Below are 72,089 nucleotides of genomic sequence, written 5' to 3'. Positions count from 1 at the left end.
AGGTGTTTGTACAAATTTTCCTCTTGGCTGAACTACTCCCCCGATAGCTAGCCCAACTTGGGGCAAAGACACTCGAACTGGTGCCTGTGGGGATCCTTTGGGAATTTTCTAGAGCAACACGCCGACTGGGGTGACATCTCCCACTAGCGTAGCCATTGTCAATTCCTACGGGGGTACAATAGCAATACTAATTCCTGTGGGTGTGCCAAGTCAGCCGATGAGGGTAGCTTAGGGGCTGCAAACTTTACCCATGCCATAGTTTTCTCCTGTTGCACCACGGGTCGCTCTACCTCTTCCCCTCCTTTCAAATGCACTTCCACCCCTTCTATCTCTTGAACTTTATCTGAGTCTACATTGTGGGGTGCCATCTAGATCCCCTCCTCACTGCTCTGACTCTCCAAGTCTTCTATTTCTTCCTCTTCCCCTTCGATATCATCACTGGAACTTTCCTCTTCTACTTCCTTTCTCCTCTTCTTCCTAGCCGGTTGGGCGGCATCACTACTGCCGAGTGTGTCCAAATGCACCCAGTAGTACATAGCAGACTTGTTCGATTCTACTCTTCCCTACGGCTGAAACCTTCCCCACTTCTTAGAGGGTATCTACATATGAACAACTTCCAGAAACAAGCTGATGGCGTGGTGGCACATGTAGAACGTTTTGTGTTCCAGGAAAAGAAAGTCATTAATCCTATCCGAGAATAGTTGCGCTCAATTATACACATGACCCAGTTTGAGTCCATTCATGTGGCTTATCATCCAAATGGCTATATCTAAAGCCATGCTTGCCCCTATCAACCTGCTTTTCTGATGAACTTATAAGGCATTGAGAGGGGGGGTGAATCAGTGCAAGCAAAAATAATATAAATCTGATCACCAACGTTAACAACTTAAAACTTGTCAAGCATATAAGAAATAATACCACGTAAGCTAATGCCCAATAAAACAAATTCCACATAACACAAGAGATTATACGTGGAAATCCCAAAAGGGAAAAATCACGGTGGGAGTTGGTACCCACAAGATTCACTATCTACATAATATAAATCTTGATTGGTTAAGGTCTTACAACTATGCTTTGTTGGGAGCAAACCCGATTAAGATTCATCTGGCTAAGGGATTTGAATGATAAGCCTTGTTAGGAGCAATGACCTGTTAGGATCAACCTCACAAGAGGATTTCAGACTTTGATTCAGAGCTACCCTGTTAGGGGATTTACAGATTAAGGCCTGTTAGGACCTACCTAGTTAGGGGATTTTGTTGCTACAAACTGTTAAGAAAACAATAGTGAAAATATATTCAAGTAACACTTTCTGTGTCTGATAAGATCTGCTTCTGATCCTTAAAACTTCAAAAATACTTCATTACTGAACTTCCCTAAACACCGTACATTCTCATTCACAGTATTCTCTCCTGAAATCTCTTTTTACACACATACCAACTTTATACCTCATCACACTTTTTTTTATAAATATTTGCATTTAGTCGGCTACAACCTTGGAACAATTTCTTAGGTTCAATGAATATACACAAACTTACATCGCATTCTTTACATATATCGACCATTGACATAAAAAATTAAAACTTGTGCCATTTTACCGATTGAAGTGACTATATCACTATCGATTAAGTGTTCTACTAGTTTGTATGCTTTGTACATTAAATCTTGCTCATCCAGTTGAATCTGCCAATGCGGTCAAGAACATAGCTCCAAATACCTGTCACCAAAATCGCTATAAAACCGCATCATCCAACTCTTCATGAATCACCTGTACCGGTTGTCAAAATGCAACTCTGTCTCAATTTACTGGTTGAGATCCTAATTACCAGTTCTTTGTAAAACTGTCTTCTGTACCGGTTATACCTTACTGGTTGGCTTCTAAGACTTACATGAATTCAAAAACATTGTTGCCATCAATGAAACACAAAACTTAGTCATCAAACATGAATCTCAATCTCTTCATCACATTCACTAACCAATCATTTACCGGTTCAGTCAAATGCCAACAATCTCCCCCTTTGGCTTTGATGGAAACACTTGGAATTTTTTTTGTGAACTAAGTGTGCAAAACAAAAATTGACTACATGACATATACTCCCCCTTAGCAATTGTATGTTATAACAAACAAATGCAATACTCATACTTTTTACATACAAAATTTTGACTCAACTCTTACTCCCCCTTTGACAACAATGCCAAATGAAAAATAAAAAATACATGTGATATCAAAATTTGCATCAGAGAATTTACATAGATATAAGTCATAAAGTTTTTACATAGGATTTCTGGAAAAAACATCACTAAAATGAGACTTCAAATTTTTAAAGTCATTGTGCCATGTCTCTTAAATTATGCCTGTGAGCTCCACATGAGTCTTGATTTGTCCAGCTATCTCCTCCATTGCATCAACAATGCTCATTTCAGGTGTATTAAGAATGGCTTCAAATTCCTTGTATGCTCTATGTAAGACTTTGACCTTCGGTATAAGTGTTTGATGTTCCTGCAAGGATCTGACTCTCTTCACCTGTTCCTGCTCATATACTTTCAGCTTGTGCTGAAGTTCTACAACTAATCTTCCAAAATAAATATTAGAGTCATTAAGGGGTTTAAATGGCTCACTTAGAGCCTCAAGTTCATGCTCAAATTCTTCCCTTTTCTTCTTCAAGTCAACACAAAATAAGGAAAATGTTGGAACAAAAGAGAGGATTTTATCTCCGGTTTCTAATACATTCTTTAAATAATCCTTATTAACAGTAAGAGCCACTTTACCTTTATCAATTTCAGACATTAAGTGCTCTTTTCTTTTCTTCTGGTAGTTTTTCTCCACATTGACATAAGTTGCATCCTCTAATGACTTCATCTGCTCTCTGACATCAAAAACAAGTTGTCCAAGCTAGTCAATAGGTGTTGCAAAATTTCCTATATCCGTCTCCGGTAGGAGACTAGACAAAATATCTACTGCATTCCTTATGGTCTCTGCCTCCTTCTGTTGTTCTTTCATCCTCTTCTTTTTAGCTCTGAATCGCATGGCACTTGCAATCTCCATCAACTCGGTAGAACTCAATTTATCCATGTCCAAGGGTCCTTGGATGCTTAAAGCATCATCATCTTCTTCAACAACTTTCTTCTTAGAATCAAGTGACAAAGGTGTCACTATAGGTTCAGTCTTTTCTGTCTTATTCTCCTCTGTCCCCTCTTTGTTCTTAGTTTTCTCTTCTTCCTTTTGCTTTTCAGTTTCTACAGTCTTCTCTTCTTTCTTATCTTCATTAATATCCGTTACAGGTGGAGTTTGAATCTACAGTCTGATTATCTATCGATGGCTCCTCATCCTTCTTTTCTTTCTTTCCTTCCTGTTCTTGATTCTGCTCATGTTGTTCAAACATTTGAACATATACATCATATACATCTATATTATCAATAGTATTATCAACATTATCACCATTATAATCATCAAGAATAAACATTGGTTATGTTTGTGTGTTCATTGGTTGGTCATCTAACACAATGTCATCAGGCTTAAAATAAGTAGGTTTAATACCTTCTGGAAAATCTTCACCCTTAAGCTTTACAGGTTCATCATCCTTATCATATTCCTCTTCAGTAGGAATTAGACCCAAAAATTTCTTTTACAAAATTTCAGTCTCTTGCTGGATTGATTAGGTCTCATCGATTAACATCCTTGTCAGTCATTTCTTAGATTTAAATGAAGATTTTGCTTTCAACAAAATATCATCTAATTCTTCCTTTGTGGCTTCCGGTTGAATATTTTTGAGTGTATAATCAACAAATTCTCTGTCCTGCTTCATTGCAGCATGCCACCTTGCATCAATTTTGTTGTATAATGAATTTGAAATTTGCCCTTGTAGTTCAATAAGGGCTTTACTATATTTATTCATCATAAAAACAACTTCATCTTATATTAGCCTTTGTTCATTCTCACCAAGATTATCATACAATTTATTCAATCCCTTAAGAACACTATATTCCTTAATACTTCTTAACAATTTATTAAGAGAGGTAGGTTTATTTACCAGTTTCTCCACATATTTGACAGTGGAGGTTTCAACAACCTTAGATTTCTTACGGTTGATCCTTAGGACTTTCTTCTCTTTCTAAGATTCAGTGTCTTCATCATTTGCATCTACCAATGCTGGTTTCTGTGCTTGTTGCTTCTTTCTTTTACCAGTTTTAACTAGTTTAGTTGGAGGATCAACGACCTTTCCTCTTTTCTGGAATTGAATCTTTGATGATTTTTCTGCTAGTTTCCCTTTCTTAACAATTGTTGGTTTCTCTTTTTCTGCAACTTTCCCTTTCCCATCTCTTGTTTGCATACCGGTGGAGGTGCCGGTTGGAATACTAGATGTTCCATCCTGTTGAGCAACATGCTTTGCTCTAGCTTTAGCAATGGCTTCCTTTGTAAACCCTGCTTTCTCGACAAAGGCTTCAACTTCCTTTCTAACCTTCTTTGTAATTACCGATTGGTTAAGTTCTAAGTGCACTTGAAGGGATTTATCCTTGTAAGTACCAAAACATTTTGATGTTGTATCTACCAGTTGGGCAAGCAAATGATCAACATATGCAACCAAAAGATATTTATCTACTTCATATCCCATGGGCATCACCCATGTAGTCCGGGGATCAACTACCTCCATCAAGAAAGTATATGTGTCCACCATAAATCAAATTGTGTTTACATACCAGTTAACTACCTCTATCAGTATCCTTTCTCTTGCATGCATTTTCTTCTGAAAATCCTTGAAGTACCCCCATGCAATCTTATCAAAATCATTACCAAGCATCCTAATGCTATTCTTCATTTGCATCAAAGCAGGTGTACCTCCAATCCATTGAATATCACCAATACTAGGAAAATAATTTTGAAAATAAAAGAATAGACCAAGAATGAGCTGACCAAATTTGAACCTCAATATTTTGTCCTTCTTAATGGCCTCTAGGTTCAACATCAATTGACTTCTCAATGCCTTAGATAGATCATAATCAACATCTTCTTTGATCCTCTAGTAAGCAGTATGAATAGCAGCTACCGGTACACTGTTCATCCTTCTTGAGTAGTAAATCCTATAGCCAATCACCATTGAAGCATATTTCACTGCCGGATCATTGATATTGTTTACTGTCATTGCTTTGCCATCCCATTTGGATCCAGTTAGCTTTTCTACATCATTCTTTGGAACAAATATGAGTAATGGTACCTCACCGGTGGCACAAAGTCTGGTGACTGTGTGAATGACTTCCTTAGAGATCTTATGTGGTTGGTCAAGCCACATAAACTGATCATGTATCCTGCTATGCACATATCTAACATGTTCATCAACAAATTCATCAATGAAATTAAGTGCATGATGAAACCCTTTGTCGGTAACCTTCTTGTATTGATTCTTCAAAATATCATTCTCATCACATAGTGCTCTATATTGATCAAAAATAGTAACCATACCCAAATCTTCCACTTTGCAATGGTAAAATGATCTAACATATTCAACATGTAATACACCATAAGTACTCTGGATAGGGCTCCGACGGGATCAGTTTCTTTGGATTTAAATGGATGTCTTTTGAATTCGGGTCATGGCCTATTGGTAACATCAACTAGATGTGGTGTATCCATTTTAAACAAATCAATCTTCATAAACAGATAAGATTCCTGATAAATACCTTTTCCTGCTTCTGCACTAGGGTTTTAGAAATCGATGAAGTTCTTTAAACCGATTGTTGATCACAAATCACACTAGATCACTTCAAATCTCTGTCAAATAGGTTAGATGTTGCAAACACAAGTTCTATTTTTCTCTATTCGTTCTCCAAGTGCTCATACAAATGCAATGTGACAAATAAAATTCAAAAAGTTCCTTTTATTTGCCCATTATCTACCACATTAAATGCCATTACCGGTAAAACCCTAAAATGTCTTATAACAAAATACCGATTCACATAACGCATCAAACCTACTAGTTTGATCACAGAATCACTTCTTAACATCATATTACATCAAATTATGCATATTTCACATACCTCATGGTCCTTCAGGGGGTTTTGAAATATATCTAACATTAATTTCCCCCTAAGCTTTTAAACAACTTAGTTTATCGGTGAAGGGTTCTCCACACTAGGTGAAGAAATAGGATCTTTTGATGATTTGACTTCAGTTACCTCATTTATCTTTCTTTTTCCAGATTCTATTCATTTCAGCTCTGGTCTCCTCCACATCAACTTTCATCTTCCCTTTCCTGTCATAAGATTGATTCACCAGTTTGTTCACTCTAGTTTTGCATAACTTTTCCATATGTCTCGGTTTATGACAATGATAACAAGCCATACCAAAATCTCTCCAAGGTCCAACATTGCCTCTACCATTCCTTTATTTGTAGTTCATAGCCATATGACCAAAGTTATTACAGATTGTGCAAACCACATTCATTCTTTTCTCAATCTCATAGGGACTAGACCAGTTAGCATAGGGTCTCTATCGATTAGGACTTCTCTAGTCATTGAAATTCCTTCTCCAATCACCAACAGATCTCTGATTCATCTGAGGAGTGGGATTATTTGCTCCATACCTATACTCAACAACTCTATGTCCATGCATGTTGCAAGTGAAACAATAACCATTGAAGGTTATAGGTTTATCTCCTTGATTAGTATTGGGTCTATAACCAACCATTAGCAACATCAGATCTATTTATACAAACATTAGCAGTATGTCCTAGCTTATGACAATTGAAACAAACAGGCTTATAGGATTTCTTACCAGTGAGTTTTTGAATCTTAGGTGCAGATTTACCTTCATGCATGTTTTTCTTTGTACCGAAAGGCTCACCTTTCTCAAATGTATTGTAACCCAATCCAGTTGTATCACCGTTCATCCTTTGAGATTGGATCTGTTCATCAAGCATGGTAAAACTTTTGTTAAACTTTGCAAGCTTCTCATTAGCATCAACAAGTTCTTTTGTAATATCTTCATTCCTTTTCATGAGAGTCTCTCTAAGAGACATTGCCATATCTAGTCCTACCTTTATCTCTTCTTTTTCTTTTTTTCCGCATGTCAGTGTGCATATAGAGTGCCATTTTCTTGATTTATCTTAAAGATCTCATGAACTTTTTCTTTGATGTTGTCTTCATCTGCCCTCCTTGCTTCAAGTTCTTGACTCATCTGGATAGTTAGGGCTTTAAGCTCTCTCCTCAAGTTAGTTTTCTCACCATTCAGTTTCTCCACTTCCCCAACCAATGCATCTATGTTTTCTTCATCAAAAGAGATACTTTTAGAGACTTCCAACAGTTGTTCAGTAAGCTCTTTCCTTTTAGCAAGTGAAGTTTTATACTTGCCTATCCTTGGTTTCAACAAGTTTATGAGACATCTTTCTATAACTCATATCCCCCACGTCTGCCTTAGGGATCCTTCCCAAATGGTTAAGTCTCAAAAAGGGTTTTCTCTGATACCAATTGATGAACTTATAAGGCACTGAGAGGGGGTGGGGGGCTGAATCAGTGCACACAAAAAAAATATAAATCTGATCACCAACTTTAACAACTTAAAACTTGTCAAGCATATAAGAAATATCACCACATAAGCTAATGCCCAATAAAACAAATTCCACATAACACGAGATTTGTTGCTCCAAATATTTAATCTTTTAATAGTTGCCTTTAGCTCATCATTCTTTTCTCCCCCTTCTAGGGTGTTCTAAGGACCAATTAAAATTTCAGCCCCTACATCATTTTCATCAGTTTCACCATTATTCTCCATTGGTAGTATTATCTCTTGTTGCTTGGGATTAGTATTTTAGTGGCCCTTTTCTTTGCAATATAAGGGTCATCATCATCATCAGTTTCACGCTTAGAATCACATCGTTCTTGCCCCTTTTGTACATTATCCCCAATGGTTTCTTTTTTGATATCCCTTTATCCTTTGCAATAGTCTAGTGTTCTCAAAACAATTATTCCCTCTCAGAATCAATATCAAGATTTACAATGTCTTCTTAGGAGCCTTTTGTATGGATATAGACCATTTTCATGAGAGATGACTAGAACACCTTTCTAGCTTTTATGGCACCTAAAGCTTTTGTTTCTCTTGCTTCTTTTGTTTAGATTGTTTCTTGACCCTTGGGGTCTCAGACTTCTTTCTTCGACCCTATTCTTGATACTCTCCTAGATTCCTCAACATACTTTTTCCTTTTTGAAATGCATGTTTCAATTTTTCCTCTAGTCCTCTATTTCTTAGGTCTTCTTGTTTAAGAGGAGGTAGATTCTTTCCTTTTTCTCATTTCAAGTGGAGTCTGAGGTGTAGGGATATGTGTTGAGGATTAATACTGCATACCCAAGGCTGGTGTAGTAAATCAATGAACTCAAACCTGTTGGAATGCCCAAGTGAGTAACCTAGTGTCTTAAGTAGAGGCTCATTTAATTGACTAGGGGTATATCTTCTTGGATAATGTTGGCACTATATGTGGAGAAGATAATTCTCAAGTCTTCTATTGGTTGCATAAAGGGAAACTAATTTAGGCATGAACAATGTTGGAATGAAAAATCTATTTATAAAATAGTTGTTGATAGTAACTTGATAAGTGACTCTACAATGGCTACGGGTAACAATATGACTACTTGTTTGCAACTTGGACTCTAACCAATAACTATATTAACAAAACATTTAACTAACAACAATGATTCTAAGAAGTAACAATAATCTAATAAATAACTTGCATAAATGAAACTAATTAATAGAAAGAGAGAAAGGGAGAGTTACACTACCTCAAATGGCCCTTGCTTGAGAGAATGTAATCTCCAAAAATAACAATAGGATAAAGCAAGGTATAAAAAAAATTGATTTATTCATGTCATCAGTTCATAATATCAACAACAATAAAATTCATAGCCACATAGAATCTAGACACAAATCTAGTTTGCATGATACATGAATGTGTAACTACTAATATGAACCAATTACTACATAAGTAGAAGAATAATTTGCTCAAACATCACTCTCTTTTAAAAAGTCCAAGAGAGTGGAGAATTTACTTCTTCAGAACTAACCTAAGACATGTGTCCTTCCTCCTTGATGTTGAGGATGACCTATTAAAAAAAAAAAATTCCAACAACAACTCACTCTAGCATGAGTCCTACTATGGAGTAGGCTCTTTATTCAATGGAAACATCAAATAAAGGACGTGTAGAGATTCAATTAAGAAAATTTATGAAGCATAACTCTATTGTTCTTCAAACTCCTAAAATTATTCTCCACATTTATTTGATAGACAAAGTCAAGTAGGCTTCAACACGCCAACTTCTAGGTTAACAATCATTTGACTGCTTCCACACAATCAATAAGGCAAGTCTTCTTTTGGTTGTAGATTGGTCATGATCTTTCAAGATACATGTTATTCCTTCAAAACAAGTGTTCATTCCACATAAATTATCACTTATAACATATTGATAGTCTACTCATCATAGAAATCTCACATGACATATTCATATATCAACATGTCATATATATCATAACTGGATAAAAGTACAATTCAAAGCATAGTTAAAACATATAAGAAGTCTGATAAAAGTAGTAGTAAACAAGTAAAATTATGACAATCCCATGCCTCACCAACCACTATGAATTTTTTATCATGTCATTTTACTCTACTAATATTCCTTTAAAATCTTAAAAATTGATGTGTAATGCAAAGAATTAGAATAGAATTGAAAATTTAAAAATAATAAAAAATTATTATCTTAAAACCATGAAAACCTCAAGTATAGCTTTGAAGTGGATTTTCTTATGTTATGATAGAGTGTGGATGCTTAGATGTTCATGCAAGATTTTTGTAGTGCAATTATTTCTTGTAAACTTCTCTATGTTGTAACAGATTAAGGAAGAATATGCGAATTTATAGATTTTCATATTATAAGATGAATGGTTGAGATCAATTCACATGATTTAGCAAGGTAAGTGACTTTTCTCAATTTTGATTTAAAATAGATTTGCATGATCTTTAGTTTATCTCATTTATTCCATGTACAAAGTTGCAACATGTATTAAGGAATTAAAAATTTGCACAAGTATTGAGATACTTATTTACATTGCTTCATTTATGAAAGAATAAGTACTAAGATACTTATTTGCATTGCTTAATTTGTAAGCAATAGATTCACTATATTAAATGGTTTTGACTTGTAGAATTGTGGTATAGCACATATCATTCTTCCACTAGGATAACACCCTATATAGATGTGTGTGACCAACCTCCACAATTGCTTGCTAACTACTTGTTAGGTAGTTCCATAATGTAAAGTGTTGACTGCAATCTCAACACCCATGAGTCTTTTGTCCAAACTCTTTAAGGACAATTCACATTTGATTAGAACCTAAAATAAATAGCAAGACATTCAACACCATTCTAAGCATGGATTCATTATCAAGGAGTAGGTTACCCTACATATTTAGTCATACAAACAAACATCCCTCAAATTTATCAATAGATCAAATTTAGTTCCTAATTTATATTGATTCTTTTAGATACCAATAGCCAACAAGATGGTTCTTCCTTCATCCTTCAAGATATATCATGCTTTCCACATTTTTCATGTCTAAAGAAGGTCCTGGGCCAACATGTTCACACTTTTTCCCCACTTTCTAAATTTGATGAAAAAGTATTTATCATCCTCAAACTAGAGGCTATTTTGGACCAATAATCACTCTCATTACATAATTACATCACCACTCTTTTAAATAACTTCTTGTTCAATGCTGAGGATTGCAGCCAAATGAAGTTTCTTGAGAACTTCCTCACTAGCTTCCACAACACTTTTCTTAGTTCAAGCCTTGAGCACCATTAGTATCCATTTTTACATGTCATTGCATGGGTCAACAATGTTGTATCGATGATGATTAGACACCCTTCCTAAATAACAATGGCATAAAAAGTGGTAGTTGATTGTGATTCTTATAATGTATTCTCATCATTTTTAGTCTTCCATGTTTCTCTTAACATGATTTCTATCTAGTTTTATGATCTTCACCATTTGTGTCAATGTCAATCAAAGGATGTCAATTTTCCTTAATCGACATGGCAGGGTTAAGCATAGAGCTAATTTAAAAAAAAAATGGTCATTGTTAATCTTTTGTATGATTTTCTATTATTTTTCTAGTGTTGTCTTGAGATCACCTTTTCTTTATATGCATACTTTGGCAATCAAGTTGAGGGTCTTTCTTCTTAGAATTCATCCATTCTTCATTGATAACTCGTCTTTCAGTTAGAGGAGTAGCCAATACCAATCATCTATAGCAATCAACTCTTTTCATCTTGTTCTTTACATGTAGATTGCCAGAATTCATTTGCACAACACCTTTCCCATTGTTGTCATTTTAATTTTTCTATAATCCACCAATCCATTGCCCCTTGTTGATAGTTCTGATACTTAGTGTAAGTACATATCCAATAGCTAATAAGATGAGGAGGGGAAGGGCGGAGGGGGCGGGGCGGTGAATCATAAAAACTTAATCTTCCATAAAAACAACAGATTCAACCTCGGTAACATATACTTCAGTAATATAACAAAAACTGCTAAACATGCAAACTCAAAAGCATATAAACATCATAACACTCATAACACCAGATTTAACATGGAAACCCAAATAGGGAAAAACCACTGTGGGATTTCAGACCCACTAAGAAATATACTCTTCTAGAGTATGCTTGGTTAAAAGCAAATCCTATTAAAGATTACAAACACATTGCTAGATGTGACCTAGTTAAGGGCTTTCCCTCAGATCTGTTAGGATCTTCACCTTGTTAGAAGTGACCTTGTTAAAGGATTTTAAACACTCAATCAGAATGTAACCTTGTTAGAGGGTTTTACAAATAAGACTGTTAAGTCCACTCGGTTAAGAGATTTTCTGTCACTTTACAAAATAATAGTAATAAAAATCTATCTGCAACTTCACATCTAAAATGCTAAAGCAGATTCTTATTTGCTCAATACAATAGGACTTATCTTGTCCATCTGATGGGCTCTATACTCTGTTATTCAAACAGGTCTTCAAGCTTCTATGCTTGGTAATCACTATGTAGCATCCCTTTGCATACACTTGCCCACATACATTGTTTATCAACAGTTCCTTATTTATAAACAATTTGCTAATCGCTTAATTTCCTTGATCACATTTCCCATGATCAATCATAACCATCAAATCTTCAAACTTTGACCAGGTTCAATGTATCCTTCGATCTGAAAACGTTTTACCCCACCTTGGAACTTGCATACATTTCTTGGAACTTGTGCTAGGGTTATTGCGGTTCAATCTGAGTTGTAGATCTTCCTACCGATTTTCCTTTGCCATAGATTCTTAACAAACTTCATGCACAACATACCAATCATTTAATCATAGCCCGCTCATCAACTTCCTTCATTAAATAATGCTTTTCTTCATTCAATGCATTCTGTTACTACTCGGTTGCAACTCGGTAAATACTAAACTTCACTCGATAGACATTCTGCCTTCATTAACTGATAGCAATAACCTTAGGGTTTACCGACTAGGTTCTTTGCTCGGTAACATAGTATAGTATTAACCTTACAATCAATAACATATGTAGGATATCAAAATAATCTAAACAACATGATCTCATCATTGTCTAACTCGGTAATAGTTGCCTATTGAATAACTTATTCCTCCCCTTATTCATCACATTCTTTCTATGTCTTTTACCGACATCTTTATACTCATCAAATCATACTTTTTAAGATATGGCAACATCATACTGAATTAAAAAATCAATTTCTTGACATCAATGACAAAATAATAATATTAAGACAGTAAACATCCTTGATCAGTTATATCCATAATCATCAACAACCTTCTCAATGTCCTTATTGAAATGCCAACAATCTCTCCTTGTCTGTTATAATGCCAATAATCTCCCCCTTTGGCATTGACAATTGATTTGACCTAATTGATTCGGATTGCTGTGAGATTCTAAAATGCTGAAATGCTCTCCTCCTGTCATCAGTCTTCTCCCCCATACATTAGTATCCATTCCTTTTCTCCAGTCTTCTCCAATCTTCTCCCCCTTTGACAACAATGCCAAAAAGTAAAGAACTAAAACATAATTTCTTCCTGTATGAAGTGATTTCCTGCTGTTATGTGTCAACTTAGTCTCGATTAGAGCATTTTGTCTTCAATTCTTGTTCCTTGTATTGTTTCCTATACCGTTTCTTGTACACCTTTAGAAAACATCCTAAAGTGTGTAAATCGGCATCAACTCCTAAAAGATATTATGTAGAGTCATCGAATTGATGCATTCACCGAACTCGGTCAGTGAATAGAAGATAGGGGTAGGACCCCTAACTTACTTCTGAGATACTCAAAAGTGTCCCTTGGTAGTGGCTTGGTGAAGATATCTGCTATTTGTTCCTTTGTGCTAACATACTCCAACACCACTTTCTTCTCTTGAGCTTCTTCTCTAAGATAATGATATTTGATAGAGATGTGCTTTGTCTTAGAGTGCATAACAGGATTCTTTGAAATGTTAATAGCACCAATATTGTCACAAAATATAGTTACTGGCTCGGTGACTTTCTCATTTATACCTTCCAACAATTGTTTGATCCATGTTATGTTGGTACAATTTAATGCTACAGCAACGTATTCAGCTTCTGCTGTTGATTGTGAAACACATCCTTGTTTCTTGCTAAGCCAACTCACCAGTCTTTCTCCTAAAAAGAAAGCTCCTCCACTTGTGCTTTTCCTGTCATCAATGTTGCCTGCCAAATCAACATTAGTATAAACTTTTAAATCAAAGTCATTTCCTTTCTGATATACTAATCCATAATCCTCAATGCCTTTCAAGTATCTGAAAATTCTCTTGATTGCTGTCATGTGTGTCTCGTTAGGATCTGCAGAGAATCTTGCAACTATACCTACTGCATGTGCTATGTCTGGCCTGCTGTGAACAACATATTGTAGCTTTCCAAGCATAGATCAGTAAAGTGTCTCATCAACATATGTAGATTCATCATTCTTTGATAGTTTACAGTTGGTAGTCATAGGAGTTCTTACTGGTTTTGAATCCTCCATTCCAAATTTCTTCAAGATTTCCTTTATGTACTTGGATTGAGTAATGAAAATCTCATTTTTCATTTGCAGTATCTGTAAACCTATAAAATACTTTATCTCACCGATTAATGATATCTCAAATTCTTTGCTCATTTCATTTCCAAAGTTCTTGCATAAAGAGTCATTTCCACAAAAGATAATATCATCAACAAATATGGCTAAGATCAGTATTCCATTTTCATCATTCTTCATGTACATATTGTTGTTTTTGCTTGTTCTTATAAAACCAATCTTGATTAAATAAGAGTGCAATCTTTCATACCATGCTCTAGGTGCTTGTTTCAAACCATATAAAGCTTTGTTCAATTTACATACCCGATCTTTATTATTGTCTTCAACAAATCCTTTAGGTTGTTCAATAAAAACTTCTTCTTCTAATATACCATTCAGAAATACAGATTTGACATCCATTTGATATACCTTGAAATTCTTGTAAGCAGCATATGCCAACAATGTTTTTACTCCTTCAAGTCTTGCCATAGGTGCAAAAGTCTTACCATAATCAATTCCTTCTTCTTGGGCATAACCTTTGCAAACTAATCTTGTTTTATTTCGAATGACCTCACCTTTTTCATTTAGCTTGTTTCTGAAAATCCACTTTGTACCGATTACATTTTTGTCCTTCGATCTTGGGACCAGTGTCCATGTGTCATTCTTCTTGATTTGATCAATCTCTTCTGTCATAGCATTTATCCAATCTTCACTGTTAAATGCCTCTTTCACTATTCTCGGTTCAAATTCAGATATTAGACATGTGTTCTGTCTCAGTTTGTTCCTTGTCATCACTGGATCATCTTTATCTCCTATAATCTAACTTGATGCATGATGTCTTCTGACATACTTGGCTAATACAGGCTCGGTAGGCTCTGTATGATCTTCTTCATCACTCGGTAACTAGATATTCTCTTCATTTTCTTCTGCAGTTTTCTCGGTAGGACTTGTCGGTTGAACATAGACAAATTCATCATAATCTTCTGGTTCTTTGGAATTTCCTTCATTATTTATTTCTGCAAATTCATCAATTTTCACATTTGCACTTTCTACTATTTTGTTAGATGATTTGATCAGACATTTAAATGCTTTACTTCTAGAAGAATAACCAAGAAATGTTCCTTCTTCACTTTTTTGATCAAACTTGCCATTTCTATCATCTTTGTGTACATAGCATCTACTTCCAAAGATTTTAAAACAACTTACATTAGGTTTCTTGTCATACCGGATTTCATATGGTGTCTTCAAAGTTTCTTTCTTCAGTTGTACTCGGTTCAGGGTGTAAACTGTTGTGCTTATTGCTTCTCTCCAAAATATTTGTGGCACTTTCTTTTCAATCATCAGGGTTCTGGCACAATCCACAATAGATTTGTTTCTTCTCTCGGCTATCCCATTTTGTTGTGGAGTTCTCGGTGTAGAGACTTGTCTTTTAATACCATGATCATTGCAGAATAAGTTGAACTCATCAGATGTGAACTCTCCTTCTCTATTTGATCTAAGACATTTCAGTTGTCTTCTTATTTCATTTTCTACTCTTGCCTTGTACCATTTAAACATTTGAAAAGCTTCTGATTTTTTTTTTTTAAAACATTATTGACATCATCCTTGAATAGTTATCCACAAATAATATGAAATATTTATCACCATAATAACTTTGAACTTTCATAGGACCACAAAGATCAGTGTGCACAAGATCTAAAATTCCCTTTGAAGTGTAGGACTTACTTGTAAAGCTTGATCTTGTTATTTTACCCATCTGGCATCCTCAGCACATAGCATTCTTAGGCTTTTCCAAACTCAGTAGACCTCTTACTCAGTGCTTCTTGCTTATTTTGATCAGATTATCAAAATTTACATGACAAAACCTTTTATGCCATAACTAGGTATCATCTATCTTTGCTTACAAACACTTGTTCCGAGTTGAGTCAAGATGAAATGTATTACCTTTTGTTTGTGTCCCGGTAGCAGCTAACTTTCCATGCTTGTCATGAACTTTGACAATTCCTTTCTGAAATTCTATTCGGTATCCTGTATTGTTTAGCTGTGCTACACTCAACAAATTATATTTCAAACCTTCAACCCAATAAACATCATTGCATCTTGCATTGTCAGGAAGTGTTATAGATCCTTTACCTTTTACCGGACATGGTGCATCATTACCAAATCTTACATAGCCTCCATCATAGTCTTCTAACATAACAAACTTGTGTTTATCACCTGTCATGTGATGTGAGCATCCACTATCTATGATCCAAGAATCATTAGTATTTATGTGAGATATTAGGCCTTTTTCTTCATATCTTTCTTCATCTGAACCATCTTTGATAGCCACATAAACTACTTCCTCCGTATCAGTTTCATCTGATTTATCATCATTGGATTCCTCATCAGCTATTAAGCATGACTTTCTATCTCTTCTTCTGAAGTCTTGGTGTCCTCTGTAATGATTATCTTTCTGTCTATCATCTCGGTAATCTCTCTTTTCAGCAGAATCTTTGTAAGGATAGTTTGAAGCAATATGTCCTACCTTATCACAATTGAAACATTTCAAAGGTAATTTTCCTTTATACTTACCTTTGCCTCTTGGTAACCTTCTGGCTAATAGTGCTTCAAACTCTTCTTGCTTTCTGATTTCTTCATACAGTTTGTGTACTTCCTCCATGTTCTTGTGAAATCTTTCACTTGCTCCACTGTGATCCCCTTTAGTGTACTTACTCATTCTATCATTGTAATCATCAGATTCACCAATATGAAAAGAACTAAATGCAGATTCAACTTTATTTACCGATGACCCACTGTTATCAAAGTTACTTAACTCAAATGCATGTAGCTTACCAATAGTATCATCTAAAGAAACTAGCATATTGGGTACAGACCTTAATTCATTGATTGCAGAGACTCAGATTGCATAAGCCGGTAGAAGGGTTCTTAACAACTTACTTATTATATCCTTTTCTTCAATAGTTCCACCTGTTCCTTTGACTTGATTGACAATCTCCTTTAGTCTTGTACTGTACTGGGTTATGTTCTCACCTTCATTCATCCTCATAGATTCAAGTTGTCCTCTTAGACTATCCACTTTTTCTCTTTGAACATGTTCATCACTGCCATACACAGATATGAGCTTTTTCCACATTGCCTTTGCATCATTGCAACCTTCTAGATCATTAAACTCTAAATCGGTCAATACAAATGTTATTTCAATCATTGTTTGAATATGTTCTTGCTTTTCTTTTATCTCTTCCATTGTCAATGGATAGGTTCTCGGTGTGATGAAATCATTCTCTAGATAAGATACAACATATTCTCCAACTCCTGATAGGTGCAGCTTCATCCTTTTCTGCCATGTAGAGAAACTTGACTTGTTCAGCTTCGATGCATCCCTCTTATACATCTTTAAATCTTTGCCTCAAGTACCTTTAAACTTTTCTTCTAGAGTCCAAAGCTCTGATACCAATTGATAGTTCTGATACTTAGTGTAAGTACAAATCCAATAGCTAATAAGATGAGGGGGGTGGGGGGTGGGGTGAATCATACAAACTTAATCTTCCATAAAAACAACAGATTCAACCTCGGTAACATATACTTCGGTAATATAACCAAAACTGCTAAACATGCAAACTCAAAAGCATATAAACATCATAACACCAGATTTAACATGGAAACCCAAATAGGGAAAAACCACTGTGGGATTTTGGACCCACTAAGAAATATACTCTTCTAGAGTATGCTCGGTTAAAAGCAAATCCTGTTAAAGATTACAAACATATTGCTAGATGTGACCTAGTTAAGGGATTTCCCTCAGATCTGTTAGGATCTTCACCTTGTTAGAAGTGACCTTGTTAAAGGATTTCAAACACTCAATCAGAATGTCACCTTGCTAGAGGGTTTTACAAATAAGACTGTTAAGTCCACTCGGTTAAGAGATTTTCTTTCACTTTACAAAATAATAGTAATAAAAATCTATCTGCAACTTCACATCTAAAATGCTAAAGCAGATTCTTATTTGCTCAATACAATAGGACTTATCTTGTCCATCTGTTGGGCTCTATACTCTGTTATTCAAAGAAGTCTTCAAACTTCTGTGCTCGGTAATCACTATGTAGTATCCCTGTGCATACACTTGCCCGCATACATTGTTTATCAACAGTTCCTTATTTATAAACAATTTGCTAATCGCTTAATTTCCTTGATCACATTTCCCATGATCAATCATAACCATCAAATCTTCAAACTTTGACCAGGTTCAATGTATCCTTCAATCTGAAAACGTTTTACCCCACCTTGGAACTTGCATACATTTCTTGGAACTTGTGCTAGGGTTATTGTTGTTCAATCTGAGTTGTAGATCTTCCTGTCGATTTTCCTTTGCCATAGATTCTTAACAAACTTCATGCATGGCATACCAATCATTTAATCATAGCCACTTCATCAGCTTCCTTCATTAAATAATGCTTTTATTCATTCAATGCATTCTATTACTACTCGGTTGCAACTCGATAAATACTAAACTTCACTCAATAGACATTCTGCCTTCATTAACCGATAGCGATAACCTTAGGGTTTACCGACTAGGTTCTTTGCTCGGTAACATAGTATAGTATTAACCTTACAATCAATAACATATGTAGGATATCAAAACAATCTAAACATCATGATCTCATCATTTTCTAACTCGGTAATAGTTGCCCATTGAATAACTTATTCCTTCCCTTATTCATCACATTCTTTCTATGTATTTTACTGACATCTTTATACTCATCAAATCATACTTTTTAAGATATGGCAACATCATACTGAATTAGAAAATCAATTTCTTGACATCAATGACAAAATAATAATATTACAACAATAAACATCCTTGATCAGTTATATCCATAATCATCAACAACCTTCTCAATATCCTTATTGAAATGCCAACAATCTCTCCTTGTCTGTTATAATGCCAACAATTTTCTTATTTTATATGTCATAACCCTCTTTTTGGACCTTGATATGACTTATTATTATTATTATTATTATTATTATTATTATGATTACTACTACTATTATAATATTAATTTTATGAGTAATGTTAGAAAGAAAAGATAAATTGAAATGAGGTTGAAGTTTTTAAATAAAAAAGAATTTCAGTGGTGATACACACATGAGGTCATAATTTATTTGAAAATTGTTTATTTTCTCAATATCCTAATTGAGCACATGGTGTAGGAGAAATAAGAAGATTCTAGAAAAGAAATTTTAAATTCAAAATATTAAGGAATAAATATTATATTTAGCAAATATATGACATGGGAGTTATAAAACTATTCTATGACAAGAATAATTCTATTCATGACAATTTTTTATGACAAAGGAGTTACAAAATGCATTTTTGGAGGAGATTTTGAATTTGAATTTTGAATGCATGGTCAAATGTAACCCCCACTATGACAACAATCATTTTTGCATGAAATTAATTTAGAAATTGTTTATTTTCTCAATATACTATTTAGCACATGTTGTAGGAGGAAATGAGAAGGTTCTATAAGAGAATCTCAATTCAAATTTTTGCATGTAACCCCCACTATGTCAATTAATCATTTTTACATAAAATTATTTTGGGGAAAGAATATGGAAATCAATTAATTCTTTTGTAGTGAGAAAATGACTCTGTTTTCTATATATTGAGTTCTAGATTTTCGAAAAAAAAGGGAGAGTTGATTGTTTTGTGATTAAGTAGTCTTTTGAATTCTCAAGAAAGTTTTTTTCAAATCATGCTAGATATAAATGAATTTTGTAGACAATTTTGCATAATGTGAGTTAGAATTTTTAGAAGTTTTGGAGAAGATCTTGCCAGGTTACAATATGGGAATCAGAGAAGGATAGTTGAGAGAACAAGGGGCGATTCATCAATAAGATTTTGGTTCATCTTGCAGATCCAGGTTCCCTCTTTCCATACTTGTATATTTTTCTTCCAGAAATGAGATTTTTATTAGCATGCATGTTGATTTTCTTTGAAGAATTAGGTAGTTTAAGGGAGAAAGATTTTGATATTGTTTACTTCAGAAAGAGGGGAGAGATTTTTATTTGCATAATATAGAGTTTTTGCATTCTTTTGTTTTCAAATTTTGATAAGGAAATCTATATGCATGTACCATCTTGTTTTAGATTTTGATAGAAGGAATATGTGTGCATGTGTGAATAGATGTGTATATCTTACCTTTTTTTTTATCATTAAACTAGTATTTTTCTTCTTAAAACAAAATGTGCAAATGAATGTGAATATTAATTAATTTCACATCTTCCTTTAGAAAGCCTTCTTTTTATTTTCTTATTTCTTATAGAGAAAATAAATATATAATGAATTCAGTCTAAAACATTAGTGCCAAAAATAATCAATTTATTAAAAAAAAAATTGAGGTTAAATGTAGTTTTAAAATATAGTTTTTTTAAAATAAATTGAAAGGGGGCGAGTTAAATAATATAAGGGTTTCATTCCTCCTCTTTCTCAAAAATGAATTCTACTTCTTATGTTTCTAATTTACATCCATAATAGTTTATATATTGCAATATTACTTGAAAGTGAAAAAAAAAGTCTTTATGATTAGCTAATACCTTTTATTCCCTTAGATTAATTAACCTTTGAACCCCAAATAAATTATATTTGAATTAAAGGGTGTTATCATAGTGAAATTGTATACATCTATTTTTATTTCGTGTACAACATAAGAGTTTAAATAATTGTTCATTTATTTATCCATTTGAAATTGTATATATAAAATTTAAAAGAAGAACATATGTATATTAATTCTAGTAATCTTCATATTAAGTCAATGTTGTGATTAACATTATGTCTCTGAATAGATGTACATGTATATGTACAAGAAAACAATATTAGATCTGATAAATCTTAGATATGTACAAAATTTAATTTCTATTACCATTTGCTTATGATATGATACAACAATAACAGACATAGTGATTATAGAAATATTAAATAAATTAGTAAAAAAAATAAAGTACAATTTAATAAAAGAAAAAGCCTGTAAGAAGGGGGGGTGTCTGTGACTTCATGTGAAAGATTGCAACCCTAGAGGAGCCTCCAGAAAGGTTTGTTTGTAGCCTCAAATAGAACCCCCCCCCCAAAAAAAATCAATTTAAAAGCCTTCTTTGAAAAAACAAAGAGAAAAAAAGAAAACTAAACTTGAAAATCTGCAACTAAATTAGCCATTCAATCCTTGCAAAAGGGTTTCCAAAAATCTCCATAATTTGCATATATTAACCAACAAAAAAGAGTGGAAACAATTGTCCTGTCAAGAGGGTTTTATTCAAATAGGAAGTTGATTGATGACAAGGGGTTGCAAACTCATAGACAGGCATGGTAGATTTTGTGGAACTTTTCTGAATGCAATCTTCTTCTCCATTCTTAGGGGTTGCAAACTCATAGACATGCATGGCAGATTTTGTGGAACTCTTCTATATGCATTCTTCTTCTTCATTCTTCCTGCAAGATTCATGACAATGAAATGGAAGAAAAGCCCTAAATTTTAGTATAAGTATAAATATTTTAGGGTTGTGGGTGAACTCTACATCTAAGGGCTAATATTAATCTAATCTAAAGGTTGAGATTGCTTCCTTAATTTGTTTATTCCTTAAAATAAAAAGAAATTGTTTTCCTTTTTATTTAAATTTAATTTTATCAAGGTATTTAAGATAACATTTTTGTGAGGCATTTAAATTGAAATTGCTAATTATGCCGCCACTATGCAACCTGGAGCCGCTTCCACCACCGCAGCCCTAAGGCCGAATGTCGCTCCTGTCTTGCCTCCTGCTGCTGTTGCGGGGAGCTTGGTGAAGGATGTTGTGGGAGCTGCGAAGGGGGGCAATGTGGAGGTCTCTGTTCGGGCCAAAGCCAATGGTTTGAGGGTTTCTTTTGCGAGTTCTTCCTTGTGAGCCTTGCCCTCTTTGGGGGTGGGTGTTGGGTTTGCTCCAATTCCTGGGGGCTCCCATGCTGCCATGTTGCTGAAGGAGGCTCATGTGGCTACTCCTTGCAAGCCCAAGATTGTTCCTCCTGTTACTAATATGGAGGGTAATGATACAATGCATTCGACGCCCTCTGGTTCAGATCGGGCTGCCTGCCGTTTGGGGCCTCTGACTGTTCCTGTTTGCAAACCATTGGCTTTACGGGTGTCTGATGATACTGATCAAAAGATAATCCACAACTCCTCTGTGTTTGAATCTCATGGTCTGATTTGCAGGTTTCAGGGTTTTTGGCCAAGCCTTCCTTAGCTACACACTTGGATTTCCCAAAGCTGGGAACCGATTTTAAAAGGTTCAGTTAACATTTTTCCTTCAACCAAGGGCTTTTTCATTGCTAAATTTGAATATGAAGAGGATAGATCGAAAATTTTATGTACAAATCCTTTCAGCTAGGAGGACAAATTTGTTTTGATGGTTAAACCCTGGTTCTTGGATTTTAATCCTTCTACTAATTCTTTTAATGAGATTTCTATATGGGTTAGGCTCCCTAACCTTCCCCTTCATCTATGGACGGACTCTCTGCTAGAGGAGGTGGGGGAGGCTTTAGGTGAATTCCTAATGATTGATAAGGACTCTTACCAAATTTATCATTCTACTTATGCTCAAATATTGGTTAACATTGATGCTTCTAAAGGGCTTCCAGCTGAGATAGAAATTGAATCTTCTTTGGGATCTTTGGTCCAACCACTTGACTTTGAGGGTATCCCCTTTAGATGTCGAAAGTGCTTCTAGATTGGATATGTTGCTGCACGGTGTGAATCAGATAAGAAGAAAAAAAAATTTGCTTCTTGGTGGAAAGGTGCCTCCTCTAAGCACTACTTTATTAAAAAGAAAAGCTTTTCCCAGGTGGTTGCGCAGGATCCTTAGGCTGAGCCTCTGGTTGCTACCTCTGTTTCTGGTGCTTAGGGGTGTGGGGATGCTTGCGGTGGCATCCCAAATGATCGTCTGAAGATTGCTGGATCTTCTTCCTTGGTGGATGACCTTTCCGCTTCCTAGATTGATGCTGGGTCTTTGTCTAATCCTTTGATTTCTGCTGTCCCTGCCTCTCCGGAAGATGGCTCTGTTCCTCCTGGTGATGGGAGGTCCTCTATTCTGGATCCATCCTCTTGGCAAAAGGCTGTTGCTAGGGTTGAGGAGGGATGGATTACTATTAAGAGTAAAAAATCTAAATAGTCTCAGTCCTCTTTTGATATGACCCTTCGATCCCATAAGGGTAGGTCAAACTCTTGATCTGTCCTGGTTGGGTTGGGGCTGCTTGTATCTTGCAGCTCGCTGGTTCTTGTTGGGGGTCCTTTTTGTGTTGTAACCCATCCTTGGTTTGGCCATGTCGTGTCTCATTTGTGTCCTGTTTCTTTGAGTGGACTTTCAAGTTTATCTTTCGGTTCGGGTTGCAAGTCCTTCCAAAACCTGACTTGTAAAGGGTTTCGGGTCCCTTAAAACTTGTTTTTCCTTAATCAATTTTTTTTTTGTGATGCAACTTTATTTAAGACAAATATTAAGTAATCTATTTGTTGATAAACATTAATTTAGATAAAATGAATAAAAATCAGTTATAGTAAATTTATCATTGATTTGATTGTTGATTGTTATGATCTCTTGTATAAAATTTAATATTAATTATATTAAATTAATTGCTTATTTAATAAATAGATATTAACAACCTTAATTTTAAATTCCATCAATAGTTTTCAACCAATGATTTAATTGTCTTATTATTTAACTACATGAGGATTAAAATTTAAAATACCAAGGGATAAAATTGTCTTGAAGATTGTTTTTTTTTAATAATTAGTAATTTATCTAAAAAGCTTTAAAACTTTCTTATTTGCTTTTCCCTATTAAAGCTATACATTTTAAAATCATTTGTTAAATTATATTTATTAAAAAGAATAATTTTAATTTGAGTGTTTGGAAATTTTATTTCAAAAAAAAGAAAGAAAGAAAACAAAAAAAAAACAAATTTAATTTCTTTTCATATTTGGATGATATTGGGTAAAGCTTACTTTTGACCTTATCATGTGCTCTCTAATTATTTAAAAATTATTTAAATTCTATAGAATCTTTATATTTGGGATATAAATGGATAAGGAGTTATTTATAAGTAATATGTTGACGATGAATTATAATTAAGAGATCAAATAACATATGAAATAAATTATTATTAATTAAATATTTTGCTTATTATTAATTGAAATGTAAGTTCCTTCAAATTATTTAAATTATGGTATAGTGTGTTAAGTTTGATAAATGTTATTCTTTTCCAAAGTCTTTCTATTTAATCATTTAATCTTCTTTCAAGCAAATTAATACCTTTCAAGTATAAGGATTCATATTTACGTAAGGTTATCATTTCTAGAAAATAATTAAAGATAAAATTTATGCTATATTTTAAATGGAAAAATTAGTTGGTTTATGAGTAATATGATTGAATAATTAAAAAAAGGAATAAGTAAGAATAAGAAATCAATATTTTTATATATTAAAAAAAAAAATCAATTGAGTTTTTGGATTAAGTTAAGTGGGTTACTACATTATAGTCCAAACTTCTTTCTACCTGACTGACCTCTTTAATGGTTCAACAATTAGACCTTGAAATCATACCTCAAGGATTGGACATCCAACTAAGTAATTATCTTTCATCATGAAGCTGCATTTAGTTTTCAACTTGGGGCGTGTACTTGAAATGGGTCTGCACAGTATATGCACTAGAAAGACAAAAACAACCACCTTCCCAATTGCTAGAAATGAAATGTTGCTGAGGAAAAATGTTGAAAAAGAGTAACTGAAATACTTGAAAAAAAAACTAACTTCTAAGAAACAACTAAGAAAGACGAGACTTATCCATGATTAACAAACAAGATTCTACTCAATTTGCAGTGGCTGCAGGAATAGTCACATAAAGTATTCCAGTAGTTGCAAGAATAGTCCATGATCAAAATAATCCTAAGTATATAATGAAAAATAACTGACAAAATAAATCAAAGGAATAATCACTAAGTGGCTCCCTTAGCAAGCATCCAAACAACTGAATCAAACGCTAGGAACTTAACGTATCATCTTATTGATTCAAAAGTACTTGATAACATAACAACAAATTGTTGGAAGTCTATTTCTTCAACTTAGAACTATATTACAACTACTGGAACTATCTTATTCTCGACCACAGTACAAGAGAAGGTAGGAGATTATTTAAAGCATGAAATTCCTAATTAACTAGCATACCACTCCCAAAATTCAAGGAGGATGCTTTTATTGAACAAGGAGAAAAAGAAGGTGAAGTTACAAGTGTTGAGAATCAGTCAAAATTTGTTGGAAAGGCAGAGGGAATCTAGTGTAACCTCAGTCCTAAATATACTCCTTCGGCAAATTAAATCATTTAAGTATTCAGATAAGTCATAATGAACTACTTTCAACTGCCAACTGACTCTTTCTATGATAATCCTTGTTGTCTCTTTTATCAACCAACAACTCCATAATCTTTATTGTTGAGCATATTGGACCGGTTCAACATTCTTCTTTAACCCTGCATGAAATTGTTAATGTGCACAAATATAGGCCTAATTATCCCTACTAGAGTAACATTCCAAATCTACATGCATCATTACCATGAATATTCCTCATAGCACAATTACCTATTATATTGCATAAAAAAAGAACATATATCAAACGAGTTCATGTCACATGACCATACCATCAAAACATATAAAATCTTATCACTTTAGCAAAGGTTCAGAACTCAAAAGACATATCTAGGCTCCTAATGTCCCAGTAATGACACATTAACATAGATAAAAGAGAGTCATTCTTTTGGCATATCATTCCCCTAACCTAGAATCTTGTTGGTCCTCTAAAAGATGAAGATGTTGCATTCCTTCCTTTCGCCTAAATCATGTAATCAATAACTTGAGTTTACCCTGAGCCTCTTGTAGTAAGGCTCCAATAAAACCCCTTATTCTTCCCAAGTCTGTCTCATGTAGATTTTTCTATTGTTTCATCAAATGAATTGACATATCTATTAAAATCCAGTATTGGCCATAAAAGTATAGGTGACTGAAAGAGTAAAGGAAGCCAATTATTCATTTTTGTTCGTCCCGACTGAAGGTACCACAAAGTTCTTTTCAAAGCTACATAGTAATTCTGCAAAGAGTGTGGCTCCGCCATCTTTAATTCCTCTGTAAGATTGTTCCACCTTCTTGTTGCTTCTACTGAAATCCCTCAAGGATTTTTATGCTAGGGCTTTCCTCTATAGTCTTATTTAGTTTTTTCTTTTTTCCTTGGGTAGGGAGTGAGTTTTTTTTTTCAATCTCATCCTCGTTTGACTCTACTACCTTACCCTTTTCCCCTTGAGTAGAAGCCCTAGTTTTTTTGGAAATTTCCGGTTGAACATTTCCACTGGTGACTACAGGAGTCGGCTCAACATTGCTAGGGGTTTCCTTTGTTGCAGGAAACTCTACAGTAGAGATATCCTTGGAACTCAAGGCTCTAGGAGCAATTTTCCTTTTCTTTTTGTAAACCCTAGTCTCTCTTTCAGAAGCCCTTTGTTGACCCCTATAATATTCTGCCCTTAATTCACAAAGTGGAATAAATTCTTCCCAGGACAACTGAGAAACATCCCTCAATGACCGTGATGGTATGATGAAAGAATAAGTATCTGGTAGAATATTGAGAGCGGGGGGGGGTGAATCCGTATATTAAAAATTTGATACAAAGTTCCCAAACTCAAACTCAGTCACACAAAGTAAACATATCTCAGTCAAGATCAATATTCATAAGAATACTTGACATCAACTAGTTTAACTGTTATGACAACTTAACAACAAACAACTTCAATCTTGTAAACATCAACAATGCTTAATCATAACTCAACATATTCATCTTTCAATGCTTCTACTTATCATGCCTTATCAGAAGTTAATCAAATCAACAAATAAGATCATAACCACAAAAGCATTCACCACTTGACACAAATGTTTATACATGGAAAACCCAAATAGGTAAAAATCACGATAAGATGAGACTCACAAAGATAGCTATCTAAACTCTTCCAAAGTTCGTCCTGTTAGGAGCCAAGCATGTTAAAGCTTTACAATAAGTCTTGTTAAGAACTAATTTCAGTTAGGAATCACCCGGTTAAGGGATTTACAAATATGCCTTGATGAAAAGCACAATACCTTGTTAGGAGTAACCTCGCTGGAGGATTTAAGAATCCAAGCTAATGGACCACCTTGTTAGAGGATTTAATAAGTAACCAACCTTGTTAGAGCTTACCCGGTTAAGGGATTTCACTTCTGCTGTAATTGTTAGAAAACAACAGGTTTTCTTGATCTGTCTGAGTAGCACTACATTTGTTTGATCAGATCCTTCGAAGCTTCAATCTGCCTTCACTCAAAGTGCAAATCCATTCACTGGTTAGGCAACTACACACTCAATAGGTTTCTATCAATCTTGCCAACAACCTTTACAAACAACTTCATTGACCTTAAATATAAATGAATTAGGTCGGTAACACAACAAAAACCTAATTCTCATCATCGAGATTACAAACAAGTTGGTACAATCTTGACTGTTAGAAATCATGACAATCTCTTCACATTCTTCAAGAAAATTCCAATCACTCCATGATCACTACTTCATCGGACTTTGTAACTCATCACGCGCTGTGCATTGCTTGGAATCCACTTTCCTCCTTCCCTAAACAATAAACAAACGTGCCAAAAAAATGTGAACTTATCCTCATATAATGATCACACGTGTCTCCATCATTACCGCTTATCAGATAATAAACCAACAAACTTGATCGGTTAGGGTTTAACAACTGATAGGGTTTACCAGTTACATTGCATAGAAAGGTTTTAACCCTTTACACCAGTTTACCGATTCAACTTACAAACTTTACATACTAGTTTACAACATCTTCCATAAAGCTCTTTTTACCGATTACCAACCAAAATAAAAAAAACCAATATCAGCAATAACATGAATACCGTTATCGGTTCAATTGATATCAATGACAAAATATCATTAATGCCATCTCTATGCAAAATGCCAACATACTATTCTATTAACAATTTGATTAAACAATGGTGAGAGACTGAATTTGACCTAACTTTTTGGGTTTTTGTGGCCATGATCATCAAACGGTTATACAACACATTTGGGACGTTCATCCTATTTCCATGTCTAAAATGGCTGAGCAACTTGAAGTGAATTGAGTGCAAACAGGACTACCTCCCTTCATAGGTCGGATATTTAATTATGTGAATAGTTGCTGCCATCCATTTGTCTAGTAAAGAGATTCTTCTGACCCCTTTCTTGTCAACAATCAATGCACGATCTTCAGGTCTTGTAAATTCTACTGTGGCACTCTTGGCATCCTTAGATTCTAGATACTTTTCTCCTTCAACTAGTAAACCCGTCACTTCTACAATCTTTTCTTCAGTGACTAGAACTCTCAAACCTTTGACATTTGCTTCTCCATTGGAGAATGTCATGGCAAACTCGGTGGCTATATCTTCATTAAAATCATCTAACTTCAAAAAGTAATTCAACCATCCACTCTAAACAAATTCTTGACCACATACTTGGTCCTGCAAAACAAAGGTATGGACTGTAGGTTCGTGTCTTATCAAAGAACCCCCCATTGTGTTCTTTCAACTCAAGTTTTATAATATTTTGCAACCTTTTGTTTTAACTTCTTACTAGTGTCTCTCGTAGCTCATAACTTTTTATCTTTCAAAGAAAACCCTTTCTCGATGAAAATAACTAAAAAGGGTGACAAGACAGTATAATTATGGCTCATAAAGGTAACTCGTGCAAGGCTTCAAAAATAAAAAAATGTGTGCATAAAATGTCACAATCACTTTATCCGCTTAACTAAAATTTGATTTTTATTAAAAGTGGCACAAAGTATTGATGACATAGGACATGGAAAAGTCAAATAACACGCAGGAAAAAATCAAATCACAGTATACTCTCCCCAACCAAAAGTGTGCCAAGTGTCCTCACATGGCAGAAGAGAAATTATAGGAAGGTGATGAGGAATATACATGGTAATTTTGATGCAGGTAATGAATGAATCTAACAGGAAATAATTCAAGCATTAATTTGTGACGTACTTGGAGTGATGCGACATTATGCATGTCAATGTCCTTTGAATACACCTGCAATTAACTCAATGATAATGCTGACAAAGCAACTTAATGTTAAGTGATGTGAAGTGATACAGAAGGTATGAAGATGAAATGGAGTGAAGTACGGATATTATTATAGAGAAATAACTTCCAAAAATATTGAAGTTTTTATTATGAATCATCATAGCTGACTAGTTAGAAGGTAGGGCTAAGAGCCCACCTTCATTGACTGCAAAAAACTCAGAGGTTGAAGCTGCAGGAAAATTGGAAGTTGAAGTAAACTGTTTTAGGAACTCTTCTTTGGATGAGGGCTTGTGATATAACTTCAACCTATGCCCATTGACCAACAATTTGAATCTTACAGGATCAATTGTTGTGAGTTGAACAACTCCATTTTCAAACACTTGTGACACGTCATATGGGCCTATCCATCTTGTGTGAAGTTTGCCCAGATTATCTTTATATCGAGAATCATATAGGAGAGCCCAATCTCCTGATTGAAATTTCTTGTATTTAATGTACTTATCATGCCCCCTGATTTGTTGGTTTTGCTAGAGTTCTATGTTTTGGAGGGAAATTGTTTTAATTTCATCTAATTCATTTAACTACATGATTCTTTTTTGTTGTGCAGCAATGATATCCATCCCTAATTCGACTATTGTTCTGAGAGTTTTATGCTTAAACTCAATGGGCATCATTGCTTTCTTCCCATATAGCATCTCAAACGGAGTAAATCTTGTTGTTGTCTTCCATGATGTCTTATATGCTCAGATTGTTTCAAGCAATCTAGCTGCCCAATCTTTCCTATGGAGATTGACAGTTTTGGTCAGGATGCTCTCAATATCCCTATTAATAATCCCTGCTTGTCCATTAGCTTAAGGATGGTATGGTGTAGATTTCCTATGCCTAATACTGTATCCGTTCACTAATGTTGTAACAAGTTGAGATGTGAATTGTGTGTTACTACTTATCAAATTGCCATTAGTTTCATATCCAAAGTCATACTATATATTCTAGTCAGTTCGTATTACCGAATCATGCAGTCGGTACACACAGAGAACTCAGTATGAACAGTCTAGTCGATTACAGAAGAAAGCAGTCACACAACGTAGTATTCACCGAGCTATTTACCAAGTAAAGTTTCATGGCTACCGAGTGGTAAAGTTAACTCACCGAGTTGATATTCACCGAGTGAAACGTTTTACCAGATACATTGAACCTGGATATGCACATGAAAACGTGTTACAACATCAAGGCACATCTAATCGTTTTTGCATTGGAAATTGCACTAGGAGATTGTGTATGATTACAAGGTCAATCTAACCAATGAGATATTTTGTTTAGTTATTCATTCGAAGAATCTTTTTATAAGATCGAAGCAATGAATTAAATCACCGTTGTAAGAGATCTATTTATACAACATGATTCTAGGGTTAGAAAGAGGGAAGAGTGTGTATGCATGAGGGAAGACTGTTACAGAGACACAGAGAGGTCACCGAGAAGGTTATCAGTGAACAGTAGAAGAACAGAGTAAACAGAAGGGTTTACCAAGTTTCATTATGGGTTACTGAGGTATGCTACAAGCTAGGTAATCTTATTTAGAGCACATAGAATCTGCTTTAGCATTTCAGATGTAAAGCTATAGATATTTGTAATGATTTTATTGTAATATTTTGAAGTTGTAAGAGAAACCTTTAACAAGGTGAAAGACTCTAACCAAGTCTATAAATTGTAAATCCTTTAACCAGGTGCTACACTTATATAGTGTTGTAAAATCCTTTAGTAAGGTAGATCTAACTGATCTTGATACTCCTAACAGGGTAAGCTATCAGAAATAGCTAAATGTAGCTCTAACCGAACATTCTTTATTATTGCAGTAGTGAAGTTGTGGGTGTCATCCCCACCGCAGTTTTTCTCTCTAACCAAGAGTTTTTGCGTGACCAAAATATATGTGTTATGGAGTGAATCATGTATGATTGTTATCTGTTGATTTTAGTTTTATTTTATGTTACTACACTATTATGTTTATGCATAACAATAAGGTTATTATCAAAGAAAAGTTTTGGAGTACTGATTCACCCCTCCCCTCTCAGTACATTAGCTTTCCATATTGGGCCTAACATTGTGCTCCTTGGTATGTGACAATTTCTCTAGGAACTTCATATCTTGTGAATATTTCTTCATATAGAAACTCAACAACCTTGTTATCTCGTGCATGTTTCATTGCCTTAGCTTCTACCCATTTGGTGACATAATCAGTACAAACCATAATGTAAGACTTACCATTAGAAGGTGGATCAATTGGTCCTACAAAATCAAGGCCCCACTTGTCAAATGGTGTTACTACCACTTGAAGATGCAAGAGCATCTGATCTGATCTGGTTGGTCTTCCCATCCGCTGGCACTTGTCACATTTCTTTGTATACCTGGCTGCATCTTTATGAAGGGTTGGCCAATAATATCATGTATTAAGTATTTTGATAGTTGTTCTCTTCGCTGCAAAATGTCCCCCATAGGGTTCATCATGGCATGCATGCAGAATGTCATAAGTCTCATCTTCTCTCACACATCTTCTCGTGACCTGGTCTTGTCCTGTGTAGAATAAGCATCCTGCTATCCATGTGAATTTGAAACTTTTTTCAACAAGTAATTTTTTTTCTTTTGGTGAAAAATGAGAGGGTACCTTTTGAACAACTAAATAGTTGGCTACATCAGCATACCATGGTGTTTGAACAACAATGGAGAATAGATGCTCATCTGGAAAGGAATCATCCATAATGGGTGAATCTTGGTTTGTTGTTAATCGTGAAAGAAAGTCTACAACTACATTTACCTTTCTCGGTTTGTCTATGATTGTGATATCAAACTCTTGCATTAAAAGAATCCATCTAGCCAACCTTCTTGAGATTGAAGATTTGTTCATGAGATATCTTATTGCTGCATGGTTAGTATGGACAAAGACTTTATATCCAGTTATATAGTGTTTGAACTTATTGAGGGCATAGATGACTGCTAACATCTTTTTATCTGTTATTGTGTAGTTATATTCAGCACCCTGTAAATTTTGGTTGATAAAATAAATTGCATGTTCCACTGTTGTTTCTTTTTGTCCTAGAACAACTCCAATTGCATAATCAGATGCATAAATGTGTATATGGAATGAAAGTTCCCAATTAGGACCTTGAAGTACCGGTGCATGAGTTAGTGCTTCCTTCAACTCAAAGAATGCTTTATTGCATGAGTCTGTCCACTGGAATTCGACATCTTTAGTGAGGAGTGTATACAGTGGTGCTGCAATTTTATTGAAATCTTTGATGAATTTCCTATAATAGCGTGCATGGCCTAGAAAACTCCTTACATCTTTTTGCTTTGTAAGTACAGGCAAGTTAGAAATGACATCAATTTTTGTTAGGTCTACTTGAATTTCTTTATGAAAAAGATAGTGGCCAAGAACAACACCTTATTACATCATCATGAAACACTTCTCACTATTTAAAGACAAATTATGATCTTCCCATCTCTGTAAATTCTTTTCTAGGTTACTCAATGCTCCTTCCAAAGTGCCACCATAGGTAGTGAAGTCATCCATGTATATCTCCATACAGTCATGAGAAATATCTGAAAACATGCTTATAACTGCCCTTTCAAAAGTAGTTGGGCCATTACATAAACCAAATGGAAGTACAGAGTAGGCATAGGTCCCCCATGGGCATGTGAATGTTGTCTTTGTCTAGTCCTCAAGGGCTATTCTTATTTGGTTATATCCACGAAAGCCATCTAAGAATGAAAAATATTTATTTCCTACGAAGGAGTCCAACACTTGATCAATTTAAAGAAGAGGGAAGTGATTTTCTTGTTTACAACATTAAGCTCCCTATAATCTACACAAACCCTCCACTTTCCATTTTTCTTAGGAACAATAACTAGAGGTGATACCCATTCATTGTCAGAGATAAGATATATGAATCTTGTATTGAGTAATTTCTGCAACTATTGCTTAATTATTTCCCTTAATGTAGGGTTGATTATTCTTTGAGGTTACCTCACTGGTTTATAGTCTTCTTTGATGTAGATTCGGTGTGTGCACAACTTAGGATGTAACCCCTTCATATCTGTGTAGTCCCATGCAAATGCTTGAAACTTTAGTGCTCTTGTTAGAGACATAGTTTGATCTTGAGTAATATTACTATTAACATTCAACCATTAACTTGGAGCCACTTCAACTTGCATAGTTAGTTCTATTATAGATGTTGCAGGAAAATGTGGCACTATTATTTCATGCGGTAGCAATTTATGCAATAAATCTATGGCTGCAGGAGATCCTGCAGAAGAGGCTGGTAGTAGCGATTGTAAAGAGCATGCATTTTGTGCATTACAATCATCAGTTTGATCAGGGAATCCATATTGATTTTGCAAAATATTAGAGAGAACATCCTCTTCTTCCTGAAGCTGCAAGAAGGGGTCCCTTCTTATCATCATCAACTGTTATATTGTATTGACTTCATCAGATTCTTCCTTTGTCTTGCCAGACTAGTTGTTCTTGCTCAAATTGAGGTTGTGTAGGTGAGTATAGTGCAAGTGTTTTAGTTTTTGTCCCATCTGAGATGGTCATGTCCCCTGACCTATATCCTATGAAAGCATCCGTTGTGGCTAACCAGGGTCTACCCAAAATAATAGGATAACCCCCCAGAGTTCCTTTAGCTGGGAGGATAACAAAGTCAGTTGGATATTCCCAGGAATCTAATGTTACAATAAGGTCTTCCACCATACCGTCTGGTTTAACAATAGAACTGTCTGCAAGTTGTAGGACAGTAGGTGTAGATCTTAGATTAGTGATGTTGAGTTTCTCCATCACATCCTTTGTCATAACACTTATAGCTGCCCCAAGGTCAATGAGAGCATTCTAAACTTGAACTCCATTAATGACTACTCCTACAATAGGACTCCCTAGGTCTGAATACTTGGGTACACTGAATTTTCCTAGCATAAGATCTGCTAATTGGCCTACAACATGGACCATCTCTAGGTTTGGATTTTTCAAACAAGCTTCTTTAAATGCCTTTCCATATATTGGAACGTCCTTTATTGCTTGAAACAAAGGAATCTTGACACATACATTTTTTAATTAAACCACAATATCAAACATGGGTTCTTCTTTTTGTTTGGTTAGCTCTACCTCCAATCTTTGAGGAAATGGAGGTGTAGTGTTTGATTCTTGTTGTACTGGCCTTGATGGAACAGGTGGAGTTGTGACACTTTGCTAATGGGGTCTTTAGCAGACATCTTGGTTATCATTGGAGGAGAAGGTGTAGGAAGAGTTGTTCCTAACCTTAAGTGGATGTCACTAATATTAATGACATAGGTAGGGTATTGATTTGTATCAGTAGCATAAACCTGTTGTTGTTGTTGTGGTTGTTTACAGTTAGGATTGGGCATAGGCTCAGCTAGCAATTGGGTAGGCTTAGATGGGGTAACAACATTTTGATTAGGTGGAGGCATTAGAGCTTATTGTTGGGGTTGTTGAGGAGTCTGCAGGAAACCGGAAGACTGGTTTGGCCATTGTTGCCCTCCTCTCCACTGAGGTGTTTGTTGCCAGTTTCCTTGGGGTGGTTGCCAACCTCCTTGATTTTTCTACCAAGGAGGAGGGGGGTTTTGGTAATTGGTCCATGCATTTTGGAAATTATTCCAATGTTGCTCAGGGAAGTTCCCGTAATGAGTGGGATATGGATTTTGCCACTAATTACTGAGATTATATGAATTTGAATAAGGACCATTAAAGGATAATGGATCAGGTGGAATACCTTGTTGTGGAGCCCATGGTCTCCTTTGAGAAACATAGAATATTTGGTCCTCCTCCCTTTCAACAGGTTTGAACTCTAATGAAGCATGTTGGTTTTCAATGTTTGCTATTGTTTTGCACCTGCAATCTCTTTTCTTTTGCATGCAGTGAGGGCAATATTCAACTAAAATTGCCTCTGCTTCCTCGTGCTTCCTCTTTGCCTAAAGTGTGTCCAGTTTTGTGTCCGTGTTGTTGATAATATCTTGCTTGAAGTGAGATAGAAAGTGAGTAATTTCCATCCTTGAAACTTCATTGGAAGATTTTCCTTTGGTAGCTTGATATCCTCTTCCCTTCTTTACAATGCTCGGGAATAGTTCTGACATATCTTCTTAATATCATCTGAAGTAACTTGAGTGATATCTCCTCCTCCTATCAAATCCAGGGCATCAATACAGTTGTCATTGATCCCTCTAAGAAAAAACAACTTTTGGGACTCTTGATTAAGAGCATGATCTAAATTTTTCTTTACGCAGAACAAGAACCTTGAAATGTGGTCCTCCAAATTTTCATCATCCTTTTGCTGCATCTTGAAGATGTCATCTCCCCTATTACCACTTCTACAATATTCTTTGTATTTCTCAAGAAATTTGGTTTGCATGGCTTTCCAACTATCAACAACATCTCTCCCTAGACTCATAAATCATCTCAGGGTTCCTTCTTTCAAAGTAGCAGGAAACAATTTGAGTCTGTGAGCATCAATAGTGTAATCATAGCTCTGATAGAGAATGACAAATTCAAACAAAAAGGCATCTGGATCCTCTATTACAAGCCCAAAAAAGTTAGGGAGAACTGAAGCAGGGATATTCTTAAAGTTGTTATTATCTTGCTGATCGGTGATAGGGAATTCAAAGGTAGCTTGGTTAGGTTGATTTTGTCCACCACCAGCCATCCTTTCCTGAGATTGTATCAAAGAAAATGGGTTCTCAATAGGTTCTTATTCAGCAAGCTCCTCAATGTTGTCAAACAACTTAGCTAATGGGTTTATATCTTGGTTTCCATCTTCAAATATTTTATAAGCTTGCTCAAGATTGTTGTCAAGATAAGAGTTGTTAGGAAGAAACCTACCTAAAGCATCTCTTCTCCTAGGCATACAATAGTATTCAAAAGTAATTATGGTTAATTACTCTATGAAGGTAAATAGAAATAGAACTTTTAACTACTAAAAACAAAGTACGATTATCAATGACTGCAAAGATTTCTAGTTTGACACCATCCCCGGGAACGATGCCAAAAATGACTGACCTCCTTAATGGTTCAACAATTAGACCTTAAAATCATACCTCGGGGATTGGACATCCAACTAAGTAATTATGTTTCATCATGAAGGTGCATTTAGTTGTCAACCAAGGGCATGTACTTGAAATGGGTCTAGAAAGTATATGCACTAGAAAGACCAAAACAACCACATTCCCTATTGCTGGAAATGAAATGTTGCTGAGGAAAAATATTGAAAACAAGTAACTGAAATGCTTGAAAGGAAAACTAACTAATTTCTAAGAAACAACTAAGAAAGATAGGACTTATCCATGATCAACAAACAAGATTCTACTCAATTTACAATGGCTACAGGAACAGTCACATGAAGTATTCCAATGGCTGCATGAATAGTCCGTGATCAAGATAATGCTAAGTACAAAATGAAAAATAATTGATAAAAGAAATACTAAGTGGGCCCCTTAGCAAGCATCCAAACAACTGAATCAAACTCCTAGAACTTAAAGTATCATCTTATTGATTCAAAAGTACTTGATAACATAACAAAAGATTGTTGGAAGTCTGTTTTTTCAACTTAGAACTATATTACGACGACTGGAACTATTTTATTCTCAACCACAGTACAAGAGAAGGTGGGAGATTATTTAAAGCATAAAATTCCTGACTAACTAGTATACCACTCCCAAAGTTCAAGAAGGATGATTTTATTGAACAAGGAGAAAAAGAAGGTGAAGTTACAAGTGCAGAATCAATCAAAATCTGTTGAAACAGCAGAGGGAATCTAACGTAAACTCAGTCCTAAATCTACTCCTTCAACAAATGAAATCATATGTCTTTAGATAAGTCATAATGAACCACTTTCAACCGCCAACTGACTCTTTCGATGACAATCCTTGCTATCTCTTTTACCGACCAACAACTCCATAATCTTTATTTCTAAGCATCTTGGACCGCTTCAACATTCTTCTTTAACCCTGCATGAAATTGTTAACATGCACAAATATAGGCCTAATTATCCCTACTAGAGTAACATTCAAAATCTACATGCAACATTACCATGGATATTCCTCATAGCACAATTACCTATTATATTGCATAAAAAAAGAACATATATCAAACGAGTTCATGTCACATGACCATACCGTCAAAACATATAAAACCTTATCACTTTAGCAAAGGTTCTAAACTCAAAAGACATATCTAGGCTCCTAATGTCCCAGTAATGACACATAAACATAAATAAAATAGAGCCATTCTTTTGGCTCATCACTACCATGTTCCCCTTGTTTTTAAAATCTCTTCACAATCACCTATTCATGCTAGCTTACAAACATATTTCCTTCTTTTAGTAGACAATGCCTCATGTTGATGGCAATATTGATGTCCTTGGGAGAAAACATTATTTTTGTGAAATAAAGGTACTGACATTGGATTGAAACATAAAAGGTGATGAAAAAATCACACATGTATGATGTACTAAAAGATTAAAATATGTTTGTTGGCTGCATAGAAGCAGTACAACAAGTTTATTAACTTTATTTATAAAATTTTATATCTTCTCTTCATAATTTTTGTAATAGGTTAAGGGGCACAATCCTATACATGCTAGTTGGTTGTGAACTGTCAATGGTTTGAACCACTCCTCTAATAAAGCGAAGAAATAATATTACAATTTGTAATGTATTCAAGGGATAAGTATATATTGTTTATTTAGGACAAAGTTAATATATTGATATTTAAGGTTAATTTTTTTTACATGGAGACATAATTTTATTATATGCATGCATTTTCAGTTAAACCCAACATCCAATTGCATTACAATCTTTGTAGGTATGCCTAAAAGTATTGTTTTGGATTAAGACAAAAACAGGTTTTGAAGGAACCCTGAAACCCTTTACAACGAAGATTTTAAAAGGTTTAGAATCAACACAACCAAAAAATAGATACCAAAACCAAACATGCTGCAGAGTATAAAGCAATACATAAAGCAGCCAAAGAACCAACAAAAAAACAGCAGAAACCCACAGACCAGCAAAACAGAAAAAACAGAGAACAGGAATTACATGAGGCTCTTAAGGGTCTTAGCGACCTCAGCGTCCAAAAGACTCATATTGTCAACAATAGACCTAAGTTCTTTGTTGTCCAAAGTTTGAGTACTAGTTTTCTTCTTCAAGTTCGCTCTAGTCTGCTTGTAACCAGACTTCGCCTGTGTATTATCTTTGTCCTCAGCCACACTGATCAACACCTTGTCCTGACCATCAAGACTATTGACCATTATGTTCATGGACTCCGCTGTCTGCTTGACAATTCTGTGACTGTTGGCCATAATGGTCCCGAGAGTAACTTGGATTTTCTTGTAATTCTCCTTGACAATGGAGAATTGACCCTCAAACCCTTTTTTCATGTGATCAATGCCAACAACAGCTCTATTAACACAGTCCACCACAAATTTCTTCTCTTCTTCAGTCCACTGACCATGACCATGTTTATCTTGATAGGTAGGAATAGGCATAGCTTCCAACTTGCTCCCCAAAGCCCTTTGGTTAAGTTTGACCTCTTTGAGTTCATGGAAGAGCTACTTGAAAAGGCTAAAAGCATCAATAGCATGATCTCTAGCCAAGCCCAGGATATTCTCATAGTCCTCCCTCTTATCACTCAACTCAACGCTCTTAGGATGAAGGTCCTTCTGAGAAGCATCCCTCCCTGTATGAGCCTTCAAATTACAAAACGAGGGGGGAATTTCAAAGTTGTGGCTACCAAGCTCCGGACTGACTCTCTGTTTGGCATTATTATCCTCAAAATTCCCTCTTTGACCATCAGAAGAAGAGGCATCATACCAACAGAGGTAGAGTAGGAGGAAATAACAACCTGTTTCAAACCCTTCTTGCCCTTGCCCTTAACAGATTTAGCTTTAGGCGAAATCTCAATCTTCGCTTTTTTGGGAGGAGAGAAAGTCTTGTCCTCTGACTCCGAGGAGGAATCCCCATACTCAACTCCCCAACTTTGGTATCATCATCAGATGAGGTAGGAATATAGGAAAAAGGGGCGAGAAGGGCCTAAAAGTATTGTTAAACTTTATTGATTTTTTTAATATTGTAGTGCTACTTTTAATGAGTAAGGATTAAATGAGTATCAAAAGCTAGAGGCAATAGAGGATGAAAGAATTTTATCATCTTGAGATAGATTTTGACTCAATCATATACATTACATGAGAAGCACCATTTCACGTGTCCCTTCATGGAACAAGGGAGGGCTTGACATTCATGGAAGTTCTTGTGAGTCCAATTAATGTATTCACACTTGATTCATGTTCTTTTGTACAAAAACATGAGAAATTGGTTCCCACAACACTAGAAGAGGGATATTGGAGATTTGGTCTCTCAAAGGAGAGTTGTTCTCTCATGTGCAATATTAGAGGGATTTTGACACACTCAAAAAGAGATGTGGACTTACAAAAGAAAGTTCTATCATTGTGCAAGAAGAATGGAGACATTTTATGTTCTCATGTCATACAAATATTTTGCAAATTTTACAAACAAGAGATCTACTAATGAAATCGATCTAATGTTTCCTATATGAACAATGAGAATTGGTGAAAGCAATTCATCAAACTATAAAAGAGTGGTTGTGTTCAACACTTGTAGTATTTCATCCTTTGTTCAAATTGATGTAATAAGAGGAAAATGATGGACTTACATATTTATTTAAATTAGAATAATAATAAATAATTTAATTAACATACAAATGTTAATCTATATTGTTTAGTTAATAGATAGAATAGATAATTGTAGTTGTTGATTATGCTCGTAAGGGACTTTAGATCATTAGCATGAGAAAATTAAAGGATTTAAAAAGCTAATTGTGTTGCAAAGTAAAAACATCTCAAAGAACATGATATATTATTTTGTGTTTTAACTTCCTAACCCTTCAAAATAAGATTCGGTCAGACTAACCCTTCAATATAAAAAAGGGATAAAATCACAAACTTTCCACATTAATGAAAAATGAATTCTTCTCCCCACATATTGCTTTCATTCTATAGTTGTATGCAATCACCCTTTGCACATTCTGCAAAAGCATGTAATTTGTCCTGTGAACAATAATCAATATGAAAACAATAATAAGGTATTTAGGGCAATACCATAGCAATTTGCTTTTTTATTTTTAGGTCAAGGACCGTCTAGTCATTGCCTTTCTCTTTATGGTCCTTCGAGGAGTTGGGGGTATCTATGAAAGTTTACTTGTAGAGCAGAAATGCCAATGAAAGTAAGGATGACAAAAATCAGGAAAAGCAACAAATTGTGATTCTAGGTGTGTTTCACCATCATGATTTCCATTCTCATACAAATGTGACATTTGAGCAATCCACGAAAAGCAACAAATGCATCCTGGGTCAGAATGCTAGCAACAAAGTATCTCTCAAATCAGAATAATCTAAACATCCTTAGATCAAGGTCATTTCCGAAAGGATCAGGAATATGGAATTTCATCATCTCTTATAGAAACCTGATCTCAAACTTAGTCTCTTGGGATATTCATGATGGTTCAGCAAGCCTATTCCGGGAAGACTCTTGGGGTGGTTATCCACCCCTGGCAAATATAATTCATATCCCTGCAACAGAAAACTGGTTCAAACAGAATTGGGGAGTCAGAGTTAAAGACTATATGGAAATAGTAGATACACCAAACACACTATGCTGGAAGTGGAAATCAATGGAGGGCCTGCCAATTCCAAAGGAGGACCTGGAAGAGCTTTTAGGCCACCTACAAGCGAGAAACATCACCCCTAGAAGAGGGGAAGATTCACTCATCTGGGAGCCTTCCAAAACAGGACAGTATAACTCAAAGGATGGTTACAGAGTTCTGGTTAGCCCAGTAGAGCTCAACAACCACAATATCCCTCTCAAGATGTTCTGGAGCTCCAAAGTCATCCCGAAAGCGGGCATATTTGCATGGTTGGCAATCCAAAAAAAAATCCTAACTGCAGATAGGTTCACAAGAATGGGCTATGAAGGACCTTCTAGATGTATACTTTGCAAAGCCCAATCGGAGTCAACAGACCACCTCCTCTTGACCTGTCCCTTTGCCTCTAAATGTTGGAGATGGCTCTGTGCAAAATTGGAACTGATCTTAGTCTTGCCGAATGAAATCAAAGGAGAGCTTGCTGAGCCAAATTATGGAAATAGATCCATCATGCTTAATTTGGGAAATTTGGAAAGAAAGGAACCGCGGGCTATTTGAAGGTAAAGCTAGAAATCAGAAATCAATTCTAAATTCAATAGAATCGGCAATAATGGATTCAATCAATAGCAAAACAACCTTTGCTCCGAATCAATCTAAAGTTTTCTCTTCATGGGATAGGAAAATTAGTCAAAATTGGCAAGGAATCATTATTCCCTCACTCTCTCGCCATAACTCAATTAAAAGGAAAGATGCAATCTGGTCTCCCTCGAAGCCAGACTGGGTAAAACTGAATTTTGATGGGGCCTCCAAAGGCAATCCAGGCCCCTCCGGAATAGGCTATGTCATCAGAGACCAATCAGAAGCAATCATCGGGAAAATGGCAAAACCAATCCCTCCTGACACTCATAACATAGCAGAGTTCACCACTCTACTATTAGGCCTGAAAGACTGCATCAACCATGGTGTCAAAAATGTTACAGTGGAAGGAGATTCGGAGACAGCAATTAATGCTATAAGGAAGAAGACAACCCCCAATTGGAGGCTTCAAGCTCTATTGGAAAGAATTCTAGAAATCCTAAACAATTTGGAACACTTCAAGGCAAAACATATTTATAGAGAAGCAAATACAGAGGCGGACGCTCTATCAAAAGTTGCAGCTTTAGGAACCTTTATTCACTGGTGGTCACAAGGATCTTAGCCTTCTGCTAATTTAGATCGACCAAGCTAATATGACCGATCAAACAAGGTTCGAGTCACTGCTTGCTAGTGGACTGGAGGAATGCATAAATCAAATTCAAAAATTCCTTACTTGCCCTCCTTTTGGCGGCTAACACCAACGGTCACTCTTCTTTTCAAACTAACACTCAACTAACCTTGGGATGCAAGGTGGGTCCGGTATAGCCGAGTAGACTAACCGGCAACATTAATACGAGACCTATTGAAGTCCAGCTGGTGAGCACCGCCTCTTTGTCCTTGCATGAGCTGTCCACAGGCTAATCTCTCCCTCCACATTTTAATGGATTTGGCTTGATTTGAGCATTTATTCTCCGCCACCTTCGCGTGAGTTTTAATTGCTCTCGTTTTCCCATCATTGCTCGTTGAGTTGTGCACTCGCCTTCCTGCAGAATAGTCCAAGTATCGCTTCTCTTTTTCATTTTGGCTCTACTAGTTGCTCTTTGGCTCTCCTCTTGCTTGTCCTTGCCCACGGTCGCCATGTCTTCCGAGCCCCTTTCGGTTTCATCATGAGTGTTTATCCCAGGCCCGTTTCTTGCTTTGGCAATGACACCCCCATCTCACTTGGTGCTTCTACTTGTCAAGTTTCTTTCAGAAAGATTACGGACCTGAGACTCGAGCGTCTCCTCATCTACTCAGACCCTCCGGTTCTTTTAGCAGTCAAATTGATTATGGGGAGTGCTCATTTGAGCAGAGATGAATACCCAAGAGACAACACTAGCATTTCGTCCAGATTTGTGGTGTCACTGCTGGATCAAAAGCTTTCCACGCAATTAATCTGGAACCTTACCAGGGAACTCTTCCCAGCTGAAATTCTTCAAGAGCTCCAAGAAGTTCTGAATAAGGCCAACCACGATTCTAGTGCGCCCAAACCTAGCGACAAAATCCTTTTTAACGCCCATGGTGCTCTCATCAATTATTACCCATTCCTTCTGGACCTGAAGGATAAAGAATTGAATAGGCGCAAAAAGTTTGCTAGTGCAGGGCTGAGCTACCTCAAATGGCATTTTTTAGGTGAAGATCCGGACGCTGAAGGGAAAGAGGAGATTTTGTTCCTTTTCACAAGAATGAATGGCTTCTTGCCTATGCTTGCTGCAAATACAGAACCTAAACCAAAACAAAGTTGTAGAGGAGGCTCGAGCAGAGGTCGCAAGGGCAGGGGTCGTGGTCGGAGCTTTCCAGCAAGCAGAGGTTGAGGCCGCCCAAGGAACCAACTTCCTCAACCGGACATTCCCTCCACAAGCTAGGCTCTCTATGGATACCTCCTTTAGTTTACTGAATATGCAATCGTCCTTGTATATTTTTATTAGACTTTAATTTTAAGTTCAAAAACTCTGAATCTAGGTCGTTGAATTCGGACATTATCAGTAATTATGTTTTGGCTTTTCTAGACTATCAAACCTTAAATGGCTCAGGAAAGTAGCTAAACCTTAAGCTAAAAGGTTCTGGTTTTGAAGGGACCTCTGTGCTCTTTAAGAGCAGAGGTTTTTTGAATATCTTGAAATTCAGTGGTAATCATATGTATCTACACTAATTAATACAAAATATGGCTTTGCCTTTACCGACCAAAAAAAAATGTTACTATTCTTCACCTTAAGCCATTACGGCAGTCAACAAAAACTTCTCACATTTTTTTCAATTAATAAGTTATACCACATATTTATAAACACCAACAGTTGTCCACAAATTATCTATAAAAAAAAACAGTTGTCCACAAATTCCTAAAAACATTATGGTTGAAAGTATGATATCATGCTAAAAGGAACAGACGTAATGGAAAACTCTTCCTAGCCTATGTACATCTTGACTAAAATACAGCGATCCAAGTCAAACAAATGACTAGCTAAAATTTATAAAGATTCGACATAATCTGAAATTTCAAATCAAGACTAAGAATCAGCAACCAAGTTCTTTACAGCACTCCTGAAGTTGCTGTATCTTCGATGGCAGAAACGATGCTATTACGAACAATGCTGAATTGGACATAAACACACGTCAACAGCTTGTTATCAACATCTGTCAATTTTACCCTGAGCCTATAGGAACCCTGTACAATGCCAAACAAAAGGAAAAATTAGAGATCCAAATAGAATGATGACCTTAATAGATGTAACCTCGAAAATTTCTCAAAAAAGGGGCTAACAAAGATAAAACCTTCATGATTTAGCTATGGTGCTCGTGATGTTCAGTAAAAATTTTGAAAAGAAATTATATTCAAATGTAGGTAGAAAAGCTGCTACTGAAAACATACAATAGGTGAGCACTCAATCGATGAACTAAAATGGCAACCAAACCCGCATGTTAAGTACATGGAAGAAACAAAATAGCAAAGATGCTGATCAAGAAACAATACAGCCTATCAAGAAAACCTGGTAGAACTTCTCTATCAAGACATATCTTTCAGCATTGTTCACGAAGTGGAGGCAGAACACTCCCTTACAGCTTCATTATGTGATGATGTCAAATGCAATATAGAACCTGAGAAAGTCAATAAATTAGGATGCAGTCTATTGTTAGGTAATTCATCTGTAATTTGTATGGCCTATGGCTGTTGCTAATTCAATAACACAATATAAACAAAAATATGCTGGAAAAGCATAGCTAGTAATTTTTGGCCAAAACAAACTTCACTCTTGCAGTTCGTAAATGGAAATCAAATGCAGAGGATACATATACATATGGAACCAATGCTTATGAAAACACCACAAGAAAAGCTCTCAACTTTATTCCCTGTCAACAAGCAGATGCACAATGTGTCTTACAAGAATGTATGGCCTCACAAGAGCACGGAACGTTGCTCTTCACTCTAGCTCTTGAACTTCTGCTCTGCACAAATCTTTTGCTCCTCAGCTCCAAATAAATGAATAAGTACCCCTAGTCCTTTGAGTAAGGTGTATACATGGCTTTTGGAGTGGTACTTAGATTTCTATCCCTTAGTTACTAAGTGTCTTCTTGTGCTCTATTGACTCCTTATATTTTGGGGGGACCATGGGTGATTGTTCGAATTCCTTGGTGCCAAATCCTATCCCTTAGTTTCTAAATGTCTTCTTGTGCTCTATTGACTCCTTATATTTTGGGGGGACCATGGGTGATTGTTCCAATTCCTTGGTGCCAAATCTACCAGTTGCAGGTAAAAATCCACCAGATACTAAACAAAAAAAGTTGATAAAAATACAAACCTACTGATTAGCCCACGTAGCATAGGATTACACCCAAGAAAACAACTGAAACAATTTGTATATTGCTTTCCCATCTCAAAAGCCGTCCCATAATCTTGTATACAGCTGGTTACAAAATAGACTTTTTCTTTTTATTGACCAAAGCTGGCTATGAAAAAGACTGCATTATTTATCATTCTATGAACTGTCCCTTCAAAATATCTTTGTACAATCTGATATCTTTGTACAGTGGTGCAATGGCGGTGGATAAAATGATAGGAAGCAAAGAAGAGGCCGCTGGAGAATTGAACCAAATCCTATCCGTCTATCTACGCATTGAATTGTCACCTGTTCATTTGTTGCGTGTGGAAGGTCTTAGGAGCTCATTTCATTTCATTCACAAATTTCTTCCCGTGAAGAAAACTGCTGCAGCAATTCCTTTGGAGGAGAAGAGAGGCAAAGAGTTTGACTGTGCGGTAGGTAAGAAGTAGATATGCCCAAAAGGTTAATTAGGTTGTGATCGGAAGCAGAAGCCGAAGGGTTGGTGGTCAAACAAAGCCAACAAGCAAAGCATGGGCGACCAGCTAAACAATTAACTACTAGAATTATTTTAATGAAAACAAAACGAAGAAAGAAAAATTAGAAAAATTTAAAAATATATTTGAAAAAAATTCTGATTTTTAATTATTTATAGATTGTAATAAAAAATTGCATTTTTATTAATTATAATAAATAGAATTTTTTAAAAAAAATTCACAGTTATATATTTATTCTTGACTGTTAAAAGTTATCATGACCTACTACTATCATATTATCAAGTTATTTAGCATATACATGTAATTTAATGGTACTGATTGCAAGGGTTTCACTTTTATTATTGTAAGTTCAAGCGTCAAGCAAGCACTATTTAAAGTGGTAACCAATGATCCACATAGACCCTTATGGATTGCTTGCACTTCCATACCTCCCTGCTCCCAAATGGTATGAATGGGAACCACTTTTGAAACACCAACTATTTAAAGGGGGATCCCGCCTTGCCAAATTGCATTGATAGGATATTTGAGAGAGAAAGCAACATATTTGAAGTATGCAATTCTTCTTTTAAATAATCTCTTATTTAATTATGATGTTTTTTAATGCAACTTTTATGTCTAAGAAAGACGAGCATCAACCATGTTTACAAAAAGGCAAGGGAGAATATCCATACAAAAAACCATTAAAACATATGTTATACTTAACGATTGAATGGAAACTTCAATTTTATATGCTAACAAATGGTGTCAATAATTTATACTAACACTACCAGATTGAATAAAAAAATGTTATTTGCTTTTCATCCTCCACTACGAGTAATATTGAAAAAATGTGATAGCCATTGAACAACTAGAGAAAGAGAAAAAGGAAGATCTAGAGAGAGAAAGAGAGATAGAAGGGAAGAGAGGACAGATTGAGCTCAGCAGAGATACATAGGAGGATAGAGACAGAGAGAAGAGAGAGAATGAGAGATAGGGAGTTACAAAGAGAGATGGTGTGTGTGTGTGAGAGAGAGAGAGAGGGAGGGAGGAGATATTGAGAAGGAGAAGAGTGAGAGAGAGATGAGTAGAGAAGTGGAGGGAAAGAAGTGAAAGAGAGAGCGGAAATAGTGACCCTTTTTAATAAATGTCAATGCAATTTCCTCTTAAGGGGCAATGTTTTTAAAGTAGTTGAATGTGAGGACCAAGTAAAGGATGTAAACTTTATTTCCAAAATCCTCATTGAATCCATAAAGATGGTGGATGCTAAGAAAGTTGTCCAATTCCGAATAGATGATGCAAAAAATTGTAGAGCAACGAGTGCTTTGGTTGAGGAAAGATTCAAGCACATATTTTGGACACCATGTACCATCCCCTCCCTTAACTTGGTAATGCAAAAAAATTGTCACTCAAATGGAGAGTGGGGAGAAGAAATACACCAAGGGTGAGAATATTCAAATAGTTGTGAAATTATTATGTCACAAGACATCTTTAGGACTTTCTTAAAATTGTTGAAGGTAAAATTATGAAATTTCAATTATTATTTTTAATCAAATTTATATGACATTTATTTATTTAAATTTAAATTTGTTATTAACCTAGCTTTTACACTTTTATTAGGTTGTTGAGACACTTGTTTCAAATAGCACATAATCGTTTTGAGATGACTTGTGAGGGTGCACGAGACAATAAGTGGCATGGTCGTTAGCAACCAATGGTATTTGTGGAGGCAAACATATTCACAAAGGATCCAAAGATGAAATCAGCAATCTTGCATGATGATTGGTGGGCTTATGTGAATTACATCTCGAGTTTCACCAAGCCCATCATGAGTATGATCAGGTTTGTTGATACAGATTAACTGTGTTTAGGGGAAATCTATGATGACATGGAAATAAAGGCCGTAATAGCAAAGGAAAATGAACCCAAAGAAACACTTTTCCTAAAGGTGAAAATAATCATTCTTGAACATTAGAACAGGATGACCATGTCCTTGCATTATCTCCCAAATATTACAACACAAAGATGCTTCTTTTGCTTCAAAGAGTCACTCCATATAGAAACAATGAAATTGTTGACAGGTACAAGAAAGTATTTCAATGAATCTTCTAAGATTCAAAAGTAATGGATAATGTTAAGACTAAATTTGGCAAATTCATCTCATCACAAAACCATAGTATTTGCACTCTTCGATCCAAGTACAAGATGAACACTCATATGGTGGTACTCCACAGACAAAGTTATGTCCCTCCAACCTCTTGCAGTCAAAATTCTATCACAGGTAAGCAGTTTTTATTTTCTATTATTAACATTCTTACGATTCTTTCACATTTTTAAGTTGTACTAACTTTCTCTCCAATCTCAATAGGTTGGAAAAATTCTTCCATTGAGTGAAATTGGAGTACGTACTCTTTTGTCCGCGTAGTTAAGCACAACGGTGTTGTCTGCAAAACAAATAAGCAAAAGATTTCGTCTACGTCAATTCCAATTTGTGCCTCCTATCACATAAAGAAGTTGATGACAATTAAGGGGCAATGAAGAATTAGGATACAGCCTCTAAGTGTGCCAACTCAGATGGATCTATTTAATAACTGCCCATAATCAGTCAGATTACGAAGAGACTCCTACAAATGATATTAATGTAGCTAGTGGGAGTAGCCGTGTAGTTGCTTCTGGTTCAAATGAAGTTGAACCAAGTGGCAACATAGGTCTATTTGGGGGAAAAAAATTCTGTACCAGCATACCCAAACCCATTCCTGTAACAGAACCTGCAACTTAGCTATCACATAATGATTTCACTAGTAGACCTCTGATTTCACAAAAGTGTCTTTCCACATTTCCAGTGGTTGGCAAATAATTAGATCCAGACTTCTTGTAGAGAAAGAAAATCCCTAGTCATAGTGTCAAAGGCTGCATAAAGAAGCTCTAACAATTTAATAGCTAAGACCCACTTTCAAAAAATATTCTCTCTATCTATTTTGAGGGAAAACTTAGTGGTAACCCCCATACATAATTGGATATGCGGTTCCCAGTAAAACATAGGAAAGAAAAGACTCCGATGAAGGCTGAATAATGCATTGGATGGGCAAGGACCTTGAATTCAGTGAATCATCACTATTGTTTCTTGAGCCTTGACCAAGAGGAAAGGCTAATATCTAAGTGCTTTGCTACAGCTTTTTGTCAAAAATGTCGCACCATTTTTTCCTCTGGCATTCACAGATGCTGAGACAAGAACCACATATAATATTGAAGAGAACAAACTTGGGAATCTTTGCAAACAGGAGGGCATCCTGACATAGATCCCCTGTTTACACAACATAGCGAAATATAAAAAGGTTATATTGTCCGTACTCTAAATCAACCACTAAACCAAAAACTGAATCCAAGCATACAAACAGACATCTCCGTGTGCATTAAGTCCAAGGGTACAGTGGCACATAAAAAAACCAGAAAGAAAAAAATCATGTTCCTCTCTGCCCACAAGGAAAGAAAAATACATTGAAAGATACTACAACATAAACCATAAGGAGAAGTTTTCAGTGATCATTCTAGTTCCCTAAAATGCATCATCCCGGAGAAGCTTAAGATAGCTAAACACCTGATAACTCGTAAATCAGAACGGAACTATGCATAATGGAAATGCCATGCTTGCTAAGCATGTTCCATCATGAGGGCTAATCAGATGAATCAATATTATAAAAATTAACTAAATGGGAGTAAAATTCGCAATCAGATTTGAAACTATGGTCTCACCCCAAAATCAACTGAAAGCATCCCTCACAATTATATCTTTGTAAATTGCAGCCTGAACTAGCATGGAAAATCCATCCTTCTTCCCCATTACCATGAAGCTGATTGTACATTTTGAAGTTGAAAAGGCAGGCTACAGAGAGAAAATCTAAAATTTTGTAAAGTTCTGCCAACCATCATGTATACGCAAAGACTAATTACCTGGACAGTCTAATAAAGATTTCAATTTCTTGCCCCATTCAATTAAATATTAGGTTAGGTTTATTAGTCCTTTGGACCTGCATCCAGTTATCTTGGGAGAAAAAGAAATGCCATGCACAATCCACCATTAGGGTCATGCTGCTACAGGGACAAAAAAATTAAGAATTATCCAGAGAAAACATTCAAGAAAACTATGATTCATATTAGAATTGTTTATGCACATACTGAAATTCGAGACTCAAGTTGAAGTCTAGTCTGTCTTATAGGCTGGAGTTTAATGTCTCTAATAAGAAATATATTAACATATGGCTAAATCTTACAACGGAACTCATGAGGGTAATAGAGAAGTGTGGGCATGACTTACTGCATTACTGGAACCGACCTATCCTACCGATTTAAAATCCGGGTGGTCTACTTACTAATACATGTAATTATAAATTTATACGCATTGAAAGAACTACAAAACAAAAAGTGCTGTCTTCATGATAAAATTTCCCCCCGAACTTAAATGGCTTTGGTCCCTCTTGTTATACCCACAAAACCAATATATATAATGTATCTCACCTTTTAACTTTTTTCTTTTGTATTTGTAACTCACTTAATCAAAACAATTTTTGCACACTTCAGCCTTTACTCTGAAAAAACTTGAATACACTTTACAGATGGCTAATTCTGGAAGTTTTTGAAGTTAAGGATACACTGTACACGAGAAGTGGTTTCAAACTTTTGGTGCTAAGAATTCACCCTTCACACAAAACAGAAACAGAAAGAATCCAATAATGAATTGCCAAATGAAGATTACATGGGAAGTCGTAATCACGATGGTTCTTATGATTAATCAATGTCTTAGATCTTAATCCTACCTTTGACATACTCATAGACAAATGTTACCAATTCCCTATTATACTTAAGCCTAGACTGACTTGTAGCAGTTAACGGTAGACCAAATTCAAACAAAAAATTCTAGCAATCCATAAATATAGGTTTCTCCAGCTGATTCTAACATGCAGACCTTTCTCTGGCATAAGATGATAAAAACTAGAGAAAAAATTGAAAAACCTTAAGTAAGATATAAATACTTCATATAGGATATAAGGAAATTTAAGAATGTCTAATCGTCCAAAATTTATATAACTCACAGGTGGTGTAAATCCTGGCAAACTCTGCGCGTGTGTAATAACGAAACTCCCTTCCTTTACAGGGCATGCTGTCTTGGTACAAAGATCATGATCTTCTGTATGAATACGTAGTCCGAAGAAAAATACCTCGATAGTCAATTTTCCACCAGAAATGCTATCTTCTGCAGAACCAGAGCAAATATCAGATATTTAAAATTAGGAAGGCATCATAAAAGACTAATTATTACAAAATCATGTTTGCAAAGTGCTTAACTAGTTTTCTATTGTCGACTACCCAAGATGGAGGAATCAATGCAACATAAATCAAACCAATTTACACAACACTCTTCTGAAATCAATCGTATACAAAACATGAAGAAAATCACTGAACCTATCAAAGGATTACAAAACATAAGAAACAGACCTGAAATAAATAAAAACAAATTTGAAATGTATCATAAGAGCTGCAAACGAAGAAGGTTAAGCTTTGCTTAAAATCTTTATGGCAAGCGGAGAAATACTCTATAATAAATAGAGACCACATTCCATGGGTGCTTTAGGCGAAGATAAGATACAAATGACTACACACTACATCCTATTAAGATTTATGTTAAGCACCTCTTAATAATCCTAATCTGTCAAAGAAAATTTATTACAATTAATTTGCAGCAGAGATAAAATTTAAATCTAACGAATCTCCCTTACGTAAATTAAACTTGACCTAAGAAATAAAAAAATATACTTTTGAGATTGCAATGGCGCCTAAAATGTTAAATATCTCTTAGCATTTGAACGTCTCAAAGATACTTCATATTCATAAATCCTTATATCTGTCAATATAAATCTGCAATCATTTCTAAGTAAAATTACAACATAATTATCTATAGGTGCAATTGTACCATCTGAAATTGATAAACCTGAAAAACCTGAGGTCGAACATCCAAACTTAAATCACTAACAACCTTTGAAACAACAACAAAATAAAAAAGAAGCAATAACTCTGGCATTATTAGAATACCATCAATCCCATATCTAGCTTGGAAAAGAAAACTCGGCGATCACAAAAGAAAGAACCAAACTAATTCCAATAAAAGCACACTCGCAATAACAGAAAAACAAAAGTTACTGCTACAACTGTAAATACTGCATACTCATTTTTATCATGTATATATAAAGGGTGCAAAGAATATGTAATGAAGCTTATAGATGATGGAAGCTTTTAACCGAAGAAAGATGTATATGGAATAGCCTAAACGATTTTATACTGCCATATTGTAAAACACATTAAGTCCATGAGACCATCTAATAAAAATTATAAAATAGACTATATTTTCAAAAATTGACAGAGTTTTCTCTGAAAAAAATGTTTTATTCCAAACATGTACTGTAATCCTATTTATACTCGTTAACATTATATCTTATCAAATGAAACTTGATGAATAGACTTACACAGAAAAATCCCTTACAGAAAAAATTCACAAGGTATGTAACTTAAATGAACCAGAGAAAAACAATATATGTGGCGTACAAATTGAATAAAGTAGAAAATGCAAGTCATTCTTTTTAAGTGACCACTATATAATGAAACTGGGCACACTTACAAGTGCTCTTGCAAACATAACCTACAACATAAAAGTTTAATTGAAGTGAAATGAAAGATGGAGAATTGATTTTAACATTGGGCATCCAAACAAACATTACCCAAAACAGAAAACCATACGATCCTACAGATCAATTTGACTTAAGGATATTAAAGGATCTTGTCTCGTCTCATGTCAATAGAGGTTACGGCTACAATTTGAAATTTTTTGGCAAACGTTAATATATATATGATAAAATTTGTTTTTTCAGTAAAGGGGATGAACAGGGGAGGTTGATTGGGCATGCATATGAGATGAGTGACTTTTAGGTCAAGAGGGGAAGGTTATTGGATGTGGATATGAGATGAAAGATTTTAGGTTGGGAGAGTGAAAGATCTTTGAATCGAAGGGTATGATGATGAGGAGGGGATATTGGGCAAGGATATGAGATGAAAGATTTTAGGTTGGGGATGTGAATGATCTTTAAGTCAATGGATAAGAGGATGAGGAGGGGGATATTGGGTATGGATATGAGATGAAAGATTTTAGGTTGGTAATGTGAAAGACCTTTAAATCGATGGGTAGGAGTATGAAGGAGGGTATTGGGTATGGATATGAGATAAAAGACTTTTAAGTAAAAGACCTTTAAGTCGATGGATAAGCAGATGAGGACGAGTATATTGGGTATGGATATGAGATGAAAGATTTTAGGTTGGGAATGTGAGAGACCTTTCAGTCAATGGGTAGGAGTATGAAGGAGGGTAATGGGTATGGATACGAGGTAAAAGACTTTTAAGTGTCTTTCACAATTGCATTAATCAGTTTTGACCTTTTATAGACATTAATATCATTATCATTATCAACAATCCCAAAAGAATCTGCCAGGGATGTTTTCTCCACAATTTTAGAAAAATTGATAATAGTTTGTAAGATAAATAAGCTTATAAGGCATTGGATGCACCAAAGGCTTTGTCAATCGGGAAGTCAAGGGATTAATTTGCGCGCATACTTTTATGGTCTATATTACCGATGCAGGCGTTTGTGTGCGTTTTAAAATCTCACAGAAATAAAATTTTAAAAACCTCTAAAAACGAGACAATCAGAATATTTTGATTCGAAAACGTAACTGAGATAAATTCTACACATTCGACAGTTTTCAACTGGTGCATTATTGCTTTTTGGGAAACGGTATTAACCCAAAAACATAAGGAGGTTATCAATCCAATTACCCAAATTATAAAAAGATAACAACAGAAAATACAAAAACAGGAGTTATATCTTGTGTAGTTACCAGAAATTGCGTTAATACTAAAGGTTGCAGTTTCTCCTCTGACAACTGGATTTGGATCGATATCCACAGAATCAACCTTTACCAGATAGTCTTCCTCAGAACCTGTGTTCAAATTCAATTCAATTAGGTTAACTATAGTCAGCCAAAAATCTGTGCTGCCAATAAAAAACAAATACCATGAATTTATCGCTTACCACAATATTGAGTCTTCACATTTGCATATGTTGCAGGAATGAGTGAAAAGCTGGCCACAATTAGCAGAAAAACCCAACATTGCAATTTGCCCTCCATTATATCGAAGTCCTGAATTCCGTTTCGAACTGCTCTATAAAAGATGCTATGTACGAAAGAACAAGATATTTATGGGCATCTGCGAATATATAATATTATCATATAAAGTACAACTAACACAGGAGAATATTTTTATATATTTATTGATAGTTCTAATGAAACTAAAAGATTGGACGCGTGGCGTATCCTCGTCGAATATACGAGATACAAGATTCAATATCTCCGCCGTCCTCAAACAAGAATAAGATTTGTTTTCATGAATAATTGAAGAGAAAATAATACATTATTTAGTAGGTGGTGGAAGGTGTACCTTGAAAGTCTATGTGGGGTCAAATTTAAATAATTATTTTTTAAAATAATAAAATAAAACAATAAGATGAAATAATAATAAAGTAAAATCATTGAAGTGTTGAGAGTTATGTTAGTAAAAGGAGGAGCAAGGGCATGGTCAACTAGATGATCTCATACATTAACAAGATTAGAGTAATCAATGATATGTTCCCAACTAACCCTCTTCTATTCTCGTTCATCGGAGGTGACTAAGTAGTATGAATAGGAGAATAATTATATCATATGTGGGAACTTGCCACAATTTGGCCAACTAAGAGTTTTAAGGTCATGAGGCTAGGAGGAGGCTAAAAGCGAGTGAGAGGGCTAAGATCTCCCACAAGTAGACCCACTTTTGGCTCTTCTAGAAGGAGTCTAGGAAACATGTGATTGGGGGTCATCACTTCCCCAAGTTATCTAGCTATATTTTCACATTAACATCCATGTAGACGAGAATGACCCTTGTGGGAAGCTGAAGGCAAAAGACTTTGGCAACCATACATAGGGGCATTAACCCAATGTTCTAATAGCACTTATGCATGTATCACTTTAAATCTAAGTTTACTCACTTGCATTTGAATCTACATAAACACATTAGAACAAATCATAGCTTTAGTGTATAGTGAGAAGTGGATATCAACAAAGTAATTCGTAAAAAATAGTAGAATTCTTGTCTTTCCATATGTTAAAAAGAATCTCCATCTTGAAAACGTGCTAAATTTGGGTAACTTTAACAAATAATCTAGGTCAAATTTATGCCATGTGAAAAAGGCTCATATAAATGGCTTAAAAAAGTCATGAATCCAATTTTAGATTTCATAAATTCTAGAATAAAACCGAAATGGTCTTTGAGAGTATCTTGTACACAAAATGAATGATGAGCATCACCAACTCCAAGTTGAACTAATATGGTACCAATAGGAAGTCCCTAATAAAGAATGCCTTAAGCAAAATGGGCAAGCATTGGTTCAAGAATAGTGGATCCAACAGTCTAAATCTATGGTGTCAAGTACCCAAAGAAAATAGGAGATGTCATATATGATTCAATTAAGAGACCATGAGAAGGTGGGGTGAAATCCAATCATATTCCTTGTAGGGTTTGTAATTGTGAAATGGCATGTTTGGATAGCATTTCCAATCTTTTCATTGGAGCTTTAAGGTTCTATCCTTAGTTTTGTAAAGTGTATTAGGAGGAACTAAATTAATAATTGTATAATAAGTCTAAAAATCTTGATTGGATAATCGATCAAAAAAAAATCTTGATCGAATAGCTTGAATTTCACATTGGCTTCTAGCCAAGAAAATTATTTCTTTGTTATCTTGGAAAATAAGTTAAATAGAGTTTTGATTTCCCTTTAATAGAATTTCAAAGCCCACACAGCCTTTGTAAGTAGGTAGTCTTGATAGGAAAGAACAGAAGACCACCAAATGGACTATGGATTAATAGATAAACCCTTGTGAAAGTCATTACCCTCCCACAAAAATCACGGTTCGATGGTTTCCTAAGCTTTCTAAATGTTTTATATGCAATAACATGACATGACATGACAAGACATGAATGACCTAATCATAAACACTTTCGCTTGCATGAAGATTGATGTAAGTTGTTGCTCCTTGGTGTCTAGATCTTGAAGAATGCTTGAAGGATATGATGGGATGAAATGCCACCTTGATGCTCAATGCTTGATAATAATGGATGCTTATGATATGAGTGGATGGATGTGAAAGTGGATTAAAATAATGCTCTTATATAGGGTTCTCAAGATATTTCCTTGATTAGGTCAACCTCCAATGATCAAATTGAGACATCATGATCCAAAACCAATGAGCAGGAAATGTGCACTAGGATATTCAAAATTGGGCCCAATTTGGGAGGACAAGGATGCTCTAGACACCACTATCCTAGGACAATGACACCCTAGGTGCTATTGTCCACCCAAAACACAATGAATAGGCTAAAGATAGGGTGCACATAGCCCAAAACAGAGGTTTAGACCACCATTGGAACATATGACATTAATTTCAATGTGAAAAGCTAGAAATGGGCTTGGATGAGAACTAAAAATGGGTCACACTAAGGCAAGGGAAGGGGCACACAAAGTGGTGTAAATTATACAGGGTTACACTTTACAATTCTACATTTAGCCCCCTATTTTGTTTGGGTATGATCCTATGTGCATACTCATGATAAAGTAGTGGAGAGAGAGAGAGAGAGAGAGAGAGAGAGAGAGAGAGAGAGAGAGATTTGTTAGAGTAATTGGGTCTTTACTTGATTAATTAAACAATATTTGTTTAATTTTTTAAGTTCCCTATTATCTCTTTTTACACTTAAGCTAACATTAGTTGCATAATAATTAATTCTTTTATTAATTATTATGTGCAAGCCTAGGTTTTCCTTTTTAGGGTTTCTTGACCTATTAGAGGTTAATTTTCTTTTCCTTGTATCATTATCACATTACACATTTTGTGAATATTGAGCTCTCATCTTTTGAGCATATTTTTCTATGTTTTTGTTTTTAGTTATTTTGCTTCCTTGCTTCTCCTTGTAACAGATTATTCAGCTTGCAGAAGATATTTAGGCTCTTGTGGTGTTGTGTTTCTCAACTCTTACATGGTATCAGAGCTTCAGATCTGTAGCTATATGTTCTTGTTTTGAGAATTTTTGCATTGGAAGCAGATCTGGGGTTTTAGGAAGTTTTCTTTTGTACTTAGGGATAGGTCTTTTTTTTCTGAGCACTTTGGGCCTAAACGGACCTCACCATTGTGCTCAGAAGGCACCAAAACCCTATAGTCATATAAAACTTGCCTAATTTTGACTCTTGAGCATTTGGGGGTAATTTTTCTTCAGTAGTAGGTCGTACGACCCTGGCACACAGTTCGAGAAAAAAATTTAATTTTTTTTTGGGGTCTTTTTACGACATGCAGGCCGATTTTTTGATTTTTTTTTAAAAATAAAAAAGAAAATCAAAAAAATCAAAAAAGGCGAAAGAGAAAAAGAAAAGTTTTAAAAAAATAAATTTTTTTTTTTGGGCGTTGGGGTTTCAGCGACTATACCCCTGACAGTCTGGCAGACCGGACCTATCAGTCCCGGCCCCGACCTGCCGGCCCCCGCTAGCCCTTAGGTCGCCGCCAGTCCCAGCCCCCGCCGACTTCCCCCTCCCATCGCCACCGCCTGCTCAACCCACCACCACCGCCTCCACTGCTGCTACCTCCGCCTCACTCCGCCGCTACACCTCGGAGCGCCACCAGAGTGCCACCCGTGCACCACAACCACCACCCTCTTGCCTTTTTGAGGGGGGGTTCATTTTTTGGTCATATCTTGGGCATCTAGAGTCATTTTTTGGAAAACAAATAGGTGTCAGAAAGTTGGTTTTGAGCTGGACCTCGTGGTGTTGGATTTTGTTTTTCAACTTTGCTATTTGGCTATAATTTTTTTCAGTCAAAGTCGAGACTCATTTTTGCACTTTCAGGGTCGTAGAATGGGCAAACAGACTCTATTTTTCAAAAACGAATAAGCGTTGGAAAGCTCTCAGCATGCTCTATTAAGATATATGATCTTATTTCTCAGAATTTTCCTTAGGTACATGAGATTTCAGCTTGAAATTTTTTTGCTTATGCACTACTTCCTTCTCATCAGTATGTACTAGGGTTTGGGTTTATCTATTGTCGGGGGGTGTTTTTTCTCACTTTCTGCCATTTATATCAGAAATCAAGAACACCAAAACTCTCAAAACAAAGAAACCCTTCTGCATCTTCTGTCTATTCTAAAAGATCACATAAGAAATAAATAAAACCAACAAGTAGGTGCAGGTGCAGAGTTTTTTCATGGCAGATCCTTTAGTTGAGTTGTTGACTTCACACAACTATCACACTTGGAAGCCCCGCATCACGAGGCTTCTCTGGGCACGAGGGTTGTGGTCTTGTTTGGATGGGGTTCAGCCTCTCTTGTAGCGTCCTTATGAGCTTCTTCAGCACAGAAACAAGATGGATGAGGCCATGGGTTTGCTCTCTTTGCATGTCTTTGACAGTCTTCTGTTTCACCTTGATGAGTCGCTCACTCCTTAGGCTATGTGGTTGAAGTTTGAGTCTCTCTTTGGGAGGGTTAATGAGATTCAGGCATTACAGATTGAGGTAGAGTTGGTTTCCTTGTCACCTAATTCCTTTCCCACCATTGAGGATTTTTTGAACAAGTTCGAGACTAGCAGATCTGTTCTTCAGGGATGTGGCAAGATCAAGACAGACATAGAGTGCATTCACTTGATTCTTTCGAAGCTTCAGGGTCATTTTTAGTTTTTTGCTTCTACTTTCTACTCCACCATGGATGGCTTGGGTGCTTGTTTCACCATGCCTACCTTTGATGTTTTTTGTGAGTGTCTGTCTCATGAGCAGTCTCATCTTTCTCAGTTGGATATGCTCTCAAGCTTCAAGAACAAAGCTTTGGTTGCTCAGTCCTCTAAGGAGAAGTAAAAGTAGAGACGAAAGCCAAAGAAGACTTCTGCAGGTAGTGAGCATTCCTCCAAGCCTCCTCCTAAGTCTAATTCTAAACCACCATTTCCTCTGAAATATGGGAAATCTTCACAGTCTGGTGAGTCTTCCTCCAAGACTAAGAAGAAATCAGGAGACACTTGCAGTTTTTGTGGCAAGGAAGGACATCCAGTTTCCAGGTGTTGGAAATGCTTAGAGGCTTTAGAGGATGCCATGCAGCAGCATCACATCTCCTCACCTCAGGCGTCTTATCCTTCCATAGGAAAAGGTCATGCTCTCACTGCTTGAGCTTCGACCTATGCGTCCACACGGATACTTGATTTTGGTGCTTCTCACCATATGACTCACACTCAACAGTTGGTTACTTATCTTGCCTCTTGTGGTACTTCACAGATTGTAGTGGGTGACTCAGTTCAACTTTCAGTCTTGGGTTTAGGTTTTGTCTCTTTGGATGGGGGTACTCTGCAGGATGTTCTGGTTGTCCCTGACATCTCGACGAACCTCTTGTCCATTTATCAAATTTGTCATTCTGGCTCTGGTAAGACAGTTGAGTTCTCACCACATGATGTGGTTATTCGGGACCTCCATGACTTTGATTTAGTTGTGGCTACTGGGAGTATTGATACTGCATCTCGTCTATACAAATTTGATGGATTTGAGCCCTCTACAGGTGCAGGTTCATGTCTTATAGCACATGCAGATTCAATGAGTAATTTTTGGCATGATCACTTGGGCCATGTCAATTACAGATATCTTCAACAGATGAGTACACAGGTACTTGCTCTTGGGCTCCCATAGATTTCCTGCACTGATGTTGTTTGTCATGGTTGTGTGCTTGGAAAGCATCACAGAGATCCCTTTTCGAAGGGAAGAGTCTCTCGTGCTTTGGCACCCTTGGAGTTGATTCACAGTGATCTCATGTCATTTCCCACTCCTTCTTTCTCTGGGGCCAAGTATGTATTCACTTTTATTGATGACTTCTCCAGACGCACATGGGTGTACTTTCTTAAGTACAAGTATGATGTCTTTGATTCATTTTGAATCTTCAAGATATTTGTAGAGAAGCAATTTGGCTATTCTATTCAACGAATACGTACAGATAATGGGGGGGAGTATGTGAATCAAGCTTTCAAAGATTTTTGCACTGAGCATGGTTTGTAGCATCAATTTACTGTTCCCTACACCCCTCAGCAGAATGGTGTCGCTGAGCGAAAGAACAAAACTTTACGGGAGATGGCAAATTGTATGATTCAGTCCAGGTCCATGGATTCAGTTTTTTGGGCTGAAGCAGTCAATTGTGCCAACTATATTCAGAATCAGATGTCTCACAAGGTGATTCGACATATGACTCCTGAAGAGGCTTGGTCTCATGACAAGCCTGATGTTTCCTTTTTTCGAGTATTTGGCTATAAGGCATGGGCTTTTATTCCTGATGCTCAGAGGAAAGCCATGGAGCGGAAGAGTAGATCCCTCATTTTTGTTGGCTATTATGAGGATGTTAAGGTGTATAGGTTGTTTGATCCTGATTCCAGAGAGGTCTTGTTTCGACGGGATATTCAGTTTGATGAGCGCCTTCCTAAGGTGGATACCCCGACTTCAGTGTCTACTCCTTTGCCTACTCCTTCCATTGCATCTCTTCAGGATTATTTTGAGGATGATTCTGATGATGGTGTTGATGATTCACCATCCCCACCTCCACTTGCTCCACCTCAGATGCCCAAGTGGGCTCACCTTACTGTTGAGGTGGCAAGTTCTATGGCCGGTGATCCTTCAGATACTCGTCACACCCGTTCTCATACTGTGGGTTCTAGTCTTTTGAGTCGTGCCATTTTAGATGATCCTCAGAAGTTTTCAGAGGCTACAGGACACCCTGAGTGGGATTGTGCTATGGAGAAGGAGTATTCTTCTTTGATGAGGAATCATACTTAAGATCTTTGTCCTCTTCCTAAGGGCAGAAAGATGGTTAGGTGTCGTTGGTTGTATTGCACTAAGTATGCAGCTGATGGTTCCATTGATAAGTATAAAGCACATCTTGTTGTGAAGGGTTTCTCACAGGTTGAGGGTATTGATTACTCTGAGACCTTTGCTCCTGTCGCCAAGATGAACTCTATTCACTTTGTACTCTCTCTTGTAGCTTCTCGGGGATGGCCATTTTTTTCAGATGGATGTGAAGAGTGTCTTCTTGCATGGGGACCTTTAGGAGGAAATCTACATGGAGCAGCCTTAGAGATTTATGAAGGACAGTTCTTTGGTTTGCAGGCTTAGGCATTCATTATATGGTCTCAAACAGGCCCCTCAGGCTTGGTATGAGAAGATGGATTCTTTCTTGCTCTCCATTGGTTTCACTTGCAGTCATTCTAATCACATAGTATATATTCAGCTTCTTGAGGGTGAGATCCTTATTCTTGTGCTCTATGTTGATGATCTCCTCATCACAAGTAGCTCATCCTCTATGATTCAGCATATTCAGCGAGCCTTGATGGACCAGTTTGAGATGACAGACCTTGGTCTTCTGCACTATTTCCTTAGTCTTCAGGTGATTCATTCTTCTGATGGGATCTACATCTACCAGTAGAAGTATGCTCTTGACATGCTTCGACACTTTGGTATGCTTGATTGCAAGCCTGCTCCCACTCCTTTTTAGTTAGGGGTTGTTTTGATTCCTACTTGTCCCACTCCTTCAGTAGATTCTACACTTTATAAGCAGTTGGTTGGTAGTTTGTTGCACCTGACTCACGCTCATCTTGATATTTCCTTTGCAGTTGACCTTGTCTCTTGATTCTCCCATGATCCCCATGAGAGTCATTGGAAAGCTGCCAAACATATTTTGCGGTACATTCAGGGCTCTAGTTCTCATGGCATTCACTATACATCAGGGGATCCTCACATTGTTGGCTACACTGACTCCGATTGGGCTAGTGATGTCACTGATCAGAAGTCTACTTCTGGATTTGTTTTCTATCTTAGCTCTATTCCTATCATATGGTCTTGCAAGAAGTAGACTGCTCATGCATTATCATCTACAGAGGCTGAGTACCAAGCTCCTGTGCTCACCAGTCAGGAGATCTTATGGCTTCGACAGTTGATGACTGAGTTTGGTTTTCCTCTTGATAGTCCCACTATTCTATGGTGTGACAATCAGAGTGCTATTCATATTTCTCGCAACCCGGTAGAGCATCAGTGGACAAAGCTCATTGAGCTTCGAATGCATTTCATCGGCCAGTTGATTTGGGATGGTTCTCTCATTCTGGAGTACATTCCCACTGCCGAGCAGGTTGCAGACATCTTCACAAAACCTTTTGCATCATCGCGCTATCTTCAATTGTGCTCTATTCTTGGGGTGAAGGGAGTTGTCCTTGGGGGGTCTTTATGAGGCCTTCCTTCCTTCTTCTTCTTTCAGCATGTTCTTTTATCTCTTTTTGGAGAGGAGTTTTTTCCCACTGGTTTTTCTCCTTTTTTCTCCATTTCATAGAAATTTCATTGTATTTGGGTACCTGATTAGGCCTTGTTGTCGGGACCCATCTTTCCTGCTTTCAGTAGTTGTTCTAGGTTTTAGCTTCTCCCTAAGTCTAGCTTAAGGGGGGGTGTTAGAGTAATCGGGTCTTTACTTGATTAATTAAACAATATTTGTTTAATTCTTTAAGTTCCTTATTATCTATTTTTACACTTAAGCTAGCATTAGGTGCATAATAATTAATTCTTTTATTAATTATTATGTGCAAGCCTAGGTTTTCCTTTTTAGGATTTCTTGACCTATCAGAGGTTGATTTTCTTTTCCTTGTATCATTATCACATTACACATTTTGTGAATATTGAGCTCTCATCTTTTGAGCATATTTTTCTGTGTTTTTGCTTTTAGTTATTTTGCTTCCTTGCTTCTCCTTGTAACAGATTATTCAGCTTGCATAATATCTTTAGGCTCCTGTGGTGTTGTGTTTCTCAACTCTTACAAGATTACAAGGAGATAATACATCGCTAAATTCAAAGGAACAAACCCCCAAGATTAGGATCATAACTCACACAATCACATACAAGGACACACAAAACAAGACAAAAACAAACAAAAGTTAAAAAGACAACAAAAGAAAAAAGACACATGATAGGGGTTACTGTGATGCTAAAAATATGGTATATAAGAAAGGCATACACATATAATGAGACAATAAAACATAATGGAAAGCTTAATCGAAAACTAGATTAAAGATGCAAACAATAAGCCTTCCTTGAAATGTCCCATTTTCCTCTATTCTTGAGGACCTTGAAGGTGTTGGATTGATTGGCTCTCAATGGAGCAATGACTTCCAAAGTGGAAACTCAAGAGTTGAGTAGCTACTTGATCATGATTGATTATGCAAATGATATGAAATGCATGATTGGATTGATTAACTAGATTAACATGCTATGATGAGACTCACAAGGATAGTTATCTGAACTCTTCTGAAGTTCACCCTGTTAGGTTGCAAGCTTGTTAATGCTTTACAATAAGTCCTATTAAGAACTAATTCTGGTTAGGAATCACCCAGTTAAGGGATTTACAAATATGCCTTGATGAGAAGCACAATACTCTATTAGGAGTAACCTCGTAGGAGGATTTAAGAATCCAAGCTAATGGACCACCTTGTTAGAGGATTTAATGAGTAACCAAGATTGTTAGAGCTTACCCGGTTAAGGGATTTCACTTCTGATGTAATTGTTAGAAAACAATAGGTTTTCTTGATCTATTTGAGTAGCACTACATTTGCTTGATTAGATCCTTTTAAGCTTCAATCTGCCTTCACTCAAAGTGCATATCCATTCACTAGTTAGGCAACTACACACTCAACAGGTTTCTGTCAATCTTGCCAACAACCTTTACAAACAACTTCATCAACTTTAAATACAAATCAATTAGGTTGGTAACACAACAAAAACCTAATTCTCATCATCGAGATTACAAACAAGTCGGTACAATTTTGATTGTTAGAAGTCATGACAATCTCTTCACATTCTTCAAGAAAATTCCAACCACTCCATGATCACTGCTTCATCAGACTTTGTAACTCATCACGCACTATGCATTATATGCAATCCACTTTGCTCCTTCCCTAGACAAAAACAAACACGCCAAAACAATTTGAACTTATCCTCATACAATGATCACATGTGTCTCCATCATTACCACTCATCAGATAATAAACCAACAAACTTGATCGGTTAGGGTTTAACAACTGATAGGGTTTACCAGTTACATTGCATAGAAAGGTTTAACCCTTTTCACCGGTTTACCGGTTCAACTTACAAACTTTACATACCAGTTTATAATATCTTCCACAAAGCTCTTATTATCGATTACTAGCCAATATCAAAAACAACAATATCAGCAATAACATGAATACCATTACCTGTTCAATTGACATCAATGACACCATATCATTAATGCAATCTCTATGCAAAATGCCAACAATCTCTCCCTTTGGCATTGATGGCAATACAAATATCAATGCCTCTAATTGTTGCTGAGATTGGTGAATAGGAATCCTGGTTTACATTACCAAGTATTCACCTTGCTCTATATGTCTTCAACTTGTCGCTGGTTCACCTAATCAGACACATAAATCTTCTCCTTAATCACATAATTCTTCTCCCCCTTTGACAACAATGCCAAAGTGAAAGTTTAAAAAAAATGTAATTATGCTCTCACTGTGCATCAACCTCATTTTGTAACTTGATGCTCACCCTATGGAATACATCCACTTCTTCATCAATCCATGTAAAATTTTGCAAGTGGTTCAGGGACTGATGTAATCAACATCATGCTCAACTAACTTCATGAAGAGGGACAACCCCCAATTGACTTCTAAGATACTTGAAAGTTGTCTTCGACAGAGGTTTGGTAAAGATATCTGTAAGCTGCTCCTTGGTAGAAACATGCTCCAAGGCAACATCTTTACTTTGAACTTTTTCCCTCAAGAAGTGATATTTGAATTCAATGTGCTTAGTTCTTGCGTGCAAAATGGGATTTTTTGAAATGTTTATTGCACTTGTATTATCACACAAAATCTTTATTGGTTATGAGATTTCCATCTTCAAACCTTCCAAAATGTGCCTCATCCACATAGCTTGTGTGCAATTCATTTAAGCTGCTACATACTCAGCTTTAGCAATAGATTGTGAAGTACAACTCTGCTTTTTACTACTCCATGAAACCAGCCTTCCTCCTAGAAAGAATTCTGCACCGGTAGTACTCTTCCGGTCATCAATGTTTCCTGCCCAATTAGCATATGTGTATGCTTTCAAATCAAAATTTCCACCATACGGATACCATAACCCATAGTCAATAGTACCTTTCAAATATCTAAAAATTCTCTTGGTGCGTCCTTTGGATTCTTCTGAAATATAGCAGCAATACCAACTATGTGGGCAATATCCAGTCGACTATGAACAACATTGTGTAATTTTCCAATCATTGACTTGTATTCCTTTTCATCTACAGACTTAGATGCATCTTTCTTGGACAATTTACAACCTATAACCATTGGGGTTCCAACTGGTTTACAGTCACTCATACCGAAAGTTTTCAAAACCTCTTTCACATACTTAGATTGAGTAATGAAAATACCATTCTTCATCTGTTGTATCTGTAAGCCTATGAATTTTTTTATTTCCCCTACTAATGACATCTCAAATTCATTCTTCATTTCATCTACAAAACAATTACTCATGGCATCATTACCTCCAAATATAATGTCATCAACAAATACTTCACTAACCAATATTTCATCTCCTTCAAACTTGAGATAAATGTTGTTGTCATCACTGGTTCTAGCAAAGCCTATCTTCATCAGATGAGTATGAAGTCATTCATACCATGCTTTGGGTGCTTGCTTTAATCCATACAAAGCTTTATGAAATTTGCATATCATGTCTTCCTTATATGTCAATGCATAACCATCAGGCTGCTCTATATAAACCTCTTCTTCCAGTATCACATTCAAGAATGCAGACTTAACATCCATCCGGTATACCTTGAACTTCTTATGAGCTACAAATGCAAGTAATGTTCTGACACCTTCCAGTCTTTCCACTGGTGCAAAATTTTCTCCATAATCTTCTCCTTCTTCTTGCACATAACCTTTGCATACTAATCTTGCCTTGTTGCTAACTACAATACCATATTCATTTAACTTGTTTCTAAACACCCATTTAGTACCTATAACATTCTTGTTTACCAGTCAGGGTATTAGGGTACAAGTGTTGTTCTTCTCAATTTGATCCAACTCCTCCTCCATAGCTTTCACCCAATGATCATCACCAACTCCCTCCTTAGCACTTCTAGGTTCAAACGTGGAGGTCATGCAAGAGTTCTCTCTTATTTTCCTTCTAGTTAGTACATCGACATCCTTATCTCCAATTATCTGTTCAGGAGTGTGATTCAGTCTCACATACCTAGGAATAACATGATCATTCTCTTCAGGTTCAACTTCTTCATTATCATCTTCTTCTATTTTTTTTTGTTCCGGTTGAACAAGTACATCAAGATTTTCTTTACCAGTTTTTGATTTAACAATTTCAGGTTCCAAAAGAAAAATGCAAGGATCTTCATCCTTCTTCTCAGAACTGGTTCCATCTGAAACTTCAAGACATTCATCTACATGAACATCAGCACTCTCAACAATTTTCTGTGTCCGGTTGTTGAAGCATTTTTAGGCCTTACTCTTGGTGGAATAGCCAAGAAATATGCCTTCATCACTCTTAGCTTCAAACTTTCTTATGTAATCACCTCTTTTAATAAAACATTTGCTTCCAAATATCTTAAAATAGCTAACATCGGGTGATCTTCCATACCAGTATTCATATGGGGTCTTGTCCTTACCTCTTTTCACCAGAACTCGGTTCATTGTGTAGACAGTTGTACTTACAGCTTCTTTCCAAAATATTTTTGCTACACCTCCTTGTATCAACATAGTCCTAGAAGCTTCAACCACTAACCAGTTGTTTCTCTTTGCTATACCATTTTGTTGTGGTGTCCTTGGTGCAGAAAGATACCGCTTGATACCATTATCATCATAATACTTAGTGAACTCCACAGAAGTGAATTCACCGCCTTGATCTGTTCTTAGACATTTTATCTTTTTGCCACTCTCTTTCTCAGCTAAGGCTCTGAATGCCTTGAATTTACCAAAAGCTTCATTCTTATCCTTCAAGAATGTGACCCACATCATCTTTGAACAGTCATCAGTGAAGATCATGAAATATCTGTCACCTTGAATGCTTCTTGTTCTTATTGGTCCACATAGATCTGTATGAACCAAATCTAACAAGTACTCTACTGAGAAGGACTTGCTCTTGAAAGTTGAAGAAGTCATATTCCCTAGCTGACATTCTTTACAAAAAGCATTAACCGGTTTGTCTAGCTGAGGTAGACCTCTTACTATCTTAGACTTGCTTACTTTAACAATATTGTCAAAATTTATATGACAAAATCTCCTATGCCAAAGCCAGCTATCATCTACTTTTGCAATCAAACAATTTCTAACTTTAGGATTGAGATAAAATAGATTACCTTTGGTCTGTTTCCCAGTTGCAATCAATTCACCTTTGTTGTCAAAGATTTTGCATGTTCCATTTCTAAACTCAAGTGGGTATCCTCTTTCATTAATTTGTACCACACTTAAAAGATTGTGCTTTAGGCCTTCAACCTAATAGACATCGTCGGCACTGCTCTTCCCATTAAGAGAAATAGCTCCCTTACCTTTAACCATACAGGGCGAGTCATTGCCAAATCTGAGAACAACACCATCAAGTTCCTTCAGGGAAAGAAATTTGCTCTGATCACTGATCATGTGATGTCAACAACCACTATCAATGATCCAATCATCAGAGTTATCCATTCTGGATACTAGTGCCTTCTGATCTGATACTTCTTCCTTAATAGCTACAAACACAATATCTTCACTGGCATCATCATCAATAATACGATTGTCAATAGCTACAAGACAATCTCTCTTGCCTTTACCCTTATACTTCTTAAATTTGTCTCTCTTGTATTCATTTTCACCATTAGGGCAATTAGCTACTATATGACCAATCTTGTTGCATGCAAAACATTTTAAAGGTAGCTTACCTCTATATTTATCAGTGCCTCTAGGCAGTCATTTTGCCGATAATGCTTCAAGTTCCACTAAGTTGTCTTCATCATCGACATCTTTGCTGGATCTAGATTCATAGCTATGGCCGGTATCTCTACTTCTTCTCACAGATGGGTTAGAAACAGAAGGTCTGAATGCAGATTTTGATTTTTGTACACTACCATCATAGCCATTTAGTTTAAAACCAGTAAGTTTGCCAATAATAGAGTCAAGAGTTACCTTTGTCTTGTCAATGGATTTTAGCTTCTGAATAGTTGCAACTCGGGTAGCATAGACTGGTAGCAGGGTTCTTAGTACCTTACTGATTACTGTGGCATCTTTCACTTTCCCTCCTGCACTCTTTATCTCACCAACTATCTCTTTAATCCTTTGACCACACTATTGGATATTCTCACCTTCAGACAATCTCATGTCATCAAACTTTCCTCTTTGGCAATCTTAACATGTTCAACACCGCTATAAATCTCTTCAAGTTTTTGCCACACTTCATGTGCAGTTTCAAGACCATGAACATCTACATATTTAACATTAGACAGAGAACTGATAATATCCTCTAATGCTTGGTGATTTTCTTGTTGTTATTTCTTCTGATCATCAGTCAGGATTCCAGTAGGTGTAATATACTTAGTTTCTATATGATCCCAATACTGACTACTAAGACTCTTAATGCAAATCTTCATTCTAACACTCCATATTCTATAGTTATCTTTGTTGAACTTCGGACATTCTTTCTTCATCATGATCTACAGGATCTTTTCCTCAAGTTGTTAGGCTTTTAGATTAAGAGGACCTGAGATGGTCTGATACCAATTGATGGTATGATGAAAGAATAAGTATCCAGTAGAATACTGAGAGGGGGGGGGGGCAGGGGTGAATCAGTATTTTGAAAATTTGATACAAAGTTCCCAAACTCAAACTCAGTCACACAAAGTAAACATATCTCAGTCAAGATCAATATTCATAAGAATAATTGACATCAACTGGTTTAACTGTTATGACAACTTAATAGTAAACAACTTTAATCTTGTAAACATCGACAATTTTTAATCATAACTCAACATATTCATCTCTCAATGCTTCTAGTTATCATGCCTTATCAGAAGTTAACCGAATCAACAAATAAGATCATAACCACAAAAACATTCACCACTTGACACAAATGTTTATACGTGGAAAACCCAAATAGGTAAAAACCACAGTGAGATGAGACTCACAAGGATAGCTATCTGAACTCTTCTGAAGTTCGCCCTATTAGGAGCCAAGCCTATTAAAGCTTTACAATAAGTCTTGGTAAGAACTAATTCCAGTTAGGAATCACCCGGTTAAGGGATTTACAAATATGCCTTGATGAGAAGCACAATACTTTGTTAGGAGTAACCTCGCTGGAGGATTTAAGAATCCAAGCTAATGGACCACTTTGTTAGAGGATTTAATGAGTAACCAAGCTTGTTAGAGCTTACCCGGTTAAGGGATTTCACTTCTGCTGTAATTGTTAGAAAACAACAGGTTTTCTTGATATGTCTGAGTATCACTACATTTGCTTGATCATATCCTTTTAAGCTTCAATCTGCTTGCACTCAAAGTGTAGATCCATTCACTGGTTAGGCAACTACACACTCAATAGGTTTCTATCAATCTTGCCAACAACCTTTACAAACAACTTCATCGACCTTAAATACAAATCAATTAGTTCAGTAACACAACAAAAACCTAATTCTCATCATCGATATTACAAACAAGTCAGTACAATCTTGATCGTTAGAAATCATGACAATCTCTTCACATTCTTCAAGAAAATTCCAACCGCTCCATGATCACCACTTCATCGAACTTTTTAACTCATCATGCATTGTGCATTAGATGCAATCCACTTTGCTCCTTCCCTAGACAAAAATAAATGCACCAAAACAATTTGAACTTATCCTCATACAATGATCACATGTGTCTCCATCATTACCGCTCATCAGATAATAAACCAACAAACTTGATCAGTTAGGGTTTACCAGTTACATTGCATAGAAAGGTTTAACCCTTTTCACTAGTTTACCAGTTCAACTTACAAACTTTACATATAGGTTTACAACATCTTCAACAAAGATCTTCTTACCGGTTACTAGCCAATATCAAAAACAACAATATCAACAATAACATGAATACTATTACCGGTTCAATGGACATCAATGCCAACATTGTTGACATTTGGCATTATAACAAACAATGGGCGATTGTTGGCATTTCAATAAGGATGTTGTGAAGGTTGTTGATGATTATGGATATAACTGATTAAGGATGATTTACTGTCTTGATATTATTATTTTGTCATTGATGTCAAGAAATTGATTTTCTAAATCAGTATGATGTTGCCATATCTTGAGAAGTATGATTTGATGAGTATAAAGATGTCAGTAAAAGACACAAAAATAATATGATGAATAAGGGGATGAATAAGGTATTCAATGGGCAACTATTACCGAGTCAGACAATGATGAGATCATGATGTTTAGATTGTTTTAACATCATACATATGTTGTAAATTGTAAGGTTAATACTATACTATGTTACCAAGCAAAGAACCTAGTTGGTAAACCCTAAGGAACCTAGTCGGTAAACCCTAAGGTTATCACTATCGGTTAATGAAGGTAGAATGTCTACCGAGTAAAGTTTAGTATTCACCGAGTTGTAACCGAATTGTAACAGAATACATTAAATGGTTACATGCGTTATTTAATGAAGGAAGTTAATGAGCTAGAACTAATTAAATGATTGTTATGTCGTGCATGAAGTTTGTTAATGAATCTAAGGCAAAGGAAAATCGGCATGAAGATCTACAGCGCAAATTGAACCGCATTACCCTAGCACAAGTTCCAAGAAATGTATGCAAGTTCCTAGGTGGGGTAAAACATTTTTCAGATCGAAGGATACATTGAACCTGGACAAGTTTGAAGATCTGATGGCTATGATTGATCATGGGAAGTCTGATTAAAGAGATTAAGCGGTTAGCTAATTGTTTATAAATAGGGAGTTGTTGATAAACAATGCATGCGAGCAAATGTATGCACAGGGATGCTACATAGTGATTACTGAGCACAGAAGCTTGAAGACCTGTTTGAATAATAGAGTATAGAAGCCCAACAGATGGACAAGATTAGTTCTATGTCTAGATTGTATTGAACAAATAAGAATCTGCTTTAGCATTTTAGATGTGAAGTTGCAGATAGATTTTTATTACTGTTATTTTGTGAAAGTGACAGAAAATCTCTTAACTGAGTGGACTTAACAATCTTATTTGTAAAACCCTCTAGCAAGGTGACATTTTGATTGAGTGTTTGAAATCCTTTAACAAGGTCACTTCTAACAAGGTGAAGATCCTAACAGATCTGAGGGAAATCCCTTAGCCGTGTCACATCCAGCAATGTGTTTGTAATCTTTAACAGGATTTGCTTTTAACCAAGCATACTCTAGAAAAGTATATTTCTTAGTGGGTCTAAAATCCCATAGTGGTTTTTCCCTATTTGGGTTTCCATGTTAAATCTGGTGTTATGAGTGATATGATGTTTATATGCTTTTGAGTTTGCATGTTTAACAGTTTTGGTTATATTACTGAAGTATATGTTACCGAGGTTGAATCTGATGTTTTTATGGAAGATTAAGTTTGTATGATTCACCCCCCCCTCATCTTGTTGGCTATTGGATCTGTACTTACATTAAGTATCGAAACTATCAATTGGTATCAGAGCTTTGGACTGCGGAAGAAAATTTTTAAAGGTACTTGAGGCAAAGATCCAAAGATGTATAAGAGGGATGCACTAAAGCTGAACAAGTCAAGTTTCTCTACATGACAGAAAATGATGAAGCTGCACCTATCAAGAATTGGAGAATATGTTGTATATTATCTGGAGAATGATTTCATCACACTGAGCACCTATCCATTGACTATGGAAGAAATAAAGGCAAAGCAAGAACATATCCAAGCAATGATTGAAATAACATCTGCATTGACCAACTCAGAGTTTAAT

General features: G+C 36.0%; 2 protein-coding genes across 3 annotated transcripts; one reads left to right on the top strand and one right to left on the bottom strand.

Annotated features, from left to right (window-relative positions):
• The first annotated feature begins 41,609 nt into the window (after nucleotides 1-41,609).
• LOC131876630 (uncharacterized) lies at nucleotides 41,610-42,197 on the top strand. The gene has a single exon (XM_059222072.1). The coding sequence runs from the start codon at nucleotides 41,610-41,612 to the stop codon at nucleotides 42,195-42,197; it is 588 nt and encodes a 195-aa protein (XP_059078055.1).
• Nucleotides 42,198-43,842: 1,645 nt separating this feature from the next.
• LOC131039074 (uncharacterized) lies at nucleotides 43,843-54,242 on the bottom strand. 2 transcript variants are annotated; one of them, XR_009104598.2, is made up of 5 exons: nucleotides 54,037-54,242; nucleotides 53,843-53,944; nucleotides 50,993-51,153; nucleotides 44,602-44,710; nucleotides 44,060-44,279 (listed from the first exon to the last, which is right to left on the bottom strand). XR_009104598.2 is itself a non-coding variant. In XM_057971723.2 (4 exons), the coding sequence occupies exons 1-4, from the start codon at nucleotides 54,131-54,133 to the stop codon at nucleotides 44,145-44,147; spliced, it is 495 nt and encodes a 164-aa protein (XP_057827706.2). In that variant the 5' UTR covers nucleotides 54,134-54,242; the 3' UTR covers nucleotides 43,843-44,144. The 2 variants fall into 2 exon arrangements, 1 of the variants encoding a protein (XP_057827706.2); XM_057971723.2 differs by lacking the exon at nucleotides 44,602-44,710 and having other exon boundaries at nucleotides 43,843-44,279.
• Nucleotides 54,243-72,089: the final 17,847 nt, after the last annotated feature.

Source organism: Cryptomeria japonica, chromosome 6, assembly GCF_030272615.1.
Source record: "Cryptomeria japonica chromosome 6, Sugi_1.0, whole genome shotgun sequence".
NCBI classification, from domain to species: Eukaryota; Viridiplantae; Streptophyta; class Pinopsida; order Cupressales; family Cupressaceae; genus Cryptomeria; species Cryptomeria japonica.
The sequence above is the reverse complement of the archived record's forward strand: the minus strand, read 5'-3'. Positions and strand labels throughout refer to the sequence as shown.

What these genes read in the sequence shown, in the direction of transcription:
- LOC131039074 (XM_057971723.2), bottom strand. Translation starts at nt 54,133, where the DNA reads ATGGAGGGCAAATTGCAATGTTGGGTTTTTCTGCTAATTGTGGCCAGC. An exon ending in TGTGAAGACTCAATATTGTG is followed by an intron (nt 53,945 to 54,036) that starts GTAAGCGATAAA and finishes ATTTGAACACAG; the next exon opens with GTTCTGAGGAAGACTATCTG. An exon ending in TGCCAGGATTTACACCACCT is followed by an intron (nt 44,280 to 50,992) that starts GTGAGTTATATA and finishes GGCATTGTACAG; the next exon opens with GGTTCCTATAGGCTCAGGGT.
- LOC131876630 (XM_059222072.1), top strand. Translation starts at nt 41,610, where the DNA reads ATGGATTCAATCAATAGCAAAACAACCTTTGCTCCGAATCAATCTAAA.